The sequence below is a fragment of the Capsicum annuum genome, chromosome 6, assembly GCF_002878395.1.
Source record: "Capsicum annuum cultivar UCD-10X-F1 chromosome 6, UCD10Xv1.1, whole genome shotgun sequence".
NCBI classification, from domain to species: domain Eukaryota; kingdom Viridiplantae; phylum Streptophyta; class Magnoliopsida; order Solanales; family Solanaceae; genus Capsicum; species Capsicum annuum.
Genome location: NC_061116.1, coordinates 64,666,783 through 64,738,871, shown reverse-complemented (window position 1 = coordinate 64,738,871; position 72,089 = coordinate 64,666,783). Strand labels below are relative to the sequence as shown.

General features: G+C 34.4%; 1 protein-coding gene, 1 non-coding gene and 1 pseudogene across 2 annotated transcripts; all 3 read right to left on the bottom strand.

Annotated features, from left to right (window-relative positions):
- Window positions 1–12,144: 12,144 nt before the first annotated feature.
- Window positions 12,145–12,951, bottom strand: LOC107874328 (probable flavin-containing monooxygenase 1). The gene is made up of 3 exons (XM_047414390.1): window positions 12,846–12,951; window positions 12,589–12,764; window positions 12,145–12,507 (listed from the first exon to the last, which is right to left on the bottom strand). Exons 1-3 carry the CDS (start codon window positions 12,949–12,951, stop codon window positions 12,145–12,147), a joined length of 645 nt encoding a protein of 214 aa, XP_047270346.1.
- Window positions 12,952–39,628: 26,677 nt separating this feature from the next.
- Window positions 39,629–39,735, bottom strand: LOC124899773. The gene has a single exon (XR_007057337.1). It is a non-coding gene; the product is annotated as a small nucleolar RNA R71 (small nucleolar RNA).
- Window positions 39,736–52,173: 12,438 nt separating this feature from the next.
- Window positions 52,174–68,983, bottom strand: LOC107874327 (annotated as a pseudogene).
- Between the last annotated feature and the right edge of the window lie 3,106 nt (window positions 68,984–72,089).

Below are 72,089 nucleotides of genomic sequence, written 5' to 3'. Positions count from 1 at the left end.
TATTTGTTGTCACAGATGAATTATCCGATGCAACAAATGTATAATCTGTTGTCACAACTCAATAAAAATAATTCTTGAAAAGAGTTGATCAATAATAATCTGAAAAGTCATGACTTATCACAATATTTATTTTCTTAATTTAATAAAAAATATAATTAATGAATGGAGGTGAATAATCGCGCCTTTTTACCTCCCATTCAAATTCAATTCTCTATAAATAGGTCTCTCCTTACTCAATTGTTCATTCAACTACACTCTATTTATTTATTGCATCTCGTCCTTCATATTACACCTGCAATTCCACCACTTTCTCTTTCCTGACTAAGGTAAGTTTCTAAGTTTTTTTCTTGCCAATTTGTAGTGTACGTTGTATTACATTCGGTCATTCTTAAGATCTTTACTTTTATTTTAAGTTTTTTGTCAATTCACATTTGTTCTAGATTATGGCTGACCTAGTGTCACTACAAGAAATATAGTTTTTTGTGATGACTTTCAGTGACGACACAAACAGTTGCCACAAAAGTTAGGATTTTTGTGGCGACATACAAAGGCTACCACAAAAGGTATAAGATTTGGGGGCGACCGTTAAAGTCTTCACTAATAATGACATATTTAGTGGCGATTATGTGTAGGTCGCCATAAATATGTAGTAGTTTTTCCAATAAAATTTGGGTTAGTGGCGACCTAGGAATTGTCGCTACTAAAGGTCTTTGGTGGCGACTTAGTCTCCACTAATAATGACATATTTAGTGGCAACTATGTGTAGGTTGCCACAAATATGTAGTAATTTTTTCAATAAAATTTGGGTTAGTGGCGACCTACGAGTTGTTGCTATTAAAAGTCTTTTATGGCGACTTAATCACTGCTAAAGGGAAATTTGTTGTGGTCATCTTTTTTGTCGCCACTAATACTTCTACTTTGGTATTTTGCCCACTTATATAGGTAAATTAATTTTTTTTTAGCGGTTATAATTGTTGACACCCATTTTTGACCTCCCGGTACTACATTTAGGCTCATATTTTAGCAAAATTATTAACTTTTAAATTATAGTATCTTTTACACATTTTTCTTGGATCAAATAAATTTTCGACGTGCCACATTCATGATTTAAAATGTACAAATTATTTTGTTAATCTTTTGATATCATTTTTTATAATTTATTAATTCAAATATAACATTTTTTACATAATTTTATTAAATTATTGGTAACTGCGCATACTCATATTTTTGCAAATATATTATCTACTTTTTCATTATTTAGTATTATTTATTTTACTATTAATATTATTATTATTTATTATTATCTATTATTATTATTATTTATTTTATACTATTATTACTATTATTTATTATTATTTACCAATATTTAAATAACAGCCTAAATTAAAATCACTTTGTCTAAATTCATTTATCTTTTAGTCATTTTCTATCCAATTTTACCTAATTTAATATCAATTTTAGCCTAATTGATGACATTTTAATTTCAAATTAATTTCTGGACATCTTTTTAAGTGACTTTAATCTCAACCGTTGATCTGAATTGATCCAACGACTGAGATCAGATTAGCCTCCATTTTCTTTTAAAGGATAAACAAAAACCTAATCCAAAATATTTTTTTCTCCAAATTCATCCCTCTCTCTCTCTTTTCTCTCTCTTCATCTCTCCAAAAACCCTTCGCCACCACCTTCTCTTCACCGCCAGCCACCACTGGCCGGTGAAATGACCCCCAAGCCCTTATTTCTCCATATCCCCTCTACATTGGAGCCGTTGCTTCGATGCTCCAGTGAAACCACCACAAGCCGTCTCCATCCTCCTCTCCCGCCGCCATAACATCCGACGCCACCAGCCACCGTCACGCCAAACCAGTCATCGCACTCCCTCTGATCTCTTCTCCATCATCAACATCAATGCACCAGCCATGGCGTCACCACCTCTCAGTCCTCCGCTGCTGCCAGCAGACTGATCCGGCGCCTTTCAAAATGCCGCCGGTAGAAACCGTCCTTTTGCCCCATCTCTACGCCCAGACTCAGTAACCCCCTTCACCAAAAATCAATGGGTGTTAAGAGTCCATTTTATGGTGTGAGCTCAAATTTTACTTGTTGTTTGTTTACTTTTCGTGATCTAAAAATTGATGAAATGGTTGTTGTGAATCTAGTGAAATCTGCTGGTTGTATTTATTTTATCATCTGTACTGTCATGCATGAAAATTTCAGTCATGGTAGTGCTTATTCTTAACCTAAATCCGAATTTCATGACCCTTTATTCGATTACTAATTATGTTGCTGCTGAAATGCTATTCCATTGGATGTCGAAAACTTATTTCTTGTGGACAGATTTCTTACAATCATGGTGGATTAGCTGATATTAATTGCTTTTATTGGTTCATTGTGATTAGGGTTGATATTGATATATTTCTATTTAATATATTATTTCTAGGTATCCACTTTTGCCCTTATTTAGAATGTGTAGATCATTTTGCTTGGCATGTTAATTTTACGTGATTAGTTCCTTACCATTTTTGTTAAGCTGCCCATATCAATATCTGTCTGCCTTATTTATTTTCTTGCATTAATTCTTCTTTAGAAAAATAATAAATAATACCTCTTCGTATGCGCCTATTTATGGCAGACGCTACAAATTCTCCTCTTTTAAGTTGATTATTATGATCTGATTTTAAAAACTACGCACTACGTACATCCCTGCATAATATATATATATATATATATATATAGAGAGAGAGAGAGAGAGAGAGAGAGAGATAAAAGTAATACGTACTTCTATTTTAACAACTTTATCATTACATGCTTAACATCAAAAATAAGTTATAAACATAATTGTAAAGCCAACAAGCATAGAAAGATAAGTTACTCAAGCATGAAAAATAGAGAAATCGTTTGAAATTATATGCTTGCAAACACCCTTATATTTCTTTCCATTCTAACTCGCCCAAAAAACAGAGAAATTATATGCTTGCAAAGCTTTGAAGGTATAATTTCAGATACTTTGAAATATGTTTGGTTTTGCTTCTTTATTTTTTATGTTAGTAATTAAAAATTGAACAAAAGTAATTCCACTAAAAGGATTTTTTATCCTTTTAGTTCCACTAAAAAAAAAATGATTCTAATGAGTTTAAAGTTCTCTATGGATCCATTTTGTGTTGATTGTACGTAATATTTGACTATAAGGCCAAGTGGAGCCTCGTGTATTATCAGTTGAGTAACATATTTGTTGTAACGCTCTGTGAAGCATACTTATATGTATTCTGGTTAGCTGACAGGTTTTCGATAGGCCCATTTACAAAGGAAATTTTGGCAAAAAATTTTAAAAATTTTGAGAGTTAACAGAATTTTAGGACCACATAATGGATAAAATGAAGTGGAAGTTAAGTAAATGATCTCATGAGTGTCTTAGATAATTCTTAAGTAAATCCTTAAGAAAAAATGTGTTAGGAATTTATATGCCTAGCATGAATAAGTTTGGTGGCGTTAGCTGAATTGAGATCTTTCTTTTTTACTGGCCAAATCTTTTTGTTAGTTTCATTGTCCTTTTAGTCTATTTTGGTTTAATAAGTTAGAATTGAAACTTCACTTTTTTTTTTATTTCAGGGACAGGTAATTTCATGATGGGAATTGTTAGCCATGAGAAGTTTGAAGATATTTTGTGATTTTCTTTCTCATATGTAGATCACACTTATTTGTTCCCATTAAAAACTATATAATTCTCTTGTGGAGAAACATATTTTAATATCGTCTTTGTACCTTTAAGTACTATAATTGTATTATTATATAATTTATATTTTCTTGGGGGGGAAAGTGAGTATTAGTGGCGACCCATAGTCGCCGCAAAACGTGAGTATTAGTGACGACTCATAGTTGCCACAAAAAGTAAGTATTAGTGGCGACCCATAGTCGCCACGAAAAGTCAATTTTGTTTAAAAAATAAAATTCAACCTTCTGTGGCGACAAAAGATCGCCACTAAAGCATTTGTGGAGACAATGGTCATGGCTAAAGCCTCATCTACAGTGGCGACTATCCCAATATCTATTTTTTAAACTTTATTTTGTGGCGTATTTGCTTTTTTTTTTGTGGCAAGTTTTGTCGCCACAGAATGTATGTGTTGTGGCGACTTACATATGTCGTCACAGAAAACTTTTAGTTACGGAAGTAATTGCTACGACCCTTTTGTCGCCACTAAAAATTATTTGTGGTAATTTTTCATACATTAGCAGCAACATTAGTCGCCACAAAAAGTTAAGATTCTTGTAATGTGTGGGACGTTTCTTTTCTGCAAGACGCCGTGAATAAACTTCAAAATCAAGTTCGTGACCTGCAATGGGAATTGGGAGGAGTTAAAGCAAGTATGCTCCGCGAGATACGCAGGCTGAGGAGGGCCTTGCTACTTTCGGTTGAAGATTGGCTAGTTGGCAATGATGATGATGATGATGATGATAATAATAATAATAATAATAATAATAATAATAATAATAATAATAATAATAATAATAACAATAATAATAATAATTAGATTATTATTTTTATTTAGTCTATTATATGTATTTTTATTTATTTTTATTTAATAAAAAAAATATGTTTGATCTTTGACATTTTAATTCATATTTAATTTTCATTCTATCTATTATCGTCTCAACAAACATATCGACGATTGGACGAAAAAAGGAATAATTTAGAATCCAGTAGCAATAGCAAGATTTATCTGTTGGGTTTGTGACACAGGGGCTGATATGTTGTTCAAAATAGATTACTCATATATTGCAACAAATAAGAAGTCTGATACAACAGATAAATAGTTTGTTTCAATAGATGACTAGTTTGTTGCTTGGCTTTGACGTTTTAATTCGTACTCCCTCTGTCTCAAATTATCCATCCCAAACTGAGATGCCACATTGATTAAGAAAAATAATTAATAACATATCTAGTTTACCACAACCCACTAATCAGTTGGTGGGATAGTAGACGTGTTTGAAATAACCATTGTTTGCTATTCAATCGATATTCCATAAAGCTTTTAACGTGGGTCGACGTATAGTCCTCCAATTAAATGATGTTTTGATATGGGACAAACAAGGGAACATCAAAATCAGTCCAAAAAACAGTCCACAAAATGGAAGAAATCCGTGAACCCTTATGGAAACCAAGTCTCGGCTTCCCAAGAACACAATAACAAGAAGATAACAAGGTGTTTATTACACCAAATCAGCGGACAACAAACTAGATTAACAACATAAGATGATGAACAAGAAGACACAAGTTTCGGATTTAACAATAACAACAAGAACACAAGATAACAACACAAACACTAAACAAGATTTACAAGAAGGTAAAAAGATAGATAGATAGATCACATGAAGGTATAATCTTAAGAACCCAAGAATGGACACTTTTGGACCCTTAACACTACACACAACAATAAACCTATCTCTTACGTGACACAAGATTGGATTCCACCTCTCTAGCATTAACGCTTCCAAACAAGCAACAACAAAAGAGAATCCACCCTATTGTTGTATACTAGTTTCGGTGGTCACTCTTCTCACTAGAAAGAGAGCTTGTTACAAGTCTTACAAGACTCACAAGTATCATCCAAAAACTAAACTAAAAACCCTACAATATTCCTTTTATAGCTATTACAAAATATAAGTTAAAATGACCAAAAGGCTCTTCAAAGAGTGGGCACCCATCTAGTGTAATTTATTGGCTGATTTGGGTGCATTTTGGGCCTATTTTACACTTTAATTGCATGTGTCAAGGCTCGGGTCCAACACGCACTCTCCTAAGTTCATATTCATGATTATTCCCGTATCATCCTCTCCATCTTGAGAGGAATTTGTCCACAAATTCATGGCTTTACCTCGTTCAATTAGTCACTTCAAAGGAAACCTACTAAAAAACATTCCGCAAAACATGAAGAGCCTAAGAGCTCAATAATAACAAGGGACGTATCAAAAAATGAGATAAAAACAGCCCACAATAAATGCACTAAAACAGTCCACAAGTTAGCCAAACCCGAGAGCATAATGTCAATAAGTCTCGAATCCAACATCTTCATTTTGACCCTCGGCTTCCTCTCCCTCTTGAGATTGTCCTTCAATCTCATCCGACTCACGTCTCCTTCTATCATATAAGTATCGTTGTAGACTCCATATCCTTTTTGTCTTTCTTTACCATGTTTCTCTTCTTAGATGTGTCAGTTTTTGGAAAGGGAAGTTTCAGTTGAGAGGCTCGATTTGGTAACGTGGAGCTTCGGTTTTGGAGCTTGGATGGGAGGAAATTGGCTTCCAAGTCCTCCTTATTGGACTTGATCAACTTACCGGGGAAGTGGTCTATCTTGTTCTCGATTTTGAGGGCTATATGGAGCTTGGCTTGTGGCATTATGTGGTGGTCTTGGAGGATTGGTCATTGTAAGTAAAGTTTCGGGAGTAAAAGTACGAGAGTTCCTTCGACTCTCCATTCGATCCAACCTCTCACGCATAGTTACCACATCCGAGTCAATTTTTTCAAGACCCGTATTTTCCCTAGTAAGGTCTCGGGACAAAGCATCAAGGAGGGCCATCCATTATGGCCAAGAAGTTACCTATAAAACAACAAACAAGTTAGTTGTACAAGAATATTCCTCACACTCCCTCTCTATTATTTTGTCTCTCGGATTTTTTCCCTCTCACTTTGATCTCACAAATTTCGTAACCTTGTACTCCGTGAGGCAGTGAGAGGTGGACCAAGTATTGTAACGACTCAAAAGGATAGGACACATAAAAGAACATATACACGAAGGACGAATTCAAAACTAACTTACAATCTAAAACTAGCTTGTAAGTTAGTAATGGAATCAACAAACGAAACTAAAGAAACAACACAATAAAACTAGAAGAACAAATTTTGAGGTTAAAATTTTTGTGTGAACAGTAACTTGGGTGATGTGGCAGCATACCATTGGTCACGGCCCCACAATTATTCACTAATTGAAGTTTACAAACTTTAGTTACTATGTAATGGAAACAATTGGTTTTGGAGGGAAAGTATATGTCTTAAATCTCCTTTAAGTCTAATCTTCAAAAGGCAAGACTTGACTTTGTACAATTCCCACAAAACAAGGTCCCTTGAAACAAGAAAAGTGGTTTAAAAGTAGATGTCAAGTCAAGAAAGTGATGGCTCAAGTCTTCTCACAAACAACTTTACAACTTGTAGGTTCACCTTTTTGAATCTATGTTTCACTTTTGGTTGTCTTAAGTTGTAAGATGAGATGAAGAACAAGATGAACACCACAAAAACCTTCAAGAACACATCAGCAACACAACAACAATTTCCACCCCACGGAAAACATCAACACACATCACGGCCAATTTTAGTGTCAACACACGGCCAAGGTTCTTTTTGGTGTTGTATTTCGATTTTAGCAAGGGTGAAGGTTGTGATGAATGTCAAGAACTCAACAACAACTTTATCAAGAGAAACAAAAACACCAACAATGTCTAACCAAGACTATAACAATAAGTCCACACGTCCAAGAACAACAACTTCAACACACGGCACTGGTCTTGTTCACAACGACAACATCAATTATTTTAATGCTCAAATCTAGATCGACTCAAAGTGTTAATAGACAAGAATACTAACACTTGAAACAAAAATACAAGCAAAATAAATCTTAGACCTAGACACACAACATTCGGCCAAGATACAACAACAACAAGTTCAACTTCTCGACCAAGATCTCAAGCTCAAGAACACGTCTTTTTTTTATTTTTTTTATTTTCTTAGCAAGAAAGCCCAAGATTGCTATTGTAAGAAGAAAACCAAAGATGGATTTGATACCAAATGATACGGGACAAACAAGGAAACACACAAAATGGAAGAAATCTGTGAACCCTGTTGGAGACCAAGTCTCGACTTCCCAAGAACACAATAATAAGAAGATAACAAGGTATTTATTACACCAAATCAGTGGATAACAAACAAGATTAACAACATAAGATGATGAATAAGAAGACACAAGATTCGGATTTAATAATAACAACAAGAACACAAGATTACAACACAAACTCTAAACAAGATTATAAAAATGTAAAAGGATAGATAGATAGACCACATAAAGGTATATTCTTAAGAACCCAAGAATGGACACTCTTGGACCCTTAACACTACACACAACAATAAACCTATCTCTTACGTGACATAAGATTGGATTCGACCTCTCTAGCATCAATGCTTCTAAACAAGCAACAACAAAAGAGAATCCACCCTATTATTGTATCCTAGTTTCGGTGGTCACTCTTCTCACTAGAGAGAGAGCTTGTTACAAGTCTTACAAGACTCATAAATATCATCCAAAAATTAAACTAAAAACCCTACAATATTCCTTTTATAGCTATTACAAAATATAAGTTAAAATGATCAAAAGGCCCTTCAAAGAGTGGACACCCATCTAGTGTAATTTATGGACTAATTTGGGTGCATTTTGGGCCTCTTTTACACTTCAATTGCACATGTCAAGGCTCGGGTCCAACACACACTCTCCTAAGTCCATATCCGTGATTATTCTTATATCATGTTTTCATTTTAATTTGAAGAAAAAGTGATTAATGCAAAGGGTAAAATATGGTTTTTTTTAATCTTTTCTTGATTAATGAAAAAGACAAGTTAAATGAGAAATCAAATTAGGAAATTTGGGACGAGTAATTGGACGTAAGGAATAATTTTGAATCCAGTAGCAATAGCAAGAGTTGAAACATATTGGTTATCTGTTGGGTTTGTGGCAGGGGTTGATTTGTGTTGTTCCAAATAGATTAATCATCCATTGCAACATATAATTAGTCTGATGCAATAGATAAACAGTCTGATGCAACAGATAAACAGTCTGATGCAACAGATTACTCATCTGATGCACCAGATGATTGATCTGTTTAAATTGTGGGCACTTATGTTGGATTCATGATTGGGGTTCTATCAATTGTTGGAAAAACAACAGTGTACCCAGATGACAAGTACAAATAAAAATCATAATTTTACTTACCAAAGTCACCTATGAAGTAATTCCAAAGTGGAAAGTGATGTAGGAAACAAAATTTGACCTAAGAAATTGGTCAGAGCAGTAGCGTTGTACCAACAACAACAAATGGTCGACAAGAAAAAGATGATAATGAAGTAGAAGATGATGATAATGAAGCAGAAGATGATGAATAAAGCAGCAGAAACAATGAAAAACAAAAATCGCTAAGAGAGAGAAAATAATAATGGATGAGGAGAGAGAGAAAGACACGTTTTTTCTCTCCGTTTCTCGTTATATTAGGTAAACATTGGGATCAAAGTATAAATTTAAAAACTTGTGAATTATTTTTAAACTTCCCCAACTTTCTTAATCCATAATAAAGTAATTGTCACCTCCACTCAATAATTAAGACTTGTGTCACCCACACCTCATTTTAAAAGTTTTTTGTCACCTATAGCCCAAAGCCCCAACAAACTCTTAGCAACAACTATATTATTGTTGGCTTATATTAATAAATGGCAACAACTTAATTTAGTTGTTGCTATATCTTGTAATTTTTTACCACAAATTTTTTATTATTGCTAAACATTTAGTTTTGTTGCCATATCAAATATTAATATAATAAATTTCAAATATAAAATAATTGTAGCGACTTTTTTGCAACAACTATAAGATCGTTGTGCTATTTCAGTAAATTGCAACAACTTAATTTAGTTGTTGCTACTTGATAATATATTTAGCAACAATAATTTTTTGTTGTTGCTAATGCAATTAATTTTGCAATAACTTTTGAAGACTTCTCACCCGAAACAAGGAACCAAAATAGTGGACCTATGAAGCTAAGATTCTCCCAAAGCTTTCTTACTGGCTGCTCTTTTACTTGAATGTTTAAATATCTACAGAGGTACTCGCAACTATGCTCATAGTAGCATCTACCTTGAGCATAAAACCCACAAGGCTTCTTTTGCTCCTCGCGCTGTCCGTGAAATAGCCGCTTTGTAGCTCCTGCATTACACCAACCATGATCTTTCTTGTTCATGGAGTTCATCGAGAGAGAATGCAGATGTTTCCCTTTATTGTGCGCTATATTCACTTGGTGTTGATGTGGCATCCTACCTTTACTCTCAGCTACTGCTTTTTTCTCCTTGTAATCTGTTGTTACCCTATTTTCCCTTTGCAACTTCCGCATTTCCTTCTCCTTTGGACACGTGTTTCCCTGTTAGACCGAGCAACAGAACTTCTGGCATGCTTTTCAGATAAAATGTTTTGCCCTTCTGCTTCATCGTCCATTTCTATCACAAAGTTTTGAATCTATAGAGGTTTCTTCCCCTGTTAAGGAGAGGATGCACTGGAGGCAGCGGTTTTTCCCCTTTACTCCATAATACCTCAACCGTAAAGGTATTTTGCTACTTTTTAGCACCATAGCTCTCTTTCACAATCCTCCCTGCTACTATTCTTGTTCCACAGGGAGGGCCAGTAGCACTCCTGGATGCAATGTTGAACATTTCATATACATTTTGTTCAAACATAACAACATCCCAGCGCACACGTCCCTTTTGCAGTTCAATCTGAAACTAGACGGGGGATACTTCTCCTCTCCACGACCATCAAGGATATCAGTGTGCTCTTTAATTCGCTGAATAAGTGTATCTTTGCTACCCGTCAATCTCAGCTCCATCTCTTCCACCTGAAGGCCCCAGAATGCCATCGTATCCAACTTTTATTCCATAACACTGCAAAAGAAAGAAAAATGGAAAGCATCAAGATTATGTACATGGTGCAAATCAATTGTCATTGAGATATATAAATATTTACTGAACTTTTTCCAACCTAAGTTTCAGCATTCTTGGTTCTCATAACAATAATAATAACAGTCATTTTCATCAGTTAACAATATACACAACCATGGGCACCCAGATTGCCATAAAATAGCTTAAGACAAGAAGGCAGATTGATGGATTGATATTTTTTAGGATGGTTGAAATAATATCAAGTCTTTAATTCCTTAAAATTAATTTGCCTTCCCGTCCTAAGGTAACGTGTTCCATATCCTTGACTTGTAGGAATTCTACCTCTCAATATGGAACTAAATTCACTATCAACTATCCACGTAATAGTTGCCTTTTAGAGGTTAATCTTAGATGAATTGAAGAGCCGATATTTTTCAAATCAGAAAATGAAACTACTAATCCTATTAGAAGCTGCTGCTAAAAGCTACTCTGAATTGGATGTTACAGTTTGCTAGACTTCTCAGCATGAAAATGGCATCTCAGAAGCTATTACGACAATACCTGTAAACACAATACTAGTTATGCCCAACTACACAAGACATGAACCTGATAATGTTTTCTCCAAGGCCTTCTTTATAGTGCAGGACGTTGGTCTTAGGTCGGATGACCAGATTAATTCCTTAGGTGGCATTTATTTATGGACAGCTTTTTATATCTTGCAGAAAGATATAAGCCTGAAAAGCAGCGGAAACCAGAAATCAGATAACAACTAATTATAAGTTTAGTTAGAGGCAGATGTCCATGTATGGATATTAAAGGAAAATAGCAGAAGAAAGAATCCCTCACCTCTTCAACATTCTGAGCTGTTTTGGCAGAGGCATCCATAAATATCAACTCATATTCGTACCTTTTCCGTTACTTATAAGATAGCACAACATGAAACCTGGGAAGAACTAAAAAACAAAGGGAAAGACTGGGATGAGAAACTTGGGTGCTGATCTTATATTGGGCTTGCACAGTCCGTTGGTCCATAAGGTTCGAAACACTCAGCCCAAAGACCCTTTTCCTCTTAGGATTCCATCCCATGTCCTTGCAGAGTTGGTCGTTGTGCCAAATATGCAATGCACCAATGCATGATCTCCTATAATACGTTTTCGAGTATCTGTTCTTGTATTTATCCCATTCTGCTTTGTCTTTCTCCATCACCTTCGTGCTAGGTAGCTTGAATTTTATATCAAGAAGCTCTGCCAACCATCAGCACCTTATTTCTGAAGTGTATAGATTAGCTATGCATTCTGAGAATCCAATTATTGCCAGTTGTAGAATTTGGTGATGGATGCATTCCCTGATAATAGCAATCCAGAATATCATCATTTTCACATTAAATACATAGTTTTGGTGCATCTCATTTATTTACTCGGGACTGCAGCAGAATCATTTGAGCCTGCTATGAATTCCTGATATTTTGGTGATTCAAAAATGTGTGTGAGCTTGTATATTCCCTTGAAGTCGGTAGCCAGTATGACCAAGTCTGATTTAATCGGTTCCGCCCGACCTTCAAACACGATACACTCTTTTGAGAAACCAAATTTCTTAGCTTTATTGAGCTTGAGACATCCTTCCTCTACTCTGTCGTAGAATCCCTCAGGCACTGTAGAAACTAAACACGCACTCAATTCATTTAAGAAACTATGATCTGGCACCATCCCATGTTTTGAGAGCTTGAGCTTGTGTTTTATATGGCTTTCCACAAACTTTGAGAAGCCCCGCCTCTGTAAAAAATGAGTTGACTCGATTAATACTGCAGGGATGTGCTCACGCGTCATTTTTTTATGAGTTTAGTCTGTAATTACCAGAGGTGAGAGAATTGTAGCCATGAGATACAAAAGAAGGCCTTCACCAGGTTTATGCACCATAAGTTCTGAGAATCTATTTAAATAGAGTTTATCCATAGGGAATCCCCACGGGAAGTAATCAGGAACGTTCCAATGTGGTGTCCTGATTACAACAGTGCATGGACGTTCAACCCCTACAAAATTGATAAGTTCATAGAAGATCAAACGTAGTTAGCATCTCAGTAGTGGATAAGTTTAGGGTTCCAGTAGCATACTATTTACCGTGGAGCACTCCATGGCAATGTCCAATCCTGATTTTGGGAATCCAACAATGGCCACATATTTTCCTTTGACAAAGTTGGTTGCAGTTGCGGAGTCCATCTTTGAATAATCCATTGAATGGATTACTTTGCCTTCAAAAGCTTCAGGGCCTATTACACATTCACTGCTAATCTGTAATAGGTTATATTTCACTAATAGTATATAATTTTTTAATATACATATCTTAAATCATTTCCTTTATATTACTGCTTGATACAGAAATAGGACAGGGACAAGAAGTCCAACAAGGTATAGTATAGATATGTGAGATTTGAGTGTAATTTAATGCTTGGTTATGGGCGCAGGTGAATTTAATAGCTTTCACCCAAATTTCATACTTACATATACTATATAATAAGTTTCTTCAATATCTATAAATATATGATGGATGGACTCAATAAAGCGTCGTTATAAAAATCCATAAATTTTTAAAATATGGATGCAGAAATCCGATGTCACTGATAAATAAACAATTTTGTTGAGGTACTATTCTCCCTCCAATATATGAAGTTCACTGATTAAGATGGAGTAAATCTTATCTTCTGCGTGAGCATTTCAATTGTAAATACTACAAGATCCTGGGTTCGGTTCTAAGAAATATTCGTATGATATGCGGAGCCGCGGACTAAACTAGACTAAATTATCCTGAAATTATAGTTTTGAAATTATAGTTCTTGGACTAAAATCCTAAGTTGGCTGTGATGAGGTGGATATGTATGAGTAAATGATTTTGTTGGTTACCTTTATGGATAGGGTTGTAGTGTCTTGTACAGTGACGTTCCATTTCCCTTTAGACATCCATTCTCCGTTCCAACTAATTACGTCCGTCTCAAAGTGCCCGGGTTCATAGCTGAGGTTCAACACTTTTTATTGAATTGAATGTGTGTGAGCAAATCAAAGTGACTTGCATACGATTCAATGGACTCCAGCACGGTGTGGTAGTCAGGGAACATTTTGGTTACGGAATCAGGCCATGGAAAATTAGAGAATTGGTAAAAGGGTTTTGGTGTCTGCAGCTTAGTGCTCTCAATGGTCTTAGTAAATATTACATTAATGCTTGAGTTTTTTTTACTCTTATAGTACAACTCTGTCTCTTCCTCGTTTCCGTATCCTTCCTTTTTACAACATACTAAGTTAGTATTTGTACTCAATTTTACAAAATGGCTTCCTGCTACATTTTTCATTATGGCTACAAATTCAATTAGTACAAATGAGACAAGTACTGCAAGCCTTATGAATGACAACTAAGTAAACTTCATAAATTAGTCAAGTTCTCTGCCAGAAATATTTCGCAGGTATTGGTGCAACTTTTCTTGGGCAATTATTTTACTTAACCTGCGTATACAAGGAAATTTGAAATGTCTTCTATAAAGTACATCTGATAGGCATTAGTATTATTATTACATATTAAACTTGTGCTAGTGTTGGGTGCTGCTATTTTACTACAAAGGTTATGTTGTTAAAAGTAGTTCTCAGTGAGCAAATAATAAAATAGTTAGCAAAACCTATAGGGCCTATAGACCCAATTACGTACTAGGAGCATTTACCTCGAGCTATTGGTAGATTATTGGGGAAAGGAGAAAAGACGAAATTTGCTATAGAGAATGCGACGAAGATTAGGATTGTGATTGCGGATTGCAAGATACATATATTGGAGTCTTTTTTGAATATTAAGATTGCTAGAGATTCACTTTGTAGTCTCATTTTGGGTCCTCTTGCTGGTAAGGTTTATTCTAAGCTTAGAGTTGTTATTGCTCAGATCGAGATGCTTCAATTTTATTATGAGAAAAGATATCATTTTCCTCCGAACTTGTCGTCACAACTCATTTTAGATCTTTAACTTAACATACATTTATTTACCCCTTTTAACATCTTTAAAGTGTATTAGTTTAACCCTTAAAGATGTAATACCACTCTCACAATGGAGAATGCGTTACACGCGCGCACACGTCAGCGCCGCATCACTGCCACTTCAGAGCCACGTAAATAATTTTTTTTTTGTAATTCATATATATATATATATATATATATTTTAAAAAATATAAAAGACATCCCATTTGCTTTCTTCTTTAGCCCCTCCTGCCCCCCTCCCCCCTTACCCCTTGCCCTGCTCTTCCTCCTCCTCCATCAAATCCGTCCCTATCCTTGCAAACATCCCCCGCCCTCCTGCCCCCCCGACGTCAGTATTTCTTTCTACTCCCGATAAATAAATTCGTTCATCTCTGTCCCTGCAAACACTGCCTCCCCAGCCCCTTTTTTCTTTCTCTGTAAATTTGTAGAGATTTTCTAGCAAATTGGCACTACTTCTCAAACAAATTCATCACACACTATTGTTCAGAATTCTTCCCCGCAAATACAAAACACAGATAAAATTGAAGCCACCCACATTATTCTAGTAAATTCTCTGCTACCAAATCTCCTTAAGATATGAAAAAATTTTCACTTTAACTATTTAAGAATTCCAGATTCACTTCAAATCAACTACAAGGTCTAGAAGCCAATGAAATTTTAAAGGTTATTTACTTTTTTCATTGCAAATTCAACATAAAATCACCTGCAAAATGCCGCCTACCCCTTTCTTTCTTTCTTTCTTTCTTTCTTTCTCATACTCCATTGAAAAAATTCATCCACCCCACCACCCCTGCAAACACTTAAAAAAAGTTAAACTAATAATCTTTCAAAAATTCAAGATGAGTCAAACTCAATATAATCAAGTTAAAAATCGCAACATTTGGTTGAGACATTTCATCAAACATCTTGAAGTCATCTCTAAAAAGACCTCTTCGACTTCAGAGACTGATCTTTCTCAGTTTTTTCTCCAAATTATAAGTGAAAATTTTTATGGTAAACTAAAGTAATTGCTGCCAATTCATCCATATTTCGTAAGTGAAAAGAGGACTGAGTTAGGGATGACTAATGGATCAGTAGGGAATATGAATTACAAGTGAAGATTGTTTTTCTTTCTGGTTTGGACTTGTTGAAAGATAGGGGAGTGTCGATCCAATTCTTGAAGAAGAAAGTTGTGATTTTATATATATATATATACATATATATATATATACATATATATATATATATACATATATATATATATATATATATAAATATATATATAAATAAAAATAATAATAAAAATAATAATAATAATAAAAGTGGGATCATTTTTCTTTTTTAAAATAAATACATGCTTTTTTTTTTCTTTTTTTTTTAAAAAAATTCTACGTCAGCTTTAAGGAGATAGTAATTCACTTTAAAGATGTTAAAGGGGGTAAATAAATGTGTGTTAAGTTAAAGGTCTAAAGTGAGTTGTGCCGACAAGTTCAGAGGGAAAATGATGTTTTTTCTCTTTTATTATTTTTGATTTATAAAATGTTTGGAGTATCAAGTTTTGGGTTTTCATATGTAATGTACTGATATGTTAAGGTTTTATAATAGACTTGTTTGAATACTACAAGTATTTGGTGAGTGTGTATACAAGAAGATGAGCTTATACGTACGAATCGAGTTACTATCTGGCCATGATTTTAGCTTAATATCAGTGTTGTTTGTATTATCTAATGTATGCATATGTTGTATGATTATTAGCTACTCTCATTTGATCTGACAGATTATGATATGACTCTTGCAATGAAAAAAGTTAGATAAGTTATGAGTGCATATGTTCATTTATATTTGTTTAGAGTACACTTTATATTAAATAAGCTGAATGTATATTGAAAACAACCTATCTACCTACAAGGTTTATGCTTTCTCCTTCTCCTTGCCCCTTACCTCATTCATTTTCTGTATAATTTCATTGTTCTCCATTTTAGATGTCTTTATCTTTTTAATTAAATTGAAATAGACAAACACAATATGAAATGTATTTGAGGTGCATATTTTCTTCGAGCTTATGATCTCTGTATTGATGAGCAGAGTTGCTGAAAGATTTACCTGGAAAGAAAAAACAAGAATCAAAGACCCAAAAGGAATTAGAGAAGTTAAAAGATAGCTTGACTTTTGAGAAATAAAATTTAGAAGTGGCTGATTATGATTGTGAAAAATTTAGATTTCTACGCAATGAGAAAGACGCAGAGTTTCAGGTGTTTGTTAAATGTAATTAAATTTAATTTATTAAAATATCAATTATCTCATTTTATTACTCCATTCTTTACAGGCTGCCCTAACAAAGAAGTGAAACTTAGAAATGCAGTTTTCGAAGTTGAATTCTCAAGGTGTGAAGAAACATATTACGAAAGAGTTGGTTGAAGCAAATAATCAGGTAGAGATAAATTTGTGTTTGGACTTTATTCTCTATTTAAATAAGTCAGTAATCTATAAAATACAAACTTATGGGGCTTTCACTTACAGGTCTTATAAAAAATTCAAGAAGAGAAGGAAGCGCGTATCATGTTGCGTACTGCAGAAGAAACAAAGAGTGTATCATTATGTGATTCTCTTTGCTTTTTAAATTAATATGTGTCTAAACTTACCTTATCTAACTACAACTATATTTATCTTTTATTTGTAGGATGAATGTGCTTGATTAATCAACATTGCTGTAATACAAGTGCTATCGGGAGAAGATTTTTTTGGAAGTAGGCATCAATCTTATGTATTGACCTTTGCAAATTTATATAATTTTTAATTTTAATAATTGTGTAAAAATTCTAAAAGCAATGTGTATTATGTATGTACCAACTATTCACAAATTGTTGCTAAATGCGTATATAAAATATTCAACTTATTGCAATTAAAATTATTGTTGCTAAAAGCCATTCTAACAGACTGCTAACTGACTTTTTGTCAAGTTTTTGCAACAATTAATTTTGTTGGTAAAGAAATTAATTTGTAGCAACATTAATTTTTTGTTGTGAAAAAATTTATAAGCCACAACAATATGAATGTAAGGTAACAATTTCTTTTGTTGCGTTAAATTAGTTTTTAGCCATAATTTATTTTGTTATTGTAAAAACTTTTCGCATCAACGTTTATTGCAACGACATTTCAACAACTTTTTTACTGTTGCAAAAAGTACTTTTAGCAACAACATTCAATATATGGCAACAAAAAAATTATTGAAAAATGTGTTCTTTCTTGTAGTGACAACTAGATGTAAAGCTTATGAATGACACTGAGATTAAGAAAGATGAGGAGGGGGATATAATGCTGAAGCTGAAGAGCTCCTCAACTGATGTCGAGGAGTATTATTTTGGAAAGGAAAGGGCGAAAGAGAAGTAGAAGAATTCTTCTTCCCACAAAGAGGAAGAAAAAGCTTCCGACTCCGACTCTGAGGAGGAGAAGGTTGCAAAGAAGAAGAAGGGCAACTAAAGCCCTAAGGCACTTTGCAGGGAGTAAAATATATACCGCGCATCATTTCGTTTACTCAATTTCAATTCTACAAGTGCTACCAGCATAATCAAAAGGCAATAAAACTTTTACAAGTCTCTTTGCTCCACTAGATCAATAACATCCATTTATTTTTGAGTTTTCAACTTATAATTTTTTATATATTTACTAAATTTCTCTATATAAATATTAGATCCGCACGAAAGTTATTGATTTTTCAAAAGAATCCCACCCACGCCCTAGATCCACCCCTGCCAGCTCCCACGAATAACATTTTATGTTTCTTGTTTAGTATCTATGTTGTAAAAATACTGCTCCCTATATAATAACAACTCATATCGGAAAGCATATACAAACATGTATACTAAATAGGAAACATAAAATACTATCTGAAAGAGGGGGGATAGTTGCAGTTGAAGTGGGAGTGAGGAAAATTGGTGGAGTGCAATATATATTTGACACCCTGCGGAGTACCAGGGGATTTAGTTACCCTTCTTCTTCTTCTTAGCAACCTTTTCCTTCTCGGAGTCGGAAATTCTTCTTTCTCTTCGTCCAAAGAAGAAGAAATTTTGACTAATATCAGTCATTTTTTAAATCAATTCTAATATGTTTTTTGAAAATTCTACAAAATTAGTATAAACGTTGTTGATAGTAATGTATTAGATTTTTTTTTTTAAAAAATTAACTGATCAAAATGAACAGTGGACAACGTTAAAGTAAGAATTGTGACTGATAGTAATATTTTTGGCTTAAAACGTTACCAATAGTAACGAGACTCTGCAATTCTGTCACTGCCACTTAGTCAAATTAATTCTGCAGAGTCTGATATGATAGAGTTACAGAGTCTCATTATTATTGGTAATGTTTTAAGCTAAATGCGTTATTATCAGTAACAATTCCTACTTTAACGCCTTCTACTATTTATTTTGATTTGTTAATTTTTTTAAAACTTAATACGTTATGTTTATACTAATTTTGTAAAGTTTTCAAAAAGTATATTATTTTGATGAATTAATTTTAAAATGACCTATTTTGGTCTAAGAATTCGAAGAAGAATCCTTTTCGTCGGAATGAGAATCTTCTTTTGCTTCCTCTTCAGCGTTTTTCTTCCAAACGTAACATTCCCGACATCAATTGAGGCCCTTAAGCTTCAACATTTGATCTTCCTCCTCATCTTTCTTAATCTCAATGTCGTTAGTAAGCTCTATATTCTTATCCATCTACTCTGGTCTTGCTTCTACTCATTTTCATCAAGTTGATCACCTTTGTTGTTTGACCTGGAAGAAATTTTCTTTATACTACTTGAAGCTATTTTGTTATTAGCCTCATTTTTATAGGAAAATGTTTTCCAAAACCAGTAATGGGCTCTTGTGTCACAACAGTTCCTAAAAGAAGTTAATGGTGATAGGCAAAGAAGATAACATCGAAGCAAAATATTTAGATAGACATCTCGCTCTCGCTATTACTGCTAATTACTTCCCTCTTTTTCCTTTACTTTTCCTTTTACTTTTTCCCAATTGTTGGTGATGGTGAGTAATTTAATTAATATTAAGGGTGTGTTTGGTACGAAGGAAAATGTTTTTCGTGAAAAATATTTCTCTAGAAAATGTTTTCCAGCAAAACAAGTTGATTTTGTTTTTTTGGTTGGTGGATGAAAAATATTTTTCATTTTCGAAAAATATTTTCTAGTATTTGATTAGTGAATGAAAAAATATTTTTTAAAACATACATTTTAGTGTTTAACTAAAGCATAAAAATACATTTTACAATTCTTTTTAAAAAAATAAATTAAAAAAATAATTTTTTTTTTTTGGAGAGAGGGGGGGGGGGGGGGGGGGGGGGGGGGGGGGTGTCAGAATAGGCAGTACATGTGGGGTAAGAAAAAGTTTTAAATTTTTTTTATTAAGAAAATTAAAAAAATTGGCGGGGGAGGGGGTTAGTAGGAGCTGGGGGTCAGAGTAGGGGAGTGAGGGGGAAGGGGGAAGAAAAAAATTATTTTTTTTTTAAAATAATTATTTTTTTTAAGGTTGGGGTAGGGTGGGGTGGGGGAGGGATGGGAGAGGGAACTGGTAGGGAGAGGGAGAATAGGGGTTGGGGGTAAGAGAAAAGTCTAAATTTTTTAATAAAATGTAAATATTATTTTTGGAAGGGGGGGTTGATAGGGGTAGGGATAGGGGTGGGGTGGGGGTAGGGGATGGATTTAGAAAAAGTTTAGAAATACTTTTTAAAACAATTGAATTTTGGAGTTCGGGTAGGGGTAAGGGGTGGGATGGGGGTAGAGGTAGGGGTAGAGGTAAGGGGTGGGGTGGGGGTGGTATCGGGGTGATAGGGTATTGGGGACGAGGTAGATAATTTTGAGAATTGTATGAACATTTCAACTTTAAAGTGAGGTTAAAAGAGAGTTTTGAAAAATGTTTTCCTTACTTTTTGAAGGGAAGTCATTTTCCTTAGATTTAAGGAAAATAAGTTGGTTTGAAAAACATTTTTCAAAACATATAAGCCAACCAAATATAAAAAAATTGAAAAATATTTTCTGAAAAATGTTTTCCTTTGTACCAAACACACCCTAAGAGAACACATTGTGACTTGTTTTCATTATATCTTATATATTTTTAACATTAAAAAATTCATATATTTAATGATACCATTTTTATTTTATAATTACAAAAAACACATATGTTTAATCATACCTTGTATATTTTTAATATTAAAAAATATATATTTTTGAATGGTCATAAGGAAATAAGGATTTTCCCAATTGTTGGTGATGGTGAGTAATTTAACTAATATTAAGAGAACACATTCTGACTTGTTTTGATTATATCTTAAATATTTTTAACATTAAAAAATTCATATATTTAATTATACCATTTTATTTTTATAATTACAAAAGACACATATCTTTAATCATAACTTGTAGATTTTTAATACTAAAAAATATATATTTTAAATGGTCATAAGGAAATAAGGAAATAAACATGTTGTGAAGTTTCTTACGATATAAAGTAAAAGGTTTTCTTCTAAGGATGATCATAAGAAATTGAATGATGTGATGTATCTTACAAGTATGTGAATATTATTGTTGTATAAGCTCTAATATTTTTTTTAAAAAAAAATGTTAATTTTGCTTATTGACTTTGTTTTCTATGACGAGTGTAGAGTTTTCTAGTTAGACAATTATGTAAGGGCTCGGTTGGGTGTGAGATATAAGGTATAATAGTCTCAGGATAAAATGAAAGATTGTTTTATTATGTGTTTGATTGGAGGTATTAGTTAGTCTTGAGGTTATTTATCTCATTATTTATATCATAATAATAGGATAAGTTATCTCATATACATGGTAAGATAATTAATTTCAAAATAGCTAATTTTGAAATTAATTATCTAGAATAACTTATTATTTATGCTATAATAATGGAATAAGTTATTCCATATATGTAAAATAACTGATCTCAAAATAATTGCTTGTGAAATTAATTATTTCAAAATTACTTGTTCTCAATCAAACAAACCCTACTGCAATCCAAAATGACGATGCAATTTTCAGTCAAAACAGTATAATCAAAACTTTCATTTCACCGTTAGAGCCTTATCTTCCTTTAAACACAACTTTAGCAGAATAATTTTTGAGCATTTTAGAATATCATTTGATGCCTTGGTATTCATATCCAGCTGACCACTCTATTCGTAAGATTCTATATATTAGAAGAAGAGCGACTTTCAACGTGCAGTTTAATGACATTAAATATCAATTTGAAGGTATTAAAGTCATTTTATAAAATTAATTTATTAAGAGATATTGTCTTTTGTTCTTTGTTGTTTGGACCTTATCAAAAACTTAAAAAAAATACCCACATTTTCTTATTTAATTACACACTATGTCATGCAATAAATGCTTAAAGAATATGATGGACCCATTAACTTTTCTATTTGTTTTGTGGAAAAATTAACTAAATAAACTTATTAGATTGTTTATTACAAGTTATAGTAAAACTTTTTAGTTTTTAAGTTATAACAATTTTCATTTAAAAATAATAGTTAAAAATATATTTTTTATTTTTTATTTAAAATACAAAAAGTGATTACTATAAAGATTTAATACATCTAATATACAATATTCTTTCCTTAAATGTAGTTAACCTTAATTATTGATATCAATCCCACCCCCAAATCCCTCTAACTGTTTTTTTCTTCTATTTTAATGCTTTCATTAAGAGTTTTCACCTCCATACACTATCTTCTATGTTCGACACGATTTACTTATTCTCAATAAAATAATTTCGTAATTTTTGTTTCTTTTATGCAATTGCTGAGAATTATTTTTTGAAAGAAAAACAAACATAAGTAATTGTTGTGTTATAAAAATATAAATTTTGATAATTTACATTCAATCATGATATGTCATGAAGAGAGAGGAGATTCATCAGGTATGTTAAATTATTTATCAAAGTTGATATTTTATAATCAAACGTATTTAAAGAATTAAATAATTTTTTGAATTCGTTATTGTTACATTGTTGAATTTTGTATAATATGATGATGAATTACTCTTGAAAGATTAAAGTTGATTTGAAGTTGTGTATGTTTATCAATTGCATGACAAAAGCAAGAAAAATAAAGTAATTGTTAAAACAGGTATATCGAGGGACTTTGGTATTGATGAGATTATGTATGATGTAACTACCAACTACAATGGATTAGTAGAAGTAATCGTAATACAGCTGAATATAAACACAACTTCAAATCAACTTGAAATAAGGTACATAATAAGTGATAGATGCCCATCTATGGTTATACACAATGACACAAGTGTGAAGGTCTATCTGGAATAGAAGAAAAACAGTTGCTGATTTTTTCTTAAAATATTCATTGTACGTTACAACTAAGGATATATCGGACGAGCGAATTCATCCAAATGAAGGAGCCATTGTTTACGTTGGAAAACAGAATTGTAACAAAAATACTCCGGAACGGAGAAATTTATTTTCAAATGATTGTATTCGTTTGATAGGGTTAAGTCCAGATTTTGAAGAAGTTGAAGAAGAACGTGTGAAAATAATTGGTGATGTAACGAATATCAACATACCTGTAAAACAGATGTACAAGGATAAACAAACATTGGCTAATGTTATGGCATTGCACGCATTTGTGAAACAGTTCTCGTATTGCACTGAAAGGTCAAACGCTAGCAGGTAATAAGTGTGTTATTTGTATTTTGAAAAGTTTGTCAGTTTATATTTTTGTGTATTAAATCGGATATAATTATTGAATGTAAGTCGAATATATTTTTTTTAAAATTAAATCATAAATATTTTTGTAAATGTAAACAACTACTATTTGGTTTGTGTGGTGGAAGACTGTACTTGGTTTCTTCGTTCTTCAAGAATTAACAAATCAAACATTTTTAAGATAAGGAAATATTGTGAGATTCATACATGTTCAATAAAGGACCAAGTTTATGCAAGGCACCAAGAAATGACAAAAGTCGTAGCTGGATTGATTTTAGGTAATTATGTGGACACCAAAAGAATATACACTCCCAACGATATTATTTCTGATATATAGAGGCAACATGGAGTTTCACCAAATTATCATCAGACATGGCGTGCAAAAATCAAAACAGTTAATATGTTGTGCGGTAATCCTACCGAATCATAACAAAAGATCACAGGTTATTTATATATCTTGAAAAAGTATTATCCTGGATCTGTTGTCAGTTAGGAGAAAACTGAAGAAAATAGATTCTTGTATGTTTTGTTGCATTAGATGTTTCTATTCGGGGATGAAAATATTGCAGGCCAATTATTGTAATCAATGGGGAACCTCTAAAATCATTTTACGGTGGAACTATGCTGACGACAAACACTTTGACCCAGGAGTTAATGCTTATTTTTTTAATATTTCTTTAAACAAAATCTCAGTATTATAGTTCATTGTATAATATTGGTGTGTCTTATGTATTTTTTTTGATTGTTTTGAAAAAAGTAATCAACCATGATATTATATGAAGTATGTTATGAAAGTAGGTCATATACTACCCCTTGCTTATACTATGGTTGATTCAGAAAATACCGCATCTTAAACTTGATTTTTTTGATAAATTTAGAATTACATTTGGTGAAAGGGAAGCTATCTGTATAATGACTGATAGAGACGAGAGCATATGGAAGGCAATAGCAACAGTATATCCTAATCTGTCACATCATGCTTGCATTTGGCATTTGTGGTGCAACATAAAGGTTAACTTTCATAAGAATCTTGAAGAATTACATAAAAGTTTTTTTGCAATGAAAAGACATATACTGTACAATAATTTGAAGAGTTAATGGAAAGGGTGAACCAAATAGATAAGAAAGTGAGGGAGTATTTATTTAAAATTGGCTATTAAAAATGGACAAGGGTTCATTCTACTGTGAAACAGACTTGGACTATGACATCAAACATAACGGAGTCTATCAACAACACCAACAAAATAGCTAGAAGATTACCCGTGATTTCAACAATGGATTTTATGAGGTTAATGGATGAATCATGGAATGCAAAACAGCATGAGGAGGCAAAAACACGTTAATAGAGTTGACAGTCAAATATAATAATATTTTGACCACTAATCGTTTGATTTCTCAGAGAATGATAATAATTACTTTATACATGACTTAAATTTTATATTTATTGCTTTGTGTATTAAAGTTACGTGTGAATGTAGGTAAAAGCATCAAATGAATTCCTGCATACTGTAATTAACAGAGCAAAAAGATTCATTGTTTGATTGCAAAGAAGAAAGTGCAGTTATAAAGAATTTCAATTGGATGAAATACCATGCTCTTATGCTATGACTGCTATTACATATAGAAACTAACATGACGAGAACTATTACTTACCTTACTATAATAACAAAAATTTCAGAGATTCTTATTCCATACCAATTGAACCTCTTCCTTGTGAAAGTACATGAAAAATATCATATGAAGTATTGGATGAAGTTATATTGCCACTAGATTCAAAAAGAACTCTGGAAAGATCATGTTATGAAAGATGGAAAGCACCAAATGAAGAAAAGTGTAAACATTCAAAGATTACATGTAGTAGTTATCATCTGTAAGACCCCACAAAATTCTAATCTCAACTCAGTCTTTTAAGTTTGCTAAGGGGTTCCAAGACTTAGAAAATTTTAGCTAAGTATTCAGACTTAGTATTATTTTGGCCTTTGTAATTTGGCAACTCTATTTCAGGACTCTTATGATCGCAAAGTATCGATCTTTAGATTGATTCATGGTAAGGAATGTTAGTAGGTGTTCTCGGACGAGTTTCATATTTTTTAACCTCGTTTGAAACACATTTGGAAATCCAAAATAGTGTATGAACGCAATCTCGACGCGGTACATCGATCATCGCATCAGCCATCGCACCGATCAATATTTTTTGTTGGCTCCAGTGGAAATTTTCAGTGAACCAACGCAGACTCGACGCGGCGCGTTGGCCATCGTGTCAATGCCAACGACGCGGCGCATCGATCTACGCATCGATAGTTCAATTTTCAGTCATTAAAATTCGAGTTCTTAGGGGTATTTGGATCTTTTTCCACGTCCTTCAGCCTACAAAACCATGAAATTTAGCCTTCTATTTACAACATACACTCATGATTTCACAAATTGCTTAAGAACAAAAATCCTAGGTGATTGAATTTCAAATTCAAGGCTCAAGATTCCACCATTAATCTTTAAGAATTTAACAACCAAGGTATGTCAAGTGTTCATCCAAGGGTTCCTTCCACCCTTGGAGTCCAAGAAACTCTTTTAAACTTCAAGTAGCTTGATTTGATGCTTTTCATGGTTTGGATTCAAGTGTATTCATGATTATAATGTTGATTGGATTTCTATTCCATGATTAAGTGCAAGATTTATGTAAAAACAACTATTATGTATGTAGTATTATGTGAACTATTATGTATGTAGTATTATGTGAATTCATGTTAAATCCTTGAAATTGTGATGCTCCTATGTTGATTAGTACTATGTACATATTCAATGCCTTCCAAGTGTTTGATGAGTTTTTCATGAGAATTAAATAATAAAATTATATCATGTTAGCATGTATTCAAGTTCATGTCATGCAAGTGTTTGCCAGAATATCCCAAATGAATGAATAACGATCAAGTAGTTATTTATCATGTTTCAAGATTGTGCCATGCCTATAATTTATGTTATCGAGTCCTGGGGGTATTTAATACCCATCAATTTAGCTGATTACCTAGAGATATGGTCAGTCTCAGGATAATATTAGTCATGTTACGATTAGTAGTACTCTCAGTCAGTTATAAAACTCAGGAGAAACTCAGTAGACTCAGTATCAGTTTAATCCAGTTCAGTATTCATTTCAGGCCTCAGTAAATTCAGCCAGTTAACAGAATTCAATAGTATTCCATCAGTCAACAGAACTCAATAAACTCAGTTCAGTTCAGTTAGATAGTAAATTTAGTAACAGTTCAGTTAAGCCTAGTATGAACTAGGAAATCAGTTCAGTGTCTATTCAGATGAGAGTAGGATTCAGCACCAAGTTAACCCAAGGATGGGGGCATTCTTGCCAGCAGAGGATTTGACCTTTAGTAGCAATCCCTGTATTATAGAACTACGTAGCAGTATAGGTTGAAATATCTTCCTGCCAGACTAGGTCGTAAGAGCTTCCTGTTAGAGAGGGTTAACTCACAGTTGTCTTTACCCATGGCACGATACTGACACTCTTCCAACTGGAGTTATAGGTTGGACCCTAATCTATTCAGAAAGGGCCATGTCGGTTAGATGATTTCCTCCTAAAGTCTCAGTTTTAGTTTCAGTCTCAAAATAGAACTCAGTTCAGTTCTACAAATTCAGGACTGTCAGATACAGTCACTCAGTTTAGTACGGAGCTTAGTATAGTTCCACAGGATCAATACTGTCAGATACAGTCACTCAGTTATCAGCTACATATCATCAGTAAACTCAGATATCAGTAAATCAATAATTCAGAACTCAATATCTAGTGTTATCACGATCTTAGTTACAATATACGTATTCATCCATGTACTCTCATTCTGCTATATTCATGTCATTCAGTAAGTATTATTCATGCACATGAACCCATGTATTTTAGCCTTTCTCACTTTGCATACTAGTACATTTAAAGTACTAACACATACCTTTTTTTGTGGTATAATGTTTTATATCATAGGTTCAAATATGTGGGCTCCCGATCATACTTAGCATTTCAGATATTTAGCTGATAGAGTTAGTGGTAAGTCCTCTTAGTTTGAGGACATAATGATTATTTTAGTAGTTTAGTTTATTTCAGTAGTTCGGAGTTAGTTGGGGACTTGTCTCATCAACTCCATATCTCAGACATTTTAGAGGCTTTTTCAGACTAGAGTATTTTCAGATAGATGTTTTAGTTTTGGTATTATTATACTGTATTCAGTTTTATTACATTATTGAACCTTATGGCGTATTTTCTGCCTAATTTTCGCATATTTGCAATATTACTATTCATTTATTACAGCAGGTGTCAGTCATGGGTTAGCTTGTGGTCCTTCGAGATTATGAGCACCTTGTAGCATCCGGGGTACAGACTCGAGGCGTTACAAACTTGGTATCAGAGCCTAAGGTTCAATAGAGTCCTAGGAAGTCTGAAAGCCGCATCTAGTAGAATCTTGTACATGGGTGTGTAGCGCGCCACACTTACAGGCAGGAGGCTGCGAGGTGTTTTAGGAAATATTTCCCTTTTTCAGTATTCATATCGTGCGAGTGAGCATGAGCTCTAGTTAAAATCCCTGTCTAATCCAAATTTCTCTTTTGTTTATAGAATATGCCTCCAAAGAAGACTAAAAGAAGAAGGACAGGAGACCATTCAGAACCCCAGCCCATCCAGCCAGATCTTCTAGACGAACACGTCTCCCACACCGAGTTTAGAGCAGCTTTCACCACCCTAGCTCATTCTGTGGCAGCCTAGAATAAATGTCTAGCTACTATTCCGGCCAACCCAGTGGCCAATACTACTGCTGCCAGGATTCAAGATTTCACCCAAATGAACCCTCCATCTTTTACTGGGTCTAAGTTAGATGAGGACCTTTAGGAGTTTCTTGATTAGGTGTAGAAAGTTACAGACATTATGGGGGTGACTGCTGTTGAGAACGCTGAGTTGGCCACATATCATTTGCAGGATGTGGCCGCCTCATGGTTCAAATAGTGGAAAGCAAAAAGGGCCGCAGATGCAGGGCCCATAGAATGGGAGGAGTTTGCTGTTAATTTCTTGGATAGGTTCTTCTCTCCAGAGTTGAGAGAAGCAAAGGTTTTGGAGTTTATAAATTAGAATCAGGGCAACATGATGGTGAAAGAGTATTCTCTTAAGTTTATTCAATTAGCTAGATACGTTCCTCATATAGTAGCGGATAACAGATCTAAGATGAGTAAGTATGTGTCTGGTGTGTCTAATAGTATGGTCAAGGATTGTAGGACCACAATGTTGATTAAGGAGATGGACATATCCAGGTTCATGGTCCATGATCAGCAGATAGAAGAGGATAAGAATAAAGAGAAGGAGAGGGAGAACAAGAGAGCGAGAACAAGTAGTTTCAACTTCGCTCAGCCGAAGTCAGAGGGTGGGAATCATTCTCAGTTGCACCCAAAATCCTCAGTTTCATCTCTGTCCTCAGCCAGTGCTCCTGTGCTAAAATTTAGAGACGGCAACAGAGATAGGGCGTTAGGCCCTAAACCCCAAGGTAATGTTAGTAGTGCCCAAACCAATCCCCTTTGTCAGAAATATGGTAGAAACCACCAAGGTATCTGCAGAGCTGGTAGTGATGTGTATTTCAGATATGGCAAGCCAGGCCACAGGTCAGACAGTATCCTCAGGTGGGTTCTCAGAGTCAGCATAACTGTCCCCAAGCTTAGTTCGGTCACCCGAATCAGCAGGGTGCTGCATCCAGTGCCACAGTGGGTAGCGCCCAAATAGACTCTGCGTACTTCAGTCCCGATAGGATCAGGAGAGTTCTCCTGATGTGGTCACTGGTATGTTACAAGTTTATCATTTACATATTTATTCTTTGTTAGACCCAGGAGCTTCTTTGTCCTTTGTTACTCCTTATATAGCCGTTGACTTTGAAGTCGGTCCCTAAATCTTAGCAGAGCCTTTCTCAGTCTTTACCTCAGTGGATAAATCTTTCATAGCTCGATGGGTATACAGGAATTGTGTGGTTATGGTATCTCAGAAAGTAACTTCAGCATACTTAGTCGAATTAGAGATGACCGATTTTGATGTCATTCTTGGAATGGATTGGCTTCATTCCTGCTATGCCACAATCGACTGCAAAAATAGAATTATCCAGTTTCAGGTTTCGAATGAACCTATCAGTGGAGGGGTAGTACTTCAGCACTTAGGGGTCAGCTTGTTTCTTAACTTCGGGCAAGAAAAATAATATATAAGGGATGTGTCTATCATCTCATTTAAGTCCAAGACTCTAGTTCAGAAACCCCTACTCTTGAATCAGAGTTTGTAGCATGTGAATTTCCAGATGTGTTTCCTAAAGATCTCTTCGGAGTTTCTCTTAAAAGGAAAATCGATTTTGGAATAGACCTCCTTTCAGATTCTCAACCCATATCTATTCCTTCATATAGAATGGCACCTGCAGAACTCAGAGAATTAAAAGAACAGTTAAAGGATCTCTTGGATAAGGGATTCATCTGACCCATTGTGTCCCCGTGAGGTTCCCCAATTTTATTTGTGCATAATAAAGATGGTTCTCTCAGAATGTGTATTGATTACCGTTTGCTAAATAAAGTCACAGTCAAGAACAAGTATCCATTTCCCAGAATCGATGACTTATTTGATCAACTTCAGGGTGCTAGTTACTTTTCTAAGATAGACCTCAGATTAGGCTATCATCTTCTTAGAGTCAAATATTGTGACATCCCGAAGATAACTTTCAGAACTTGGTATGCTCACTTCGAATTCTTAGTCAAGTCCTCTGGTCTTACCAATGCCTCAGTAGCCTTCATGGACTTGATGAATCGTGTGTTCAAGCAGTACTTGGACATGTTCGTCATAGTCTTATTAGATGATATTCTTGTCTACTTTCGTAGTGAGCATAATCATGCAGACCATCTTAGAAAAGTATTACAGACTCTCAGAAACCATTAGCTATTTGCTAAATTTAGTAAGTACAAATTTTGGTTAAGGTCAGTAGCCTTCCTTGGCCATATCATTTTCGGTGATGGCATTAGAGTTGATTCCCAAAAGACCAAAGTAGTGAGAAACTAGCCCAGACCTATCTCTCCCTCAGATATTAGGAGTTTTTTGGGCTTGGTTAACTATCATCGATGGTTTGTTGAATAATTTTCATCTATTGCATCCTTTATGTCCAGATTGACTTAGAAAAAAATCAAATTCCAGTGGTCTGATTCTTGTGAAAAGAGTTTTCAGGAGTTGATGATTCGACTCACTACAGCTCTAATTTTGATCCTACCAGATGGATCAGATGGGTTTGTGGTATATTGTGATGCCTCCAGAGTCAGTTCGGGGTGTGTTTTGATGTAGAGAGGTAAGGTCATAGCCTACGCCTCTAGACAGCTTAAGCCCCATGAAAAGAAGTATCCTACTCATGATCTTGAGTTAGCAACAGTAGTGTTTACCTTAAAGATTTAGAGGCACTATTTGTATGGGGTGCACATTAATGTGTTCACTAACCATAAGAGCCTACAGTATGTGTTCTCTCAGATAGATTTAAACCTCCGTCAGATAAGGTAGTTGGAGTTATTGAAAGACTACGATATGAGTGTTCTGTATCATTCGGGTAAACCCTATTTAGTGGCTAATGCTCTTATCATGATGTCTATGGGTAGTGATGCTCATGTGGAGAATGGTAAGAAGAAGTTAGTTCAAGAAGTTCATCAGCTTACCCGACTAGGTGTTCGCTTAGTCGATTTAGTAGAAGGTAGTGTATGGGTGCAGAGTAGTTCAAAATCATCCCTGGTTTCCAATGTAAAGGAAAATCGGGATAGGGATCCCAGTCTAGTCAAGTTGAAGGAATTAGTCAGAGATCAAAAAGTAGAGGTCTTCTCCCAGAAGGAGATGGTGTTTTGCATTGTCAGGGTCAGCTATGTGTGCCAGGTGTAGATGACTAGAGACAATGAATCTTGCAGAAGCACATGGTGCATGCTACTCTATTCATCTAGGGTCCACTAAGATGTATCGTGATTTGCAAGAGATCTATTGGTGGAGTGGGATGAAGAGAGATATTTTAGAGTTTGTGGCTAAGTGCTCAACATGTCAGTAGGTTAAGATCGAGCATCAGAGGCCAAGTGGGTAAATGCAGGAGTTTAATATTCCAACCTGGAAGTGGGAAGAAGTGAACATGGACTTTGTGATAGGTTTGCCTCATATCCGTCGTCAGCATGATTCAGTTTGGGTCATTGTAGATAGGATAACCAAATCAGCTTATTTCCTACCAGTCCATACCTCTTATTCAACCAAGGATTAGGCCTAACTCTATATTAGGGAGTTGGTCAGATTACACAGTGTTCCATTGTCTATTATCAAATAAAGGTACCTAGTTCACCTCTCATTTCTGGAAGGCATTTCAAAAGGGTCTTGGTATCCAAGTTCACCTCAATATAGCCTTTCATCCTCAGACAGATGGTTAAGCAGAAAGGACTATTCAGACTTTAAAAGATATGCTGCAAGCGTGTGCGATAGACTTTAAAGGTAGTTGGGATGAACATTTGCCTTTGATTGAATTCTTATATAACAACAACTATTATTCCAGCATTCAGATGGCTCCATTTAAGGCGCTTTATGGGAGAAGGTGTAGATATCCCATTGGTTGGTTTAAAGTAGGTAAAGCCATAGTGGTAGGGCCTGACTTGGTATTTGATACCTTAGAGAAAGTTTAGTTGATCAAGGAAAGTCTTAAGACAACTCAGAGCTGATAGAAATCATACGCAGATATACGCAGAAAGGATATCGAGTTCGAGATTGGTCATTTTATGTATTTGAAATTCTCACCTATGAAGGGAGTGAAGAGGTTTGGCAAGAAGGGGAAACTCAGTCCTCGATATGTCGGTCCTTACCAAATTCTCAGCTATTTCGGAAAGGTAGCTTATGAGCTTGAGTTGCCTTTAGACTTAGCTTCAGTGCATCCAGTGTTCCATGTTTCCTTTCTTAAGAAATGCATAGGTGACCCAGCATTCGTAGTACCTATAGAGGGCAAAGATATTCAGAACAACCTCCATTATGAAGAGATTCTAGTCGAAATCCTTGATTACCAGATTCGCAGAATGAGGAACAAAGAAGTCCTTCTAGTATAAATACTTTGGTGGAATCAGTCTATTGAAGGAGCCACTTGGGAAGTAGAAGCAGACATGCGGACCAAATATCCTCATGTTTTCTCAGCAAACTCAAACTCAGCCCAAGGTAACAAATTTCCTTTGAATTTACTCAGTCTCATGTTCAGATATAGCTACCAACTTGGTATCAATTAATGTTGCATACTCAGTCATGCATTCACGAGTCTGTTCAGTCATGTACTCATGCATCAAACATGCATGCCGATTATATAAGCTTAGTTTATGATTAATCACAATCTGCATTCATGAATCATGTTCAACTATGTACTCATGCATCAGATATGCATGTTCAGTATGATAATTTAATATATCAGTAATTTCGTTCATAAAATCATGCTTCAGTTGTGCATGTCCGGTGTCTAAATCCAGTCTATCAGTATTCTCAGTTTAATCAGTCTCATTCAAGGACGAATGTTCCCAAGGGGGAGATATTGTAAGACCCTACAAAATCCTAAGGTCAACTCAGTCTTTTAAGCTTGGTAAGGGGTCCCCATACTTAGAAAATTATAGCTAAATATTCACACTTAGTATTATTTTGGCCTTCGTAAGTTGGAAACTCGATTTCATAACTCTTATGACCTTAAAGTATTAATTTTTAGATTGATTCATGATCAAGAATATCAGTAGGTATTCCCGAATGAGTTTTGTATTTTTTGAATCTCATTTGAAACACATTTGGGAATCCAAAATAGTGCATCAACGCGATCTCGGTGCGGTGCGGTAGCCATCGCATCGATCAATATTTTTCCTTGGCTTTAGTGGAAATTTCCTGTGAACTGACATAGACTCGATGTGACGCGTTGGCCATCACGTCGATGCCAACGATGGGTGCATCAATGCCAATGATGTGGCGTGTCGATCTGCGTATCAACAGTTCAATTTTCAGTCATTAAAAACCTGTATTCTTAGGGGTATTTGGGTTTTTTCCCACATCCTTCATCCCCCAAAACACAAAATTTAGCCTTCTATTTGCAAAATACACTCATTATTTCACAAATTGCTCAAGAACAAAAATCCTAAGTGACTGAATTTCAAATTCAAGGCTCAAGATTCCACCATTAATCTTCAAGAATTTAACAATCAAGGTATGTCAAGTGTTCATCCAAGGGTTCCTTCCACCCTTGGAGTCCAAGAAACTCTTTTAAACTTCAAGTAGCTTGATTTCATGCTTTTCATGATTTGGATTCAAGTGTATTCATGATTATAATGTTGATTGGATTTCTATTCCATGATTAAGTACAAGATTTATGTAAAAACAACTATTATGTATGTAGTATCATGTGAATTCATGTTAAAGCCTTGAAATTGTGATGCTCATGTGTTGATTAGTACTATGTGCTTATTCAATTCCTTCCAAGTGTTTGATGAGTTGTTCATGAGAATTAAATAATGAAATTATATCATGTTATCATATATTCAAGTTCATGTCATGCAAGTGTTTATCAGAATGTCCCAAATGAATGAATGGTGATCAAGTAGTTATTTATCATGTCTCAAGATTGTGCCATGTCTATAATTTATGCTATCGAGTCCTGGGGGGTATTTAATATCCAACAATTTAGCTGATTACCTAGAGCCATGGTCAGTCTCAGGATAGTATCAGGCATGTCACGATAAGTAGTACTCTCAGTCAGTTACAAAACTCAGAAAAAACTCAGTTGACTTGTATCAGTCTAGTCCAGTTTAGTATTCAGTTCAGTCCTTAGTAAATTTAGCCAGTTAACAGAATTCAGTAGTATTCCGCCAGTCAATGAAAGTCAGCGAACTCAGTTCAGTTCAGTTAGATAGTAAATTCAATAACAGTTCAGTCAAGCCTAGTATGAACTAGGAAATTAGTTTAGTGTCTATTCAGATGAGAGTAGGATTCAGCATCAAGTTTACCTAGGGATGGGGGCATTCCTACCAGCAGAGGGTTTGACACTTAGTAGCCATTCCTACGTTACAGAACCACGTAGCCAGTGTAGGTTGAGACATCTTCTTGCTAGACTAGGGTTGATACATCTAATACGAGTTTTCTTGCCGGCGAGGGTTGACGAAAGATCTTTCTGTCAGAGAGGGTTAACTCATAATTTTCTTTACCGGTGGAACGGTATTGACACCCTTCCAACTGGGGTTGTAGGTTAGACTCTAATCTATTCAAAAATGGGCATGTAGGTCAGATAATTACCTCCCACAGTCTCAGTTTCAGTTCTAGTCTCAGAATAGAACTCAGTTCAGTTTTACAAATTTAAGACTGTCAGATACAGTGACTCAATTTAGTACGGAGCTCAGTACAGTTCCACCGGATCAAGAATGTCAGATACAATCACTCAATTATAAGCTACACAACATTAGTAAACTCAGATATCAATAAATCAATAATTTAGAACTTAGTATCTAGTGTTATCACGATCTCAGTTATAGTACACGTATTCATGAATGTACTCTCATTCTGTTATATTCATGTCATTTACTCAGTATTGTTCATGTATATGAACCCATGTATTTCAGCCTACCTCACTTTGCATACCAGTACATTCAAAGTACTGACGCATACCTTTCTTTTGTGCTATGATATTTTATATCATAGGTCCAGATGCTCGGACTCCCGATCATACTTAGAAGTTTAGATATTCAGTTGACAGAGTTAGTGGTGAGTCCTCTTAGTTCGAGGACATGATGATTATTTCAGTAGTTCAGTTTATTTCAGTAGTTCGGAGTTAGTTGGGGACTTATCCCATCAACTGCATCTCTCAGACAGTTTAGAGGCTTTTTCAGACTAGAGTATTTTCAGATAGATGTTTCAGTTTTGTTATTGTTATATTGTATTCAGTTTTATTATAGTATTGAACCTTATGGCATGTTTTCTGCCTAATTTCTACATATTTGCAGTATTACTATTCAGTTATTACAGTAGGTACCAGTGACGGGTTAGCTTGTGGTCCTTTGAGATTATGAGCACCGTGTAACATCCGAGGTACAAACTCGGGGCGTTACATCATCGAGAGGGGAACAATAAAAAGACTTGCCACAAACATGCACCACCTGCTTAAGATTGAATCTGTGTTTCTTACTTTATTTTGTGTTAAAATATTTTTAAAAAATTATTTATGTTCAATAAATTCTATTGTTAAGATTTATCCCATTTTAAATAATTTATGTTTATGAATATTGATTTTTCTTTATTTTAATTAATCAATTTCTTAAGAGTTGGTGATTTTCTTTCTCTCTGATTATGATTGAATATATTGATTAAAATTACTTTATCATATTTATTATGTTGGTTGGCTTATAATGGTGTTAGATATAAAATCTAATCTTTTACTTTTACTGTGTGCTCTTCATACACACATAACAATTATCTTTAAATTTTGCGATTGAAGAGGAATAAAAGGCACTTGATATCTATGTCTGTTGTCCATAGCTGCAAACACTTTTTGTGATACCAAATTATGGTGGAAACTAATATGGAATTGAACTTTTAAAATAAAGAAAGAAAACTTGTTGTGATACCAAATTATGGTGGAAGCAATATGAAATTGAGCATTTAAAATAATCAAAGCAATGTTATCAGTCACCCTCTATAGGAAACAATATACAAATTACCTCCTACTTAAAACCAAGATGAAACAAATGTTATCAGTTACTCTCAAGTGTAAATCAATCCACAAGCAAGCCACTACGAATTCACAATTCAACCAAAGGGTGTCAATCTTCATATCTTATCAGATTTTCATTAAAATCATAAAATCACCAGTAAATGACTAAATCAGCCAATAACAAAAAATTCATTCCCATAAATTTTCTAATACATGATAGAACAATAACGACAAAACATAATTAATAAAGTTTAACAAAACAAAAACTGAACAAAAAAAGTTTCAGTTTGGTACTTTCAAATAACAAAACACCCGTCAACAACACAATAACTAAATAAGAACGTCTACTATAATCTTATTTTGTAACTGGAATAATCTTGTCCTTGAACTTTCAAAACTGCTTTTCTAAATCTTTTGAAACCACCATGATTGCTAGTAACATTTCCAGTTGTCTTACTTTCACTAATTACTTCATCATTCTACTTTCGTTTGGCATAATCCCATAGTAGTGCACCATATCTGAGTCGATGGTTGGAAGCACCAAATATTCTACTGGAGATATCAAATACTCCATGACTTATGAACTCAGGAAAGGCACATACAAACATGCCACAGTCACTGAAAATAGAAAATCAGAAATTCATTGATGAAGCAACATATATATTAACATAAATAAGAAGAAAATATAATTGTAACATACTTAGATTGAGGTCCTAGTTGGGGTGCATCCTTCATAATGACATAATCCAAAGGTTCAGTCATGGACTTATCAATTTATGCAGATTCACGATGCCAGTCAATATTCAATCATTTCCCATAAAAATCAGTGGCAACGAAAAACATAGGTATCATGGTAGAAAGATATCTAACATGATCAATAACATTCTTTGAATGCACTGCACCTCCCATCATTTAATCATAAATATACAGACACCTATGTATAATTTGAAAAACAACCAATATTCAATGAAATGACTCACTAACATTCACAGAAATGATGATATTATCAACAGAATTCCAGGAAACATTGGTAGTCATTTTGTAACCCCTAATGTATAGGCTAACATGGTGTTCAGGAGTGATACACCTCATGTCTTCATTCAAACTCAACTATTGTTACTCAATTGAACGTATCTATTTAACAATGAAGACATCAGTAGTAATGTATATAATTATCTTTATCAAACTATATTTTATTTTTTTCATAAATAGTACTGATCTTGGACGTATTTATATGTCCAAACACTGCTATCTAACCATATTTAGACTTGTCTTGAGAGTAAAATTGTGTTAATTATATTTTATTTGAGCTAAATTATGTTTCATGTCTAACCAATGTAATTAGTGATACAGGGTAAATTTTCAAGGAATTCAGACTAAAATTGGTCACATATTATGAAGAAATTGTTTATCGATGGTGTGGAATTAATCATGTTAATGTGAAAGACCATTTTTATCAAGTCCAAGAACATGTGTAGATGAATGAGAGCGAACATAAAAGGAAGTAGCTGAAAAAGAGTGAGTTACAAGATTTAATCAAATATTTAGGGCAAAATTCCAGTGATGCGATGCAAAGTCGACACATCGGATCGGTCTATGAATCCTGTTCCTTAGCCAAAATGTTAGAAGGAAATTCCAGAACATCAATGCAAAGTTGATGTATCACGTCAATCAGTGAGTTTGGTGACTTAGTTAAATTTTCAGATGCCAATTCCATTGACGTGATGTGATGTCAATGCGTCGCATCATGTTTTGTGAATTGAGACTTAGTCAAATTTTTTAAGTGAAGTTCCAGTGCATCAACGCGATGTTGACGCAGTGCAATGGGCTTATGTCGTGATTCGCGACACGTCGCGTCAGTAGTTCAGATTTGGTGAAAATTTTTCAAGTATAAAAGGAACATGCGAGCATAATTCCAAACACTTTTTGTAAGCATAGCAGTAACAGAAAAGCATAAAATTCTCTATTTTAGGGTTCTTATTATTTCTTTTGAACTTTTTTACTTCAAGATTAATTTTGGATATGATTAATTACTTATTTTTTTATGTTTAATTCAAACATGAGTTGCTAAATAATCTTGTTCTGGGGTTGAGGCCAAGAACATGATTACTCTTTGATATTCTTTATCATCTGGGTTGTTCTTAATTTCTTGAGCTTACTATTTTGATGAATGGCCACCATTAGAATTAATTTATATTTCTATGTGAATCCGGGAGGAGAATCGTAGGATAGAATGAAGAAATTAAGGAGCAAGGTTCTTATCTTTTTATTAAATAAGGGGTTTGAATTAGCATCTAGGATAGGGATATACCTAGAAGCCTTGCTTGGTTCAATTGCAAGAAGACAACTTTATGAATCTAGAAGAACTGTTGTATTTCTACGAGAGTGGTAGTTACAATATTAATAGATAGAAGATTTGAGGTTGGGAGACCAAGATCGTATCATAAACCTTGCGAATCAATAACCCGATAACCAATTAGACTGCGATAAAAATAGAGATTTGTATGATTGTTTGGTATGCCTCAACCTTGAAATTCTCATCATTACTGTTTACAACCGTGCTTGCTTTGCGATTGTCACAAAATTGCTACTTCTTATTTCTTATTTATATTTTTGTTCTTAAATTCCAAATTATCTTGATACCTTGCAACACTTAATACCTCATTGTCTAAAACTAAAAGTTGAATAAACTTCTAGTTGTTTAGTCCTCGTGGGAACGATATCCGACTGTCTAAGTCACTATATTACTTGTACGATCACATGCACTTGCGTGTGCATTTGAGTCGTAATAATTTTTTGGTGTCGTTGTCAGGGACTATTATGATTAGTAAATTGCTAAATTTTTTATTTTTGATAATATGTTTAAGTCTTAACGACTTGATCTTAGCGGTTGAATTTTGGCAGGATTAGCTGACTACAGGACTGGCGAGAGATAAAGAGTTGGTAGAGCCTTTTGCATAACCAAAACTGATATTTTAACAAAGGCGGAGAGCTCAATATCCCAATCAAGTGGTTCAAATGGCTCATCCAGTTGATCCAAATGCTGAAAATATCCCAGCTCCGATTATCCAAGCTATTTCTGCCCAACCAGCTGCTAGACCTATTCATAAGTTGGCAATCCTACTCATGAACCATGTGACGAACAGTATTCGCAAGCTCAAACTAGGTGGTCGATTTGAATTGAAGTAGAATATGGTGCAATTATTAAATTCAGTAGGGCAATTCCATGGCCTTTCACATGAAGACTAGCAGCAGTACATACAGACCTTCCTGGAAATAAGTGATACTTACATTTCGGAAGGGGTGAATTCTGATTATGTCATATTGACACTTTTTCCCTTTTCTCTAATTTGAGAAGAAAAGAGGTGGTTACATGATGAACCACCACTCTCCATTACTTTATGGGAAGATCTAGCTCAAAATTTCCTTATTCGATTCTTTCCTTCAGTGAAGACTGCGCGTTTGAGAAGTAAGATTTTGAGTTTTAGACAGAAAGAAGGAGAGAATCTCTACCAAGCTTGGGGGAGATTTAAGGGTATGCTAAAAAATTTCCCTCACCATCATCAGTCTAATGATATTTTTGTTCATACTTTCACTGATAGGTTGGAGCAAAATATGAAGATTCTCTTGGATTTAGCTACAGATGGACAAGCTCTTGAGAAGACTTATGATGAACTGTACACATTACTGAATAGGATTTCACTAGGGAATCCCGATTGGCATGCTGATTCGAGAAGTGCTCCTAAGAAGGTTGCAGGGATATTGAAAGTAGATAAATTTACTGCATTACAAGAACAGATCGCAGCAATGCAAAATTGTATGATTACTCAGCTTAATAACATTAAGTTGGGGATTTCACAAGAAACAGGTACAACTAATGTAGCTCAACAGGCAAATTCCTGGTGTGAGGTTTGTGAAAGTAGTGAGTATGTAGCATATGCTTGTACGGCTAATCGAGATTCTGTGAACTATGTAGGGAATGCAAATCGTCAGGGACAACAGAATTTTGGTAACACATATAATACGAACTGGAGAAGCCATCCTAATTTCTTATGGGGTGAAAATCAGGCAAAGAACACTAATTAGTATAAGGGACCAATACAACAGAATCAATAACAGGTCTAGAATAATCAAGCTTCCACTCAAACAAGTAATATGGAGGAGATGCTAAAGCAGATTATAGCTAATCAAGTGCAGTTTATAGAATAGTTGAAGAGTCAACAGTTGGTTACTAGAAATTTAGAGTTGCCATTCGGTCAGATTGTGGGAGCACAGAATACAAGACCTCAAGAAGCCTTACCTAGAGATACAGACGCAAATCCAAAGTAGGTAAATTCAGTGACAATAAGGAGTGGGTTGAAGTTAGAGGAGGCAATATCTGAGAAGGTTAGTCCTACAACCACTGATGATGATCCTAATGTTAATGAAGAGAAAGAGGTAGAAGAAAAAGCTGCAAGTGATCAAACTCATAAGGAAAATAATACTTTACGTCTACCATTCCCTCAAAGATAAAGAAAATATCAAGAGGAGTCTAGTTACAAGAAATTTTTGGATTTTCTGAAGCAGGTTCTAGTAAATCTTCCTATTGTAGATATTCTACAGAGTATTCCAAAATATGCAAAGTACCTAAAGTATATAGTGGCGAACAAGAATCGGTTGACCGAGTATGCTACAGGTGTACTTACTGAGGAGTACAAAACAAACTACCCACGAAGCTAAAGGATCCAAGTAGTCTTACCTTACAGATCACTATAGGGTAGACCATCAATGCTCGTGGATTGTGTGACTTGGGGGCTAGCATAAATCTTATGACCACATCTTGGTACTGGAAGATGGGTTTTAAAAGTCCCAAACCCAATACTATTATTTTTCAGTTGGCAGATAGGTCCTTTGCTAAGCCTAATGGTATTATCGAAGATATCTTGGTGTAAGTGGGATCCCTAATCTTTCTGGTAGACTTTGTAATTCTTGACTTTGAAGCTGATCCTATTCTTTCATTTATTTTAGGACGACTTTTCCTAGCAACAGGACAATCATTAATTGATGTAGCAGCAGGGAAGATGACAATGAGAGCGCATGATAAAGTAGAGGTTTTTGATGTGTATAAGGTGCAAAAATTGCCAGCTATATATGAGAAGTTTTCTGCTATATCCGTTATAGACCTCGAGTCTAATCAGAGGCTGTTATTATTAGATAATCCATTAGAGCGAGTCTTGGTAGGTTGTGATCTTTATGGAGATATGTAGGAGTTGTCATTAGTTTAAGTCATGAATTCGGTGGTCATTGAAACAAGAAAATTGCCTTTTAAGACATTGAATAGGCCAATTGGTCCATCCCTCAAAGTTTTAATTGATGAAGCTCTAAAATTAAAGCTTAAGGTTCTTCCTCCTCTCTTGAAATATGTTTACCTTGGTGATAATTATACCTTGCCTATGATTTTGTCTGCAGGATTATCTGATATGTAAAAAAAAAAGTAATGACAGTCCTGAAAAAGAGGAAGAAGGCAATCGGGTGGCAGATGTCTAAAATTACAGGGATAAATCTAGCTTTTTGCATGCACAAGATACACATTGAAGAAGTTGTCAAACCAAGGTACAACAACAACATAGGTTGAATCTAGTGATGAAAGATATAGTGTGGAAAGAGGTAATCAAGTGGCTCAATAATGGGATTGTTTATCCAATTTCAGACAGCAAGTGGGTAAACCCAATACATTGTGTCCTAAAGAAAGGTGGGATGACCGTGGTTACTAATGAAGAAAATGAGCTAATTCCCACTCGCATGGTGACTGGATGGAGAATCTGTATTAACTACCGGATGTTGAATGAAGTCACAAGGAAGGACCACTATCCCTTCCCTTTCATTGATCAGATGTTGGATAGGTAGGTAGGGCAGGAGTATTACTATTTTCTTGATGGTTACTCAGGTTATAATCAGATCACCATTGCTTCCGAGGACCAAGAGAAGATGACTTTTACTTTATCATATGGTAAATATGCGTTCAAACGCATGCCTTTTGGCCTCTGCAATGCACCTGCAATGTTTCAGAGATGCCTGATGGCAATATTCTATGACATAGTTGAAGAATTTATTGAGGTATTTATGGATGACTTTTCTATTTATGGTTATTCTTTTAATAAATGCTTGTAGAATCTAGATCGAGTCCAAGCTCGATGTGAAGATATAAATTTAGTGCTGAACTGGGAAAAATGCCACTTTTTGGTGAAGGAAGGAATAGTCCTTGGCCATAAAGTGTCATGTAGAGGACTTGAAGTAGATTGAACCAAAATTGAAGTAATTGAAAAACTGCCACATCCAATCATAGTGAAGAGAGTGTGAATTTTCTTGCAGGTGTTTTATTCAGGACTTTTTGAAGATTGCAAGCTCGATGTGTAAATTATTAGAAAAAAAAGGCCAAGTTTGATTTTGGGGCGGATTGTCAAGAAGCCTTTGAGAAGATGAAAAAGAAGTTGATACAAGCTCCCATTTTGATTTCTCCAGATTGGGAGTTGTCATTTGAATTGATGTGTGATGCTAGTGATGTAGTTGTAGGAGCTATTTTGGGGAAAAGAAAAGACAAGGTATTTCGCTCTATTTACTATGCTAGTAAAGTCTTGAACGATGCCTAAATGAATTATACAGTCACTAAAAAGGATATGTTAGCGGTGGTTTATGCATTTGATAGATTTAGAGTATACTTGGTGGTCATAAAGGTTATTGTTCATACACTCCATGTGGCCATCAAGTATCTCTTCAATAAAAAGAATGCAAAGCCTAGATTGATCTGGTGGATTTTATTACTGTAAAAGTTTGACTTGGAGGTTCATGATCGAAAAGAAGCAGAAAATCAAGATGCAGACCATTTGTCAAGGTTAGAGACTCATGACCATATTGTTGATAACTGTCTTAACATTCGAGATAAATTTTTAGATGAAAATATATTGTCTATAAAACAGTGTGAAGTTCCTTGGTATGCGGACATTGTTAATTTATTGGCAATTAATTTTTACCCTCCTGAAAGTTCAATTCAACAGAAGAAGAAACTATTTCATGATTGTCGTCCTTTTATATGGGACGAGCTATATCTTTTCAAGTAGGGTTTGGATATGAGGATGTGTTCTGAAAGCTGAATTCACACGAGTGTTATAAAAGTGTTACTCATCCCTTTATGGTGGATATCATGGAGGTGAGAGAACAAATAAAAAATGTTACAATCTATTTTTTTTTGGCCATTATTATTTCGAGATGCAGTAGCTTTTGTAAAGATTTGTTATCAATGCCAGAGGTTAGGTACAATTTCAAGGCGTCACGAGATGCCCCTAAATAATATCTTTTTAATGTTAGGGGATTGATTTTATGGGACCATTCCCACCATCAAATAGTAAGTTGTACATATTAGTGGCAGTTGATTATGTATCTAAATGGGTGAAAGTTGTAGCTTGTCCTACTAATGATGCGAGAGTAGTGCTAAAGTTCATGAAAAAGCAAATATTTTCTTGATTTGGCACTCCACGAGCTATAATTAGTGACGGAGGTACGTACTTTGTTAACACTTGGTTTAAAAATCTCTTAGCTAAATATGGTGTTAGGCATAAGATGGCCATTGCATGTCATCCACAAACAAGTGGTCAAGTTGAGGTGTCCAACTAGGAGATAAAGCAAATACTGCAGAAGACGGTTAATGGGCAACGAAATGATTGGGCTGAGAATCTAGATGATGCATTGTGGGCGTACATGACAACTTATAAGATACACATAGGGACCTCCCCATATCGTTTAATTTATGGTAAAGCTTGCCATTTGCCTGTAGAGTTGGAACATCAAGCTTATTAGCCGTTAAAAAATTGAATTTAGAGATGAATGCTGAAGGAGAGAAGAGATTGTTGCAGCTTATTGAATTATATTAATTTCATCTCAATGCTCATGAGAATGCCAAACTATACAAGGAAAAAACCAAGAGATAGTACGATAGGCAAATTCAGGATAGAGTGTTTGAACCCGGACAACTTGTTTTGCTATTCAATTCAAGGCTAAAGCTATTTTCGGGTAAATTATGGTCTAAGTGGTCCGGGCCTTTTGAGGTAGTACAAATGATGCCTCATGGAGCGGTTGAAATATGGAAAAAAGAGAAAACTAAGAAGTATTTAATAAATGGAAAATATGTGAAGCATTATTGATCATGGAGATAAACACAACGTATCCATCACTTTTGCTGATGAGTGAGACTGCGCTAAGTTATGTCATAACGTAAAATAAGGCGCTGCATGGGAGGAAACCTACGAATGTAATGTAACAGGATAGCTTCTTTTTGTTTTTAATTTTTAGAAAAGAAAAAGAAAAGTGAAAATACAAAAAAATGAGTCGTGCCATGATCGAAAACAAGGCGTTTGGTAGGAGGCAACCCACTTTTTCTTACGTAATTTTGGTGTTTTTAGTTGATATACAGGAATGAGAAATTTGGTGAAGGAATTTAGAGGAGATAGAGAAGATGAGAAGTGGGTGAACTATGATTTTCGAGTAAGTTAAATAGGTGTCAAGAGGTACAAAAGGTAAGGGGGAAGAAAGGAGTCCCCAAAATAGGAAAAATTTTGCTTTAGAATTTTTTTTGGATACAATTTCTCGTGGATCGATTCTAAGTCAATGCGTTGCATTGATGTGCATCATTCCCACACTTATAACTTTTTTTGAAGGCTAGTTCTAGTGAATTGACATGATGTCAACACGTCGAGTCATTCCTAATAATGCGTTATACATCGCGCCGCGTTGGAGGTTACGCAGGTAACACTTAGAATAGATTTTTGACACAATTTCCTGTGTAACGATGCGGACTCAACACGTTGCATCGCTTCTTTAATGCGATTATTGACGCATTGCGTTGCCAACAACTTTTCATATAAAGTTAAACCTAATTAGATCCCACCTCTCCCCCCTTATATAAACACCTTTCCTCTCATTTTTCTCTTTCCCTAATAAACCTAGCCACCGCCGCCCTTAAACCCCCAAACCTTAAAATTTTTTTCCCTAATTGGTGTCCTTCCTTGGTATTAAGAACAACAATTCATCTTCATTTTCTTAATCAAGACCAAGGTAAGTCTTCAAACTTCTTATGAGTTTAAATACACTACATGATGACATGAGTTAATTTGTTTATAATTTATGACATGTGAAATTGGCATGCATAAAAGTTAAATTTCTAGTGTATTGTACTTAGATTACTTGAAGTTATAGGCTAAATTGAGGGCTTTAGCTGTAGGATAATTTAAAAATCTCGTTGGGTAGAATTTGAGGGTGATAATATGTGAGTTGTGGGATCCAAAATGGTGTTATATTACAATTGCTTTGTTGCACTGTTAGTCCATTTGTGTGGTTGATGACGATTTGGGATGGAATAGGATAGTTTGTGTGCTTGCTCTAGTTGAAAGAATAAAATTGCACTTTAAGTTGATCTTTTTCCTACATGATAAGTTATTTTGCTGAAACTACTGCGAATTTAAATAAATTTGGGGTGTTAATGTTCACTACATGATGGCAACTAAGTGTGAGGTGGATCTCGATCTCACACCACTTTAGCGGTAGCTATAAATTACTGAATTAAGTGCTATTGATGTGAGGTTAGGTTTGACATGTTGAATGCACGTATGTGAAAGTGTTGAAGAGTGGTAATGTGTGAATGAATGGCTATGTATTCTGTAAAAATTTGTAGTCTACTAAGTTATTGTGATGAGATTTTGAATTGTCACTGCTGGAAGATGAATTTTATTTGATGATTGGCGAATTGATTTTGGTAATTGTATGTTGAACGGGGGAAGTGTTAGTACCCTGGTTCATGTACCTGTATACCTATACTAGAAACTAAGGGTGGGGTGAATTCCACACTTAGTGGTTGCTAGTTCATAAGATGCTTGTTTGATGAGTTTGTGGGCTATTACAATTAATAGGTACTATGTCTAGCCAGCAACACAAGAGCAAGGGAAAGAATGTGGCTGGTTCGTCTGAATCTAGACACAAAAGGAGCCGACATGCTGATCGTGTGCCCCCAGCCCCACATATTCTGCAAGGTCAATCTAGGAGGTATGGGACTAAGGCAGTTGAGGAGGCTAGGAGAAAATGCCATTCCCAACATAAGAAGTCTAAGTATTCAACTGACCATTTCATTAATAGGGTTAGCTTGATGAAATAATATCCAAGTATGGTGCACAAAATTGAGGCACTGCACATGACTTTCCTCTTCGAACAGCCATCTGAGTGCTACCTAAGTCTTGTGCGGGAGTTTTATGCTAATTGGGACCTGCAAAACAAGGATGCAGAGGTTGAGGTAAGGATTCGTATGGTTACTTTTACTGCTAATACTGTGAATGACCTAGTAGGTACACCTATGGTGGATGCTGAGCCACTGAAAAGATTGAATGTTGAACCACCGTACCAACACATTCGCCATCTCTTATATGGTACTCATTCGACAGCCCGGTGGATTCGCTATAAAGAGGGTGGTACTCATGTGTCACTCCCTTTTGCTCACATGAATAGGGAGGCCCAACTATGGGAAAAAATTATTTATGCTTGCCTTGTCCACGAGATACATATGACAGAGGTGATGCGTGACAAGGTGTGTGTCATTTATACCCTGATGGGCGAAGATATTGAGTTGAATGTCAGTGCAATTATTTTCTTCGCCATGAGGAAAACTAGGTTTTAGGGTAGTCTTCGGTATGGATTTGGTGGACCGTTGACTCAATTTCTGCAGTGGCAGGGGGTACCTGAGGAGAAGGTGGATTACCTACCACCAGTTGTTATGCGATCATTGGATTTCTCTCATACTAAGGGGCCAGCACCTTATGCTGATACTTTGACTATACCCGAGCATCAGGCTCAGAATAACGAGATCACCACCCAGATATATGGGCTTACTAAGCTGCAGTTAAAGATTGGAAGGCATCCAGCCACCCAACAGAAGGTTTGTGCTGTGTAGTTGGACTATCCACTTGGGTGTTATGCCCAGACTATGCTGAGGATAGGCCCCGATTTTGATGAACTACTAGATGATGATGTCCCCACCAATGAGGAGAGGCAGTTGAGCTATTCCGATGCTGAGTATGAAGAGGAAGAGCAGTCTGATGATGGTGATACAAGGGATGATTTTGCTGATGATGAGGGTGATGATGATGACATGACGGCAATAGTACCATTTGAGTTATTAGGGAGTACGATTCCAATTTGCCATATGCTTATTTGATAGCACCGGGACAGTGCTTCATTTTAAGTGTGGGGTGGGGTGGAATTTCTCATTTCTTCTTCTTTCTTATTTTTTATGGTTTGGTTGAACAATTTTATTTTTTTGTTTTGTTTGGATAATTTTCTAGCTATTCGGAACACTATTTTTGTAATAGTTAGTAAATTTATAGTTTAGATGGTTGCCCTTTATGGAAAATTCAGTTTAAAGTATTTATTTTTTGCCCTCCTCGGCAAATTTCAGTTTATAGTATTATTGTTGCCCTTTCTAGCAATTAGAAATAACTCTTCATAGTTAATTCCCTCCCCTATGATAGATGGATGACGATCGTCTTTAGGAGAGTTTGTCTTTAAAAGCTAGGAAAGTGATAAGATCCCGATTGCGACCTTTGAGAAATGCATGGTGTTGGGCTAGACATTTTTTGTTACTATAAATTCAATTGTTTTGAAACAAAAGAATGAGTGTTTTTAGATGTGAAATCTCAACAGCTGTAGTGCAATTTGATTGGCTTAATATTGAATTTGACAAAGAACAAGATCGGGAACCTTAAGGATCCGACTTGATTCTTAGCATGCACTGAGTATGTGAGTATTTGTTTGTATTCTACATGTATAGGAATGACTAGAACTTGCCCGGTGTGTTTACAAAGCAAAATATAGGGTGTTGGGTGTAGGAAGTGATTTAGGCATTTCTTTGTTAACTGAATTATAAAGACTTCATTTACCGACCCCTTATGCATTTCCCTAGTTAGCCCTGTTGAGCCTATAGCCTGATTTCTTTGGTAGCCTCATATGTAGCCTAATCCTTTCTTTGATAGACCTTAATTCTATCCACAACTCATAAGCGCGTTAATATAGATAATTGAATAAGAAGGGAGTGTGAAATTGGAAAAGGTGAAAGGTGAAAGTGAAGCTCTAAAGAAGTGTTCATTATGTGTTTAATTGTAAGGGTTATGAGTTAGAGAAAATGTGAAAGAAAGTTCAGTTTTTGTTACCTCGTTTTTTTTACAATGAGCCTGTTTTGGCCCTGGTCCATTGAGGACAATGTGTACCTCAACCAAGGCGAATAGCTTTAGTTGAGGGTGGATACTATAGGGGTGCGTAACAAGAATTGAGGTGTGAATAAGAGTAAAAATTGAAATTGTGATGTAAGAAGAAAAATACTCCTACCGTAGTTTTGTAACGTGCTTAAAAAAATTCGGGTGAAACAATTGATGTGTGAAGGTAATGACGTGGAAAAATTGGGTTGACAAAATATGATTTCGATTAAAGATGGTTATGTATTAAAGCGCTTATAGAGATTAGTCACTATCTCATAAATAGTTCCTACTCGTCCCTTAGCCTACATTATAACCATGAAAGACCTAATTGATCCTACATTTCAGCATCCGACTATTAGTGGAGTATTACACTAAGGGCAAGCTTATGGTTCATTATCTATTATGTATGAATTATTTGTTGAGGGAGAGTGATTAAATTTTGAGATTCCCCTCATGATAAATATTGAAAAATTGTGACTAGTAAGGGAAAACTTTCTTGTTGTGAGGGTGTGTGCAGATGAAAGTCCGGATTACTTATTATGTTGTTTGATTAAGTTTGTTAACAAATTGAATGTCACTGTTGAGATGATGAGGTTTGAAACAAATGGTTCATGTGCGAAAGAGTATTCTTGACACGTTTGTGTAAATGCCCAACGCTAGCATGACTCTTAGGTTGTTATTAGAAGATTTAGTGATTGTGCTGCTTGAAGTTGTTTGAGGATGAACAAGGCTTTAAATGTGAGGTGGTGATATTGAGAGTATTTATATGTCCAAACACCGCTATCTACCCATATTTGGACTTGTTTTTGAGAAAAAAAATTGTGTTAATTATATTTCATTTGAGCTAAATTCTGTTTCGTGGCTAACCAATGTGATTAGTGATACAAGGTAAATTTCCAAGGGATTCAGACTAAAATTGGACACATATTATGAAACAATTGTTTATCGATGGGGGAATTAATCATGTTGACGTGAAAAACCATTTCTTATCAAGTCCAAGAACATGTGTAGATGAATGAGAGCAAGAATAAAAGAAAACAGCTGAAAAAGAATGAGTTACAAGATTTAATCAAACATTTAGGGTGAAATTTCAGTGACGCGATGTGAAGTCGATGCGTCAGTCCGTGAATCCAATGCCTTAGCTAAATTTCAGAAGGAAATTCCAAAACATCGACGCGAAGTCGATGCGTCATGTCAATCAGTGAGTTTGGTGACTTAGTTAAATTTTCAGATGACAATTCCAGTGATGTGATGCGATGTCGACGCATCGCGTCATGTGTTGTGAATTGAGACTTAGTCGGATTTTTTAAGTGAAGTTCCAGTGCATCAACGCGATGTCAACGCGATGCGATGTTGACGCGACGTGATGGCCTTATTAAAGAGATTCGTGGCATGTCGCTTCAATAGTCCAGATCTGGTGAATTTTTTTCAAGTATAAAAAGAACATGTGAGCACAATTCCAAACACTTTTTGCAAGCATAGTAGCGGCGGAAAAACATACAATTCTCTCTTTTAGGGTTCTTATTATTTCTTTTGAACTTCTTTACTTCAAGATTAATTTTGGGTATGATTAATTACTTATTTTTGATGTTTAATTCAAATATGAGTGGCTAAATACCCTTGTTCTGAGATTGAGGCAAAGAACATGATTACTCTTTGATATTCTTTGTCGTAGTTTCTTTCTGAATTATCATCTAGGTTGGTCTTAATTTCTTGAGCTTACTATTTTGATCAGTGGCCACCATTAGAATAAATCTATATTTCTATGTGAATTCGGGAGGAGAATCGTAGGATAGAACGAAGAAATTAAGGAGCAAGGTCTTATCCTTTTATTAAATAAGGGGTTTGAATTAGCATCTAGGATAGGGATATACCTAAAAGCTTTGCTTGGTTCAATTGCAAGAAGACAACTTTATGAATCTAGAAGAATTATTATATCTCTACTGAAGTGGTAGTTGCAATATTCAAAGATAGAAGATTTGAGGTCGGGAGACCAAGATCGTAGCATAAACCTTGCGAATCAACAACTCGATAACCAATTACACTGCAATAAGAATAGAGATTTGTATGATTGTTCGATATGCCTCAACCCTGGAATTTTCATCATTATTGTTTACAACCGTGCTTGCTTTGTGATTGTCACAAATTGCTATTTCTTATTTATTAATTTATATTTTTGTTCTTAAATTCCAAATCATCTTGATACCTTGCAACACTTAATACTTCATTGTCTAAAACTAAAAGTTGGTTAAATTTCTAATTGTTTAGTCTTCGTAAAAACGATATCCGACTGTCTAAGTCACTATATTACTTGTACGATCATGTGAAATTGCATGTGCTTTTGAGTCACAACAAATACATTATCACATCTACATGCTGATTAAACATAAATTAAATTAGAATAAAGCAAACACATAAGCAAAACTATTTTCAAATAAATAGTTCTAAAAAATTCCAAATTCCTCATTAAGAAAATCTATTTTCAAATAAATATTCAAAAAACTACAACACTTCAGAATCCCTAATTTCTCATACAAACTTTGCAACAAAACTAAAAGAGTTGAGCAGCATCTATACTGCATACATATTTTACAACAATGCAGACCGGTTCAATACCTTTTACACAAAGAGATTCAACATCTGTACTGTATTGTATTTTATTTCTATATTTTTCAATATATGAAAGACATGAGAGAATGCTATGACACTTACTATTTGCAGCAACAGCTGCCGCTAATAGTACTTATGGTATTCATTTATTTTCTATAATAGAAATGTTAGATTGTATGATCCTGAAGAAAAAAAATGTAATAACTAACATTACTATTGTGATGGGTTGTGTAAAAGCATGTAAAGTTCTCCTCCCTATTTGTGAAAAGGATATTTATCAATTATTTGATAACAATAAACATCCCATATTTAGCTTATCAAAGTGATGATCAATTTGCTGATTTTCTTTTGCAGAATTTTCAGAATCCTTGATGAAAATATTTTTGACATACACAGAAAGAAACATCTTTAAAATAAATTTTTAATGTATACACAGAAATAGGTTATCTCCATACACATAAACATCAAGAAATAATTCAAAACGAAAGAAAATACAAAATATAGACTTCATCATTCCATGACTGTCCAGTATGAATCAAGGTGTGGAATTATTTTTTTCTCTAATTTTTATGTCAGTCAATACAAATTCAAGAATTATCTTGTTCTGTAAAGCAATTTTTGCAGCACTTCTATATGAATTTTTGAAAGGTAATAAATATTTTTTTTTATTAAACGATAAATAAGACTAATTTCAAATTCAGAAACAATACCTATTTCATCTTGACTTTGAATTTGGATAACACCAATTAGTGAATTGTTGGACAACAATTTTAGAGTCTCAAATCCAATATATTCCTTAAATGGATGCTTGATCTTGAAGTTTTTTGGACATCTTTGGGATTTTGTATCAGTTTGGTTATACATCCCTACTGGCATAATGAATATCAGTTTGGTTATAACCCTACGAAATAAATATACAACTATGTTATATTGGAAAGATGATGTGCATTAAAACATTTTACATATATTTCAAAACAAACCTCCTAAAATAACAACAAATCACGACGGACCTGCAAATCGACATACAAAAACATCAACCACATGTTTATTAAATATTAAGAAAATAGTGAATATGTACTTAAAGATTAATTTATATTAGAAGCATACATCAGCTATTTCATTCTTTTAGACAAGAAATGCATCTTTAGTTATGAGTTGTTCAAAATTTTCTGAATCATTACGATGGTCATAACCCAAGCTATCCTGATGAATAACTCCAAGATTGAATTCCACTTTCTCTTCATCGGTAAACACAATGTCTCTAAACTCACACTGAAGTTTAAACAAACAGTTAGATTCAAAATTAAACACTGGTATGTCTAGCATAAGTTACTGCATACCAATAATATGCATATAAAATATGAAGAAAAGTTCTTGTTACACAAAATAATTTATCAAGAAAATACTGTTAGAATATGACCATTACCTCATTGATATAACGCTTGAACATTGTACTCTGAAGATAGTCATAAAAAATGAGTTCTTCAGATGACTCTTAATTTAAAATTTGAGAAGTTTGGGATCCAACACGATTAGAAACACACTTTTCAAGGTCCAAAAAACACTCATATAATCAAATTTGAAGCGCAAGATAAAATCCTCGAAAACTAAATAAGGATGAATTTATTTCCATGTTATGACTATATGCTTTTTTCAAGACTTGAAAACACTCACCTCCCCAATCATACTTCAAGTAGTGACCTGATTCTATCAAGTCAAAATCAAACTTCTTAAAGAACTTTCTTGGTAACTCAGATTGAAGAAATTGACTTATGAAGTATAATATTCCAATTTCGTACAAATCTTCATCTCAAAAAGTAATCTTCTTCTTAACAAAATCATCATAAAAAATAGACCTCATGACCTTATCCATTCTTGGATATTATCTATCCATTAATTTATTTTTTTCTTTAGGATCGAAAATAAAATCAGATTTCTTAAAGTATTCTATCCCACTAACTACACAAAATTCTCTCTTTTCAAAATGCACTTCCTTATTATTGATATTGAAAATGAATAAATCATCCTTATCGTTATCCGTTTCTACAAGTAATAAGCTACTAAGAAGCTGGGGTTGAACTTTTAAATACTACATATTTCAAAAATGCCCAAATGAAGATTTCTGAAATATTTTGAAATGCTCTTTGTTCCATCTCTATTTGAGATCATCAAACACATTAACTTTTATGTATGATGACCAGTGAGTATACTATTTTTATCCCAAAAAAAGATATAGGAAATACATTAGTTTTCATAGAATACATTAACAAAAGACGTCATAGAGCATACATATTTATACTTTTTAAGGACTAGCGTGTGTAGAGTATAGGTTGTGGGGATGTTCTATTTTTTGTTGATACAATGTGTTAAAAAGAAATCTCAAGAGATGAGCTATACTCTTGTTCACCTACTATAATTAGTATGTGAGATGCATATGTATTATATGTGAGAAATATTGGTACAATGATCTATCCTTTAAGTTTTTCAGACCGTAATTTTATCGTATGCATAGTATACTTAGTAAGCTAATCACTGTATTTTTTGTCTTTCTTATGGTTTGCAATTTACTGTCAACTTGTTGTATGATGATGAAATGTTATTTTGGTTTTAAAATAAAATTATAGAAAACAATACTCATCCTGTTGATAAAAATAACCTTATGTATAAATCCCTATAGAGGTCACATTGTAGTCTAATCTGTCTAAGCCTCGTTGGAGAGAAAGAGAGAGTGGTAGCACAAACTCGATTGATTAGTCGAGGTGAATACAAACTTCTCCAACACCACCACATAATAAGAATCTAAACTATAACATTTTAATTGTGAAATTATGCACATTAGCTAGGAGAAAATTCAGACAATTATGAAATCAAAAATAAAAATTATTTTCATTAAATTAATATACGACAAACAACATACACAACATAAAAAATTCACAAAACTTGAGCCATAAAGCTAAAAAAAACATAATGCACCAACTTGTTTAATAGTTAGAAGTTATATTTCAACTTTCAACCACTAACAACAAAAGTGATATTTCAACTTCCAACCACTAACCATAATAAAAGTGATATTTCAACTTAATCCGAACACTAACAACATCAAAAGTTATGTTTCAACTTTCAACCACAAACACACAAAATTTATGAAGTCTAATTTACATGAATGTCATTAAAAATAGAAAATCAAAATCAGATTATACTAACCTTACAAACTTTTCTAGATTTCTTCTTGTCAACTTTGTTATCATCAATTTTGCCAACACTCACATTCGCCTTGGACCTTGTAACTCTAGAATTTTCATGATTTTTCATTTTTAATTTCTTTATTTGATGAGCGGAAATTTTATCTTCAAAATCTGAATCTGAATCTTGTTCAGCAACAACCTTTTTTTCTTACCAATCATCTTATATTTTGGAACAACAACTTTTTTTGACACTATATAGCTTTGCATGCTTAGATTTTTTTCTCTAATGTATGTCACATAGATGAAATTTGGAGATTCAATTAATTATTTTTATGATTTTTAAATATTTTAAGTTATTAATTATTGTGATTAAGAATACTTTTTATGTTATTTTTAGATGATATATGTTACTCTCTCTATCTCATTTTGTGTAGTACTAATGAATTTTTCGGAGAGTCAATTAAATTTGTTATATAGTACTTAATTATTATGATTTATAATACTTTTTACGTAAGTTTCAAATAATATATGTTATTTACTCTGTCCCAATTTATATGGAATTGATACCATTGTAGCGATTTACATATTTTTTTTAAAAATAATTTCATGTTGTTAGTTATTGCAATTTATTGTTAAATTGCATTTTTTCATTTTTCTTCTAATTAATTATGTTTTATGAATAAATATTACGAATAAACTAATTAGCGTTTCAAAAGAATTCAGGTGAAGGATTTAGTCTTAAATAGAAAAAGTTTAAAATGAACAAAGCTTTAAAAGTTGTAGGCATAGATAAACATAAAAAGAAATTTACATCTAAAAATTAAAAGGTGGGTCCATATGTGCTATAAGACAAAGAAAGAGAAAAAAAAGCATGAAATGGAAAGAAGATGGGCCCACTTGCATAATTATAAACAAAAGGCTGATTATGTCCAAAATTAAAAAAGGTACGCATATGAATCAATCAGTTACAACATTGTTAAAGCATAAAATAAATGTAATGCTGAAAATATCCTTGGCCAAGAAGCTGGCAGGATGATTCTGAGGAGCTTCTTATGGCTCTTCTATATATTACTAGATATTAGAGGCCCGTGGTTAAATGTTATATTCTATATTATATTTGGTATTTGTTTTAGAAACTTGAATTTGTCAAAAAATTCAAAGTTATAAAGTTATTGCTTAAGTAGATTTTGATTCATCTATAACATAAATTTGGAACTGCAACACACAATTTTTTAGGCTTCGTTCATAATGATTACAAAATAAATTGAAGCTTTTAAAAGTCTATATACGTGGTTGTTCTTCCGTCACCATTGATTCACACTCTTGCACCTGGAAATTGATTCAACATTTACTGAAAGTATGATAATAGATAAGATCTACAACTCACTATAAGATTGAATGCTTGTGCCAACTAATACCTCATCAATATATAAAATAGTATATTATTATGTAGGTACATAACTTCAATCATGACACTTCTGTATCTTATTACAAACATTCACATCATATTTTTCTTCTTTCCTAACCGGCCAAACATTAGAGAAATGAATATTGGCCAGCCCTAAATAACTTTTAACCATAAATGGAGAATCATTATGTGAAAATAGCTTGTTGTTAATGATTTATTGGAGTGAAAGAAAATACATACCTCCACTATACTACATCATCCATAAAAACGAAAACAATAGTTAAGCGAACATATTAACTAATATTGAAACAGTAACAACAAAAAATTAGTGCAGTAACTGAAACTTCACTACAATCAATCAATCAAAGAGATAAAACAATAAGAGTGGAGTGACACCTGTCGCATAAAAGATATAGTGAGAATTGAACATGATGACTATTATTCTTAGGTTCACAAGGAACTATATGGGTACACCATCTATAAAGTGTGTTTCTTAAGCTATTGTAACGACCCCGGACTATCCCCTAGTCATCACACAGTGCTTACAGTCCCGAGGGATCACAAGCTAATCCATGAGCTGGTACCTGCTGTGATCACTGGATAATATATACTATTATTCTTAGGTTCAAAAGGAACTATACGGGTACACCATCTATAAAGTGTGTTTCTTAAGCTATTGTAATGACCCGGGACTACCCCTTAGTCATCACACGGTGCTTACAGTCCCGAGGGATCACAAGCTAACCCATGAGCTGGTACCTGCTGTGAGCACTGGATAATATAATCATAAATACGGAAGAATACTGATATTCCATAAGGTTTTAATAACTGAATTAAAAGCCAAAATATGAGTCTATAGAAACAACTAACTGAATCTGATAAAATAATGATAAACTGGATAACTAACTATAATGTCTGAATAGTGTAATATGAGTTGATGGGATAGGCCCCCAACTAACTCTGCTAACTACTGACATAGAGATATGAAGTACAATAATTTGTCCTCTAATGATGAGGACTCACCACTGCTACTGTACTGCTGATAGCCAGAGAAGTAAAGTCTAAGCGCGGTCCGGGAATTGAGCATCAGCACCTATGATATAATACATCATAGCATAAAAGAAAGGTACACGATTAGTACTTTAAATGTATTGGTATGCTAAATGAGATAGGCTGATATGCATGGTTTCATGAGCAAAACTAAAAATTAACTGAATATACATGTAAAACATGGAGTACTGAGAAGAGAACATAGAATCTGTAGCTACTGAAAATATGGAGAATCTATAAATATCGAGTATGCATGATAGTTTGTAAATACTGAAGGTACGCAAAAATCTATAGACACTGGGGAATACATGACCAAGTATATAACATGGGCTGAGTAAGATCTGTAAACTAAAATACTGAAAAATACTGATATTTGTAAGCTTTGGTCAAGCAATTCTAAGACTGCATAACTGAACTGAGACTATAACTGAGACTATATTGAGACTGTGGGAGGTATCATCTAACCAACATTTCCCAATTTAAGCTAATCGGGGTCCAACCTGTAACCCCAATTGAAAGGGTATTAATACCGTGCCACAGGTACTAATGATGGTTGTGTAGATCTAATAAACTAATATAAAGTCCAAAGGACTAAGGGTGTCAAGCTTGAACTGACGGGAGACCCCTGCGAGATAGTCAATCCTAATCTAATGGGTGACTTCTCATACCACATGTTGGCTATGTAGTTCTGGAGTATAGGGACTGCTACTAACGACTCTGTCTATCTGACGGGGAAGCCACATCCCTACACTCGCTCGGTGCTAAATCCTACTCCTAATTGAAAGACACTGAAATACTAGACTATTCTAAGTTTATCTAACTGGTAACTGACGATTCTAATAATGCTCATAGTATGCTCTGAACACTATTCTATAATGTACTGATACTAGACTAAGTAAACAACTATGGATTTTGGGTATTCAATAACTCCACGACTCAAACCAATAATAATAAAATGATGCTAAATCTTGAAGGACAAAACATGAAGGCTTTTATTTAAATCAATCACTCTTATATGCATTTTATCAAACACTTGTAGTTCAGGGTTTAAAACAATCATAGGAATGTCATGGGACTTATAGGAATAGCATGAATTCAACATAACAGATCTAAATCATAGCTTAATTCAATAAATAATGATATAAAAGCATGGAGGGTTGAACAATAACAATACTTTCATGGTAATATAGTAGAAAATCATCAGTACATGGAGATTCATGGATGAAATCATAATTTAAAATCAAATAACTTGAATAGATCAAAACTTATAAATTAAATAGGTTACTTGGACTCCATGGATGAAAGATATCCATTGATAAACATATAACATACCTGGGATACTAAATTTATTGAAGTTCTGGGTGAGTTCTTAAGGATTGACCTTGAATTTGAAAGCTAGGATTTCTTGTTCTTGAAAAGGGGATTTTTGATTGTGAGAGGAATTGAAATAATGATGAATACTTAGGATGTTTAGGGGTTAAATTTCATGTTTTAGGTTAATTAGAACCGTGGAAAAAGATACAAATACCCCTGAACAAATTTAAAAATGGAAGCTGAAAACTGAAGATTCTGATTTTTGGCCATGGCGCGACGCGCCACTATCGCGCCAAGACACTGAAATTGGACAACTGGGAAACTGGTCTATAGTGCGATGCGAGGAAAATAGTGTTCCTTCATTGATTGGGACCTGGAAGTTCACCACGACGCGGTGGAATTACAAAAATACACTGGAAACTGCCAAATGCCAATTTATCCTTTGGTGCATCGTGCCAAGATCGTGCACCTCCACTGGAAATTTCCAACCATCACTTAGACTAGCTCCATGATGCGCTAAGGGTTAAAATGATGGGGTCTAATGACTTAAACTTAAAATCCCCATAACTTTTTACCCTGTTATCGGATTTGGGCGAATTTTGTATCGTTGGAAAACTAATTAAATTTCCTACACAATGGTAGGCTCTAAACTGAAAAATGATGAGTGTTTCAAAATTTTTATTTATGAATACTCATACAGTGGGACTTAGATTATGCTAGAAAAATACGAGGTGTTACAATATCTCCCCCTTGGGATCATTCATCCTCGAATGAAATGGGTTAAGCTGAGGAAAGTTGCTGGGATGAGCTTACACACTGAAAATGCATATCTAATGCATGGAATGCATGACTGAACTGATTTGTAAATACACAATTGACATAAATGTAATGTGCAATTGAATCTGAGTAGGATAGAGAGAAATCTTAAGAAGATTAGTACCTTATATTGAATCTGGATTTGTTGAGAAAAGATGAGGGTACTTGGTCCACATATCTGCCTCTGCTTCCCAAGTGGCTCTCTCAATGGACTGATTCTGCTAAAGAACTTTAACTAGTGGAACTTATTTGTTCCATTGTCTACGAACTTGATGATCAAGAATTTTGATTGGAACTTCCTCAAAGGAAAAACTATTCTGAATCGCTAGACTTTCTAAGGGAACAACTACCACTGGATCACTAATACACTTTTTCAACAATGAGACAACACTGGGTGTACGGAGGCTAAATCTGAAGGAATCTCAAGCTCATAAGCTACCTTTCCAAAATGACTGAGAATTCTAAAGGGACCGACATATCAGGGCTTGAGTTTCCCTTTCTTGCCGAATTGTTTTACTCCTTTCATAGGAGAGATTTTCAAGTACACAAGATCACCGACCTCAATCTCGAGATCCTTTCTCCCCATATCAACATACAATTTCTGTCATCTCTGGGCAGCCCTAAGCCTTTCTCTGATCAACTGAACCTTCTCTAATGCATCAAATACTAAGTCATGCCCTATTACAGTGGCCTCACATACTTCAAACCAACCAATTAGAGATCTACACCTCCTACCATAGAGAGCCTTAAATGGATTCATACGGATCTTGGAATGATAGTTGTTATTATATGCGAATTCAATCAAAGAAAAATGGTCATCCCAATTACCCTTGAAATCAACAACGCGTGCTCTCAATATATCTTCTAGAGTTTGAATAGTCCTTTTCGCTTGGCCATCTGTTTGAGGGAGAAAAGCTGTACTGAGGTGGACTTGGGTACCAAGACCCCTTTGGAATGCCTTCCAGAAGTGAGAGGTAAACTGGGTACCTCTATCAGAGATGATAGACACTGGGACTTTGTGTAACCTGACCAACTCTTTGATATGGAGTTTAGCATAGGTATGAACTGGCAAAAAATGAGTAGATTTGGTCATCCTGTCTACGATGACCCAAATAGAATCATGATGAAGACGGGTATGAGGCAAACCTGTCACAAAATCCATGTTCACTTTCTCTCACTTTGAAGCAGGAAAACTGAACTCCTGCCTGGACCCACTAGGTTTTTTATGCTCAATCTTATCTTGTTGGCATGTAGAGCACTTAGCTATAAACTCTGCAAAATCTCTTTTCATTCCACTCCACTAATAGATCTCCCATAAATCACGGTACATCTTAATTGCCCCTGGATAAATAGAGTAACACGCACCATGTGCTTCTGTAAGAATTCATTGTCTCAAATCATCTATACCAGGCACACATAATCTACCCTGACAATGCAAAACACTATATCCCTCTTGGGAGAAAACCTACACTTTTTGGTCTCTGACTAATTCTTTTAACTTAACTAAACTGGGATCTCTATCCTGCTTTTCCTTCACCGTGAAAACTAGAGATGATTCTAAGCTACTCTGCACCCACACATTACCCTCTGCTGAGTCGACTAAGCGAATACCTAGTCGGGTAAGCTGCTGAACTTCCTAAGCTAACTTATTCTTACCATCCTTAACATAAGCAACACTTCCTATAGACAATCTACTAAGAGCATCATCCACTACATTGGCTTTTCCAGGATGATATAGAACACTTATTTCATAATCTTTTAATAACTCTAACCACCTTCTCTGATGCAGATTCAAATCTTTCTAAGAGAACACATACTGAAGGCTTTTATGATTTGTGAATACATCTACATGCACCCATACAAGTAATGCCTCCAAATCTTTAAGGCAAATACTACAGCTGCTAACTTAAGATCATGAGTAGGGTAATTCTTTTCATGGGGTTTAAGTTATAAGGAGGCATAGGCTATGACCTTATCTCTCTATATGAGGACACAGCCTAAACCTACCCTGGATGCATCACAGTACATAACAAATCCATCTAAATCATCTAGTAGAGTCAAGACTGGGGCTGAGGTGAGTCGAGTCTTCAACTCCTGAAAACTCTTCTCGCATAAATTTAACCACTGAAACTTAACTTTATTCTGAGTCAATATGGATATGGGGGATGCTATAGAAGAAAATTCTTAAACAAATTGGTGGTAATAGCTAGCTAAACCCAAGAAACTCCTGATATCTGATGGAGAGATGGGTCTAGGCCAGTTTCTCTCCACATCAGTCTTTTGAGGATCAACTCTAATGCCATCACCAGAAATGATATGGCCAAGGAAAGCTACTAATCTTAGCCAAAATTCACACTTACTGAATTTAGCGAACAACTGATAAGCTCTAAGAGTCTGAAGTACTATTCTGAGGTGGTCTGTATGTTCAGTTTTGCTACGGAAGTAAACAAGAATATCTTCAATGAAGACTATGACGGACATATCCAAGTACTACTTGAACACTCGGCTCATCAACTCTATGAAGGCTGCTGGAGCATTAGTAAGACCAAAGGACATGACTAGAAATTCAAAGTGACCATACCGGGTTCAAAAAGCTATTTTTAGAATGTCACATTCCCTGACCCTAAGCTGATGATAGCCTGATCTAAGGTCTATCTTTGAAAAATAGCTGGCACCCTGAAGATTATCAAACAAGTCATCAATTCTAGGAAGTGGATATTTATTCTTGACTGTGACTTTGTTCAACTGATGATAGTCTATGCATGTTTTGAGAGAACCATCTTTTTTATGGATGAATAGAACAGGTGCGCCCTACGAAAAGACGCTAGGTATAATGAATCCTTTATCTAGGAGATCCGTTAACTGTTCTTTTAACTCCTTGAGTTCTGCTGGATCCATTCTATATGGCGGAATAGATATGGGCCGAGTATTTGGAAGAAGGCCTATTTCAAAGTCGATTTTCTTTTTCGGGAGAAACCTCGGGGAGATCTTCAGGAAATACATCTGAGAATTCATTTACTCCTGGAACTAACTCAAGATTTGGAGTTTCTGAGTTAGAGTCTTTGACTCACATAAGATGGAAAATACACCCCTTTGATATCATCTTTCTCGCTCTAAGGTACGAAATCAACTAACCCCTAAGAGCTGTGGTACTACCCTTCTATTCAAGGACTAGCTCATTTGGGAATTGAAAATGAACTGTTCTATTTCTATAATCAACTGAGGCATAGCGTAAGTAGAGCCAATTCATGCCGAGGATGAAATCAAAGTCCGTCATCTCTAACTCTATGAGATCAACTAAGGTAACTTTCTGAGATATTGTGATCGGACATTTCCTGTATACCTGTCTGGCTACAATGGAAACACCTACTAAGGTAGACACTGAAAAGAGATCTACTAGAGTTTTGGGATTGACTCCGAAGTTGACAGCTATAGATAGAGTTACAAAAGAAAGAGAAGCTCCAGGGTCTAGTAAAACATAAACATGTAAGTGAAAGACCTGCAACATACCAGTAACTACATCAGGAGAATTTTCCTAATATTGGGACTGAAGAGCATATAATCTGTTCGGACACTGGCCACTGGTAGCACTGGAAGCAGCACCATACTGAGTTGGGAGACCGAATAGAACTGACGACTGATGGGATTGGCCCTGTTGGCGCACATTACTACTTTTCTGAGTAACTACCCGACACTCCCGAATCTAATGGCCTGGCTTTTGACACCTGAAGTACACATTACTAATTGCTCTACACTCACCCTGATAGTGTCTGCCATATTTCTAACATAGAAAATTTATACGAGCACTGCTAACACTGACCTGGGACTTAGAACCTAGTTCCCTATCCCTATTGTCATTTTTGAATTTGGGTACTGGGGCACTGGCTGAAGAGGGTGCTGGGGCTGTTGACCTCTGATAAAACTGAGGACGGTTACCACTTTCTAACTTTGGTTGATTAAAATTAAAACTACCCGTCCTAGCTCTCTTGTTTCCTCTTTCCCACTTCTTAATCTTTTGCTTCTCTATCTGTTTAGCATGGACCATTAGCCTAGACAAGTCCATCTCACTAATCAGCATTGCGGTCCTGTACTCCTTGACCATACTATCTGATATGCCAGACACAAATTTACTCATCTTGGACCTTTTATCAGCTACCACATGGGGATCATACCTAGCTAACTGAGTAAAATTAAGGGAATACTCCCTCACGCTCATGCTGCCCTGCCTCAAGTTAATGAACTCTAACACTTTGGAATCCCTCAACTCCAATGGGAAGAATCTATCTAAGAAAGATATGACAAACTCTTCCCACTCTACAGGCCCTGCATTAACACCCCTATCTGCCTTTCACTACTTAAACTAAGTATTGGCTATATCCCGCAACTGATATGCAGCCAACTCAACACTCTGACTAGATATTACTCCCATAGTATTTGTTACCTTTTGCACCATATCTAAGAATTCTTGTGGATCCTCTTCAGACTTGGATCCTGTGAAAGAAGGAACATTCATCCGGGTGAAATCCTGAATTCTAATTGCAGGAGTATTGGCCACTGGGTTGGCCGGAACAACAACTGGCTATTCATTTTGTGCTGCTACTGAATTGGCTAGAATAGTGAACGCAACCCTGAATTTTGTGTGAGAGATATGCTCATCTAGAGGATCTGCCTGGACGGGATGAGGGACTGGATGATTTTTTATTCTTCTTCTGTTCTTCTTGGGAGGCATGTTCTATAAACGGAAGGAAGAAATGGATTAGATAGAGAGTTTAACTTGAGCTCATTCTCACTCGCAAGACATGAATATTGAAATAAGGGAAACTTTTTCCTAAACGCCTTGTAGCCTCTCATCTATAAGTGTGGTGCACTACACACCCATGCACAAGACTCTACTCGATGCGATTTTCAGACTTCCTAGGACACTTTAAAACCTTAGGCTTTGATACCAAGTTTCTAACGACCCAAGACTACTCCCTAGTCATCACACAGTGCTTATAGTCTCGAGGGACCACAAGCTAACCTATGAGTTGGTACCTGCTGTGAGCACTGGATAACATGATCATAAATGTAAAAGAATACTGACATGCCATAAGGTTTTAATAACTAAATTTAAAACAGAAATATGAGTCTATAGAAATAACTAACTGAATCTAATAAAATAATGATAAACTGGATAACTAACTGTAATGTCTGAATACTGAATAACTGACTCTAATGTCGAAAAGCATCTAAAACTAACTGACTGAATATGAGTTGATGGGACAAGCCCCCAGCTAACTCTGCTAACCACTGAAATAGAGATATGAAGTAAAATAATTTGTCCTCAAACAATGAGGACTCACCATTGCTACTGTACTGCTGATAGCCTGATAAGTGAAGTCTAAGCACGATTTGGGAACTGAGCGTCATCACCTATGATATAATACATCATAGCGTAAAAGAAAGGTATGCAATCAGTACTTTGAATGTACTGGTATGCTAAATGAGGTAGGCTTATATGCATAATTTCATGAGTTAAACTAATAATTAACTAAATATGCATGTAAAACATAGAGTACTAAGTAGAGAACATATAATCTATAGATACTGAAAGTATGGAGAATCTGTACATACCGAGTATGCATGACAGTCTATAAATATTGAAGATACGCAAAAATCTATACACACTGGGGAATACATGACCAAGCATATAACATGGGATGAGTAAGATATGTAAACTAAAATACTGAAAAATACTGATATCTGTATGCTTTGGTCAAGCAACTCTAAGACTACATAACTGAATTAAGACTATATTTGAGACTGTGGGGGGTATCATCTAACCAAAATTCTCCAATTTGAGCTAATCAGGGTCCAACTTGTAACCCCAGTTGGAAGAGTGTTAATATTGTACCACGGGTACTAACGATGGCTGTGTGGATCCACTAAACTTATAAAATATCCAAAGGAATAAAGGTGTCAAGCCTGAACTAATGAGTGACCCCTGCGAGATAGTCAAGCCTAATCTGACGGGTGACTTCTCATACCCTACGCTGGCTACATAGTTTTGGAGTATAGGGACTGCTACTAATGACTCTGCCTATCTGACAGGGAAGACACCATCCCTACACTCGCTCGGTGCTAAATCCTACTCCCAACTGAAATACACTGAAATAATAGACTATTCTAAGTTCATCTGACTGGTAACTGACTGTTCTGATAATGCTCACAGTATTCTCTGAAGACTATTCTGTAATGTACTGATACTAAAAAAAGTAAACAGCTATGTATTTCGGGTATTCAATACCTCCAGGACTCAAAACAATAATAATATAATGACGCTTAAGCCTGAAGGACAAAACATAAAGGCTTTTATTTAAATCAATCACTCTTGTAGGCATTTTTTCAAACACTTGTAGTTCAGGGTTTAAAACAATTATAGGAATGTCATAGGACTTATAAGAATAGCATGAATTCAACATAACAGATCTAAATCATGGTTTAATTCAATAAATAATGATATTAAAGCATGAAGGGTTGAGCAATAACAATACTTTCATGGTAACATAGTAGAAAATCATTAGTACATAGAGATTCATAGATGAAATCACAATTTAAAATCAAATAACTTGAATAGATCAAAACTTGTAAATTAAATAGGTTACTTGGACTCCATGGCAAAAGATATCCATGGATGAACATCTAACATACCTAGGATAATGAATTTCTTGAAGTTTTGGGTGAGTTCTTGAGGATTGGCCTTGAATTTGAAAGCTAGGGTTTCTTGTTCTTGAAAAGAGGATTTTTGATTGTGAGAGGAATTGAAATAATGATGAATACTTAGGGTGTTTAGGGGTTAAATTTCATGTATTATGTTAATTAGGACCATGGAAAAAGACACAAATACTCCTGAATAAATTTTAAAAATGGAAGCTGAAAACTGAAGATCCCGATTGTCGGCCTTGGCGCGACGCACCACTATCGCGCTAAGCCACTGGAACTGGACAACTGGGAAATTGGTCTGTGGTGCGACATAGGAAAAATCATGGTCCTTCACTGAATGGGACCTGGAAGTTCACCGCGATGCGGTGGAATCGCGGAGAGACACTAGAAACTGCCAAATGCCAATTTGGCCTTTGGCGCGACGCGCCAAGATTACGCACTCCACTGGAAATTTCCAATAATCACTTAGACTAGCTCCACGACGCGCTAAGGGTTAAAATGATGGGGTCTAAAGGCTGAAACTTAAAATTGCCATAATTTCTTACCCGGTTATCGAATTTGGGCAAATTTTATATCGTTGGAAAGCTAATTGAATTTCCTACGCAATGGCATGCTCTAAACTGAAAAATTATGATTGGTTTGAAATTTTTATTTATGAATACTCATATAGTGGGACTTAGATTATGCTAGAGAAATACAGGGTGTTACAGCTATAGATATATTAATGATAAGTTTGTTTATAATGAGTAGTTGCATCATATGTGTGCAGTCATTATATATGTGAGTCAGACCTATCTATAAAATCATTCACTATTAATAAAAAAAGCTCTTCAAATTTGAAACTCTATCTTAAGAAGTCAACAATTTTGTGAGGAAAATAGTTCACTTAAAAACAAGAAATACTAGTTTAGCTGAAACATTAGTATAATAGCCTATCTGAAAATTAGCTGAATAGTTCTAATAATTACCAGAGTGATGAGATTCTTTGTAGCTAATGAGACTACCAGTCTTGAAGGAAAATTAAGATCTACTTGCACAATCTTCTGTATGTTATCATAAATCAGGACATTTAGAGTAGGCGTTTGGACATTATTCAATTGAGATACAACATAATGTAATGTTAGAACACAAGTATATAAAGAAAACTTGAAAGTTGATGTTATGTTAGAACGTGAAAACAGAGTTGAAGCTTTCTGAGTAGAAGCTTGAAAAACTCCTAAACTTGTTTTCAAATTCCCAGTTTGAAGTTAAGGATGACCCAGTTTGATAAACAAAACACTTTCTGGTACTACTTGTTTTCTATCCAAATCGAAAAACCAATATGACGTTTTCACTCTTTTTCTTTTCAGTTTTCTATATTCCTCATAAAGAGGGAAACTCTTGATAGTTTTCACTGATTGGAAAAGCTTATCTTCTATACGTGTCTGAGTGTTTCTTTGCTTCAAATGGAGACATCCCATATAAAAACTCATGACTGAGAATACCAAGGCTCCAAATGTCTATATTTGCATTATGCTCTACACTTTTAACTGGAATATTCAGCAATCAACAATCACTTATCTAATTTATTAGGCTTGCTTTAACAAAATCAAGCAGGGCATGTAAAAAGAAGGACCCCCATCAAGAAAAGATTATTTATATTGGGACATTAGAACATGAGGTTACATAGGTATAAATCGGGACATCAGAACATGAAGTTACATAAGTATTGTGTGCTTACCAATTTTAGGTGGCAAATAATTTAGAGTACCACACATACTGCATTTGCGCTTGAAGGTGTGTACCGACTAATCAAAGTCTTCAAATTTAAGTTCACTTTAATTATAAAAAACTAAAAAATTTCAGTTAACAACTCTGCCCCATTTTACAGTAGCAAAACAAAGCACAAACTCCAATAAAATTCAAAATAAGCACCTATGCACCAACCGAAGGGTTTCTAGCTTAATATCTCTATGCATCACATACTTTCTGTGATAGTATACACACCCATGACAAAACAAATAAGTAGAACTTTTGATCAATTTAATAGTAGGTAAATTAGAGAGCATATTAAAATGATATAACGTGTTAGAGGACCATATAACTCTAGTTGCTAATAATCGAGGCTATTTAAAATGGGACCAAAATGAAAAAAAGATAAAAAGAAACTCCCAACAGACACGAATTCTGTTTGTCCCCTGATTGAAAAGGGAAAGAATAACAAGGAATCCTAAGATTCCACAAAAATATAAACTCATAGTCTAACAGGGTAATAAAAACTCACAGTTGCAGCACATCATTCGCTAATATATTTACATTTTTGCAGTGCCTTGTAGAGTTCACCCTTGGTAGCATATTCCAGAATCTAATAGGCCCATTTTTGCAATAATAATGCGATAATCAGTCTCTTATAAATTCTTCCCAGGCCCACCAATTGATTAAGTAAATCAATTAGATTGTAGAATTCTAACTGATCATAAAAGTAACCATAAAGTCTCAGGATATTTGAATGTCGAAGATGGCTTTATATTTCTACCTCACGGCGAATTTGATGCTCGAGTTGGGACTGTTTCGGCTGGTTCTTGAAAATCGCTTTTAGTGCAACAATATGATTTCTCTGTTTACATGAAACAACTAAGATTACGTCCACATTATCATTTGTAGTATGAATTGTATATTTAGACAAAGAAAAATGACAGAAGAAGGGTACATGTGAGAATTAGGAAATGGTTTGATCAATGGGTCAAACTTTCTAAAATCCAAACAGTTAATCTGACACGGCACAATTTAAACTAACGTGCAAGTAAGTTCTATACAACTTTTTTTATCATATCTCAAAAAGCTTTGATTATGTTAAGAAGATGCATAGTCTGTCGAATTAGCAAATCAATGAAGCATATTTAGTTGACTAATTAAAATTAATTGTTAAATAACCTTTTTATTCCTAGATAAATATACATGACCACATTTTTCTCATTCAAGAGGCTTTTCAATGTCAAAATCATTGAGAGTCCACCTTTTTTTATCCACCGCCGCATCCTTAGAAGAACCCTATAAAAAATCAAAATCCTAATCAACCCAGTTTACAAAAGAGAAAATATTTGCACGAAAAAGAATAGACACTTCTACTGAATAAAATTAAGCATACTAATTCTTAGATGTTCTTCCATAACTGGGGTTTGGGCAGGATAGAACGTGGCAAATCTTACCTCTACCTTTGTGGGCTAGAGAGGCTATATCTAATAGATCCTCGACAAAATTTTAAAATACAACTCAAAACACTAAATAAGCCAAACTTAGAAATATTGAGATCAAACATAAATTGCCACAAATACTTGGTGAAAGCTTGTTTTATTCCCTTAACCCAACCTGTCCATGTCTAAAAAGAAAAAAGATGCAAACTTGTGGGTGGACTCACCGAACTGTGAAATCCACAGGGAAAATCACTCCCATATGCATCAGTCATTATCCTCCCTTTTTCTACAACAAAAATAAAAATTTTCATTAGCAAACAGTGATATTGACACCCTAAATTCCTACATATTTATCAAAAACCACAAATAAGAATCCAATTTTGATCTCAATTTTCTCATAATTTAGCAAACGAAAAAAAAAGATGACTTATGAGAACAATTGATCAATCCATACAATTTACTGGCTATAATCTGCAATCTTTTTAAGAAATGTTTGAATCTTTAAGAGATATTTTGGAGAAAAATTATCAAAAAACACGTCATGTAGAGGCATTGACAAGCTTAGAAGCTAAAATAATAGAGCTAGCATGTAACACATAAGATGAAGAAGAAAAAATATAAATGAAGAAAATTTATACTATACAAGAAGATAATCAGAGGATAGTAACAAGAAGAGATTCTAAGAATTCTTCAATAGAAAGAAAGAAGTTTTCATCAAGAAGAACGGTGGAAAGTACAGTTGCGCTTTTGTCATTCTTAGAGTTACACGTATAGCCAGTGAAATTTAAAATGATCAATTTGCCCTTATTAACAAGACGGAAATAACCCTTGGGAAGCTGGAAGGACAACATTCACCTACCAGCTTCCACCTACATACTTGATGGAACTTCTACATATTAGTAATAAATGGTATGCACATACCTTTTCCACCTATTTTCATTTCTATTTTCAAATTTGATGGATGTATTATTTTACTAGGTCTACATAAAATTGTTTGAATCATAATAACTAATATTTTTAATAAAAGTAAATAAATTTTATTCTTTATTCAGATTTTATATTAAAAATAAATTTTTTTTTTACTAGTTTATTTTACTAAAACATAACAAAAATTTATTATTTTAGTTTGATACTATTTTTATCATTAAGTATATAAAATAGTAATAATCAAATTTAAACTTAAAGTATATGTAATAAAATTAATTTAGTAAAATAAAGTTTTAATAAATGTTTTCTTAAGATTTATGTCAAGTCAACATGTACCAAATAAAAAGAAACGAAAAAATAATACCTGTTAAATTTTTACTTTTACAAGAGTATATAACATGTGTAATTAGATATTATTGTATAATACTAACATATTATGAAGTATTTGATTAAACATATTACTTCTATGAGTTGTTTTGCAATTGAAACTTTGAGTGTTAATTATTCGTTGGCTTGTACTCATTTCACCACCTCAAATCCAAAACAAAAATTTTAATATTCATTATGTTAAACTTAATACATAAAACACAACTCATTTTCACCACCTCAAATCCAAAACAAAAATTTTAATATTCATTATGTTAAACTTAATACATAAAACACATCGTATTCATATAAATTTATTCTATCAATTTGATATTTTTTTAATCTACTTTTTTAAAACTAAAAACCTACCGAAATTATGATTTAATTAAAGAAACTTAATAACTAATTCAGTACGGTTAGATGGATTTGTAACATCCTTAGAATCAACTATAAAACTAAATAATACCTTTATTCGATGATTATTATATCTCTAGATGATTGAGAATTTAGAATTTATTTAGAACATCAATAGACTATGTATATATTTAAACCAAAATAGATGATGCATGGTTCATTTATATTTATTCGAATTATTATTTTGATAAAAATATGTTAATAATTTTATTTTTTATGATATTGGGCCCGTGCTAACACAGGTCATTCTCTTTACTGATAAAATATAGAAAAAAGGACATTGTGTAACACTTTTTAAAATAAATAGCCCAAATTTGACATTTTTCTAAAAAGTGGCCAGTCGGGTATACTATTTCCACTTTACAACCATTTCCTAATTTGGGTCATTTTGACCCATGTAGTTTAGATACATTCCATATACAATATCGATACAGTCCATATACAACACTGATACGGTTTTTAAATTGGCCATTCGACCCTTTTAAAAATATTTTAGTTTTTTTTTTCTATAAATTTCTTAACTGAAAAAATATTCTGCTTTTTTTCTTATTATTTAGAAATAATAATTAAATATAATTATATAAAAATGGTATAATTGTTATATAGAATATGTATCTATATAAGATATATGTATAGAAATTGTATAGTTCTATTAAATATATATATCTATAAAATATATATAAGAAATATATAAAAAGTATATAAAAATTATATAATTGTCGTATAAAATGTGTAAAAAAAGTACAATTATGATATAAATTGTGTATCTAAACTGTATAATTTTCGTATAAAATATTTATATATATAAGATATGTATAGAAACTATATAGAAGGTGTATATAAACGTATAGAATAAGCCAACAAATTAAAATGGTTAGACAGTGGAATTTAAATTCCATGGCCATTTTCTTGAAAATAATTTAATTTGAAGTGTCGTTTCTGTCCTTTCCCTTAACATATAAGAAACAAGTTTTAACCTCTAAGACAAAATCCACTGCTAAGAGGTTCTAAATTTATATGTGCAAATATTGACCAGCTTGAAAAAGAAAATTACCACTGAAGTAAGTAAAATTTACTTGAAGACTTCCATTTCAATTCTAAAAAACTTATTTCAAAACTTAAGTTAAAATACTAAAATCCTTAATTGCTAATATATAAATCACAAATGGGTGTAGGACCACCGAATTTATCTACATGAAACACTTGGGGCAAATTAACATTAGCTTCCAAGGACTAAGTTGGCAGGCAAATGTATATAGAACTGGGGAATCGAGAATTAATAAATCCAGGGATTAAAATTTTGTTAAATCAAAGGATCCAATAAGAGGAATCCTTGTCAATTGTCAAAATGAACTGTATTTTGGATACTCCCTTCATTTCAAAATAAATAAATTATTGAGCTATTTTTTAATGTCTAAAATAAATGAATTGTTCATTCTTCAAGAGACATGTCAGAAATTTCTTTTAATTTTACCTTTTCATTTAATAAGGTTCTTAAGTACTTCACATTTTCTAGGAGAGTAGTTTAAAAACAATTAAAAAGATAATGGTGAAAACTAGCCTACAATTTATGTCCTAAAAGCTTTTTCTTAAAGGAATGTACCATACTTCAATAATTTAATTATTTTGGAATGGAGTAAGTACTGATAGGGATGACCCAATGTATTTGTTTTGAATCCAGATTGA

Bases quoted from the DNA above. Each gene is read 5' to 3' on its own strand.
- LOC107874328 (XM_047414390.1), bottom strand. From the start codon at position 12,951: ATGGACTCCGCAACTGCAACCAACTTTGTCAAAGGAAAATATGTGGCC. The intron at 12,765-12,845 runs GTATGCTACTGG...TCAATTTTGTAG, and splicing joins GGAGTGCTCCACGGTAAATA to GGGTTGAACGTCCATGCACT. The intron at 12,508-12,588 runs GTAATTACAGAC...CATTTTTTACAG, and splicing joins CTACAATTCTCTCACCTCTG to AGGCGGGGCTTCTCAAAGTT.